The sequence below is a fragment of the Hydra viridissima genome, unplaced genomic scaffold, assembly GCF_058129835.1.
Source record: "Hydra viridissima isolate aposymbiotic clone 2 unplaced genomic scaffold, HvirCarnegie_v1 scaffold_17, whole genome shotgun sequence".
Classification (NCBI taxonomy): domain Eukaryota; kingdom Metazoa; phylum Cnidaria; class Hydrozoa; order Anthoathecata; family Hydridae; genus Hydra; species Hydra viridissima.
Window position 1 is genome coordinate 2,137,930 of NW_028324316.1, and position 52,821 is coordinate 2,190,750.

Sequence of the window (52,821 nt, forward strand, 5' to 3'; positions counted from 1 at the left end):
GAGAATTAAATTTCGAGTAACAAAAAGAATTTTTAATAAATGGTAGCAAATTACCGTTTACTAAAAACTATTGAAACAAAGAGGCCGTATATAAAAATGGTCAGATTAGTGCCATATACAGTAATGGCAAATGTTCAGTTTTTTTTAATAAATTTATTTAGTTGTGTGCACTTAACGTTTTAAAGACAATTTCCTTTTTTAAAGAAACAGGTATCAAGGGGATACCAAAAAATTAATAACTCATGTATAATTTACGTTCGCTTTATATTAATCTTATTAATTAAAGTTCATGTTATAAAAAATATAACAAGAATTTAGCTTTACTTTTTCGTCAATTTAAAGCATGACGAAGTGTTATTATTCTGTGTCAGTAACCAGAAACATATTGTTTTGAACTTATTAATGTCGAGGAAAATGGTTCTGGCTTACACTGATATGACCTATGTCAGTTGTAAATTACTAAAATAATGTTAAATAATTGGTAGATTATTTTACCTCCACATACTTTTTATTTTAATTTTACAGATGGTTTAGTTTTCTCAATTTAAAGGATTTTTTCTAAAAGGGCATAGTTAAGGTTTCGCAACTTTAAATTGTGGAATACATCCACTACAAATTAAATAACAGACCAACCATAACCCGTATTACGGGTTGCTTTTTGCTAGTTTAAATAGATATCCCTCTTGTGATTTTAAACTTTTTCAAAAGCCTTCATGTAGATGGTTTTCTTTGATGTAAATAATAAGGTATATGAATCTACATTCGTATTTTTGATGTGTTAGAGACTTACTATCGCTACTAAACTTCCAACAATTAACCAATTGCTTTCAAGTTCAAGCTTTTTTATTTGCAAAGGGGCTTATATGATGAAAGAATATCTTTCTTAAATTAGCAACTTTATTTTATGAAATGTTCTTTTTAAAATATTTTCGTATGATAATTTGTGATAACCATAATGTACACTGAATTTGGTTATTTGGTTTGAAATTTTTCAGGAGCGTATTGTTGTAACTTTATGCTTCATTATTTGTTGATATAAGCACATCATGAGCAAGTCGAAAAAAATGATTATCAGTGTTGTTGTTTAATGCTGACAAATTTTCAATATTTCGGACAAATTTTCAATATTTCGGACTAGATTTAGTTTTATAAAACTACCCAGCAATGAAACTGTTTTCCAATTAAGTTCCTCTCAAGAAAAAAAACTGCAAGGTGCTTTCATGAGAGGAATTTGTTTCATAGGCATTGTTTCATTCTCGCTTGTTATTTTTAGCGTGCGATAATTAGCGAAAATGAGATGGGTTTCGTGCAGAAAACAAAATGTTAGGTCATGTCAAACTTTTAAAAAAAGCTATATCAGGGAGAACAGTAAGCTTTAAAACTCAAATGCGACCTTACGGTTTCTTTTCGCAAAGTTTTATTTTTCTATTTAAAGATAATGTTAACTATAATTTATCTTTATTCGTATATATGACAATTTATATGTAAGCCATATAATTTTAACTAACTTTCTTTCTTTATTAAGTTATTTCAATTAACCCCCTGTGTTGTAACTTTGGTGGTTTAAACAACCAATCAAAGATAAAAGCGCGCATATTTAACCGTCATCAAAGACAAAGGGTTCATGAATGAAATTTTACAACTAAAATACCACTGAGATAGGTTTTCTTAATTAATTTGTTAAAAATTAACAGTATGCCGTCAGCAAAATATAAAGATGGAGATGTTATATATGCCAAATGGCCTGGAAGTGATCTTTATTACAAGGCATTAGTTACGAATTTTAATCCAGTTGAAAACCAATATCGCGTAAAGTTTATAAATGCAGAAAGCGAAGCTGATGAAAACATTTTTGATATTCCAACTAAATATTGTTTAGTACGTATTGTGTTTCTCTTAATTGGTATAATTATTGTTATGTTATTGTTTCCTGAAATATCTTTATAGCCCCAATTTACATAGTGATTTGTATAATAGACTCAAAGTGATTTAAAGAAAGGTTTTTATGTAATATCAGTGAAAATAATTAACTAATGAGTTTCTTCTATTTTATTTTTGAATTCTTTATAATTTTTTTATAAATGGATTAATTCATTTTCATAGAGTGAAAATTATATTCTACCAAAGTCACCTTCAAGGCGAAAGTCAACAAGTCCTAGTCGTCAAAGAAGAAGGTCAAAATCACCAGCTAGGTCCCCTTCAAGAAAAAAAGATGATAGTTTTTCAGACCAATCTCCCAAAAGAGAAAAAAAGGTTTCTGTACCAAGGTCTCGATCTCCAACTCGTTCTGTCTTGCGTTCAAAGATCATAGAATCTAGTAAAATTGCTACTGTTCAAGTTGAAAAAGTTTATAATGATGAAGTGTATTCAGATATAAGCAATAAAATTAATGCAGTCAATCCAACAATTACAGTCCCAGATCTAAAAGCTGCTAATTCCTCTAATTTGTTTGGACTTGCAGAAAGTAATGGTAGGGACACTCGATCTACAAAAAAAACACAGCATACTTTTAAGGAGGATAAACTATCATTGCAATCTAATTTCACAGATGAAATGATAGTTACTAGAAGAATAACTAGATCTTTATCTAGTCAACAAGCTGAAGAAGTGGATTTTCCTAAGCAAATCAAGGCAACAGAAACATGTCTTGAATCAAAAACTCTTTTAAATTCAGTCCAGTGTTTCTTAAAAAGTTTTGTGTCATTAGCTGGATGTTTATTTTTACTATTTTTCCCTATTGCATTGCTCTTTTTGTTATCTTTAAGTTGTAAAGAGCAAGCAAGGTGTGGTCTAGCAAATATACTAAGCTTGAAGCTGGAGAAGATTATTGTTAATACATTTATAAATTGGAAGTCAATTACATATGTGTTTGGATGGTTTTTACTTCAAGCTCTATTTTTATCACTGCCAGTTGGAAAGGTAAAATCATAATTCTTGTGAATAAAATTCTGCTGTCAGCACACACATATTAAGAGTTGTTTCTTTGATGACCAATTCTTTTTAGTTTTATCAGTTTGTTAATAAGCTACAAGTGAAAGATCATTTAGTTAGGATGATGTTTAGTTCTTAGCTATTTTCAAATTATCTTATTTATCAAATTGTCTTTTTCATTTTAAGCTTGCATTTGGACCTCCAGTAAGTCAAGGAAAAAACAGGGTCATATACAGATTAAATGGTAAGCTCAAAAAAGAATATGATTTTTTAAAAATTTCTCTGGTTTGTCTATGTATAAACAAACAAAAGTCTTAATTTTACTTTAAGCGATGTTTAAAGGCTAAGCTTATGGCATTGTGTTTTTATCTGTATTACTTTTTTTTTGCAGGTTTATGGGCGTTAATGGCATGCAGTAGTTTATTCTTTAGTCTTTTTCTTTGGGGTAAATGGCCCTCAAAACTTATCACCGTTAACTACTTGGCAACAATCTCCTCAACTTTTCTATTTTCATTATTCATGGGTTTTTTAATCTTCTGTCATACTTTTTTTGGCGTAAAATCTCAACCATCAGGTAATTTTTTAAAAAACTTTTAAGATTTTTCTGTGTTTCTCATAGGTTGATCAGTTAAGATCAAGTTGAAGTAGGGTAGAAGATTTATTTTTTATGGTATTTCTATTGTTAGAAACTTTGAGCACTTATAACTTTTGAGTCATATGCTCTTTTCAAATGACACTTGCATTAAAATGTGCGGAAATGAAAATATACACATTACTATCCAATTTTCATTGCACCTTGATGGTCTTACTAAAAAACAAAGTTACTAACCTATCAATTTTTTGTGGTATTTAAAAAATAACTTATAAAATTCTTACCAGAAACGATGTGATAAATTTAAAAAACATTACTGTTGATTTGTGTTTATTTTGTTATAGCTTATAGCAATGGAAGAAATTCTAATTTAGTTTCTCAAAATATTCACAGTTTCCTTAAAAAACATAATAAAAAAGTAAATATTATTGAATATTAGCTGGTCTTCCACCTCCTTTTTAGTAGGATGTTAAAATGTCTTTGATTTTGTTTCTTTTGTTTTTTATCATCTTTATTTGTTAAATCTGCTCTTGTATTATTATTTTTTTTTTCTCCTTTTTATTTTTCTTTTCTTCATCCTCTTTTTCATACATTTCCAAATATTTGTCACTCAATAAGATTCCTTAACTAATTTTGTTGTGTTGCCTTTTTGTTTGTGCTTAATTTGTTCTGGAAATTTAATCACATCCTGAATTGAAGTTGAAAGGGTTTAAGTTGATGGTGAAAAAGTTGAAGAAACTGGAATTTCCATTTCAATATGAAATGCTGATGAAAGTATATAGAGCTGTCGCTTTATAACTATAGAAGTTAAAACATAGTCACCAGTAATTTAAGCCAAAAGATTATGCAATGGCTCTATATAATCCTGTATTTTAGAGATGTAATGAAGAATAGTTGTTGCCATATCAAATGGTACCCCCAAAGGATTCTACTTAAAAAATTGGTGCAAGAAATATTTAATCAATAGAAAAATCATTTCATTTATACTGAGACCTATACTATTACCTATAATATATTCCCATTAAGGAATCAAAACTGTTAAAAATGATTTTGTTTTCTCAAAAATTAATCACCATCTTATAAACTGATGTTCCTAAAGTGTTGAAAAATCTAATAGCCTTGAATCATCCTAAATTTTCTTTTTTAGAAAAAGAAAATTTGAATCATTTAATTTTAATTATAGTTAAATCCTAAATCATAAATTTTTATTCAGAATGGTTATATAGGCATTTCTAAATGTTGTGCAAGCTAATCAGAAGATGTCAAGTACTCTAAAGCATATTTTATAAAAACGTAAATACAGTAAAAAAATAAAATAAAGCAAATTTCTGCAAAAAACGAATCTTTTACCCTAGTTATTTTTCAAAACATTTTTTGATAAAGTGATTTTATATGAATAAAAAAAAGTCTTTATAAAATTTAACCATAATAGTATTGAATGTAATTTAAAATAATAGCATTAATAAGCTTTTCCATTACCTGTAAACATAAAATAGCAGAATACATCTTATAAACTTTTTTACCAGTCATAAAAAGTTTTCTGGCAATTATTTTATGCCCTCCATTTGTTTTAAGTTTTTTTATACTGGAAATGTGGTGAAATAGAAAGTGCTTTTGTCTTGAATTTGTTCTACTTTTTTCTCTGCAGGTGGCATTATCAAAGACTTTATGTTTGGTCAAGTTGTTTCACCATCCTTTTTAGGCAGATATGATCTGAAGGCTTTCATCTTTAAAGCTGGGTTGATTAGCTGGGTAATTTATAAATATTTTAAATATTACTAATCACAGTTTGCTCTAAAAATAAATTTTCATTTCTTTATTTGCTATTCTTTTTTTAAAAAAAGTAATTCAATAAGCTTTACTGGTATATTTTATACAAAGAGGATGTACCTTAAAAAGAAATGAAGCAAACAATAGGTTATTTTAAGCATTATTTGGCAATTGTCTTGGTAAATCCAGTATATATTTTCAAAAAATTAAATGATGATAAATTGGAAAAAAGAGGAAAGCTGAAAGAAAATAATTCAATAAGTGAGCATGGGGTGTTTATTCAATAAAAAATGTCTTATCTACTGCTCTGTGATGTTTAAAACCATTATTATTTCAGAAGATTATTTAGCTTCGATTAATATATTTTGCAACTAAAAAAATGTGTTGTATATAATAGTTGATGAACTTGACAACTATTTGATTGTTATATGCACAAAATTCAGTTATCACAAAAGTAATTCTGGTAATTTTCTCTGATAATAGGCCTATTATTTCAAGAATAAATAGATTTTATATTTTCTTAAAGTTACTTTTTTAAGATTAATGGCTGATTTTTTAACATTTTTTACTTGTATAATGAAATGAATCTAATATATAAAGCCTAAAGGTTGTATGTGGGTGTTTTCTTTATACAAATTGACAGTTTTGATCCAATTTTTAACAAATTTTGCACATGGGTCTAATTTTTCCCAGGGAAGGTTTTAGGCCAGGTTTGGAGCAACCGGGACTCCATATTCAGGGTGCTTATGGTTGGAACCAAGTTCCAGCCCCATCTGACCAGTCCTTTCCTTTCCCCTGGTGAGGAGGTGACTATGGAGCTAATAATTTTATGAGTTTTCAACCAGTGAAAACCAGAAAATTGTAAGTATGTTAGCATTTTTTATGACCACTCTTTAAGGGATGTTTTTTGAAAAGTATACCGTATAAATGAACAAGCAAATTTATAAAGACAGGTTTTTGTTTGGAGAAAAGATTATTGTGATTTATCATTGTGTTTGTTGCAGTGTTTGTTGCAAAAAAGCTACATTAACACAATGTTGTTTAGTTTCCAAAAACACAACAACATAGCTACAATTGCATTTTTGTTTAATATAGTAAAGTTTTTTTATCTAATAGCTGGAAAATCTGGCACATAGTATATTTATAAAGTTCTATTGATACTTTCGTGGTTGAACAAAATGATAGGAAGTTATATGGAGCAAGAGAATATATTGATTCAGTTTATCAAAATTAATATTTATGATTAGTAAGCAATTAAACTAAAAAAATTATTTCTAAATATAGTGTATTACTTTTTTGTGCTTGCTTTTTAGAGATTTGGTTTTAAAAAATCTTGATAAACGTATTTTTGGCTTTTATATTCTACTATCAAATGTTTGACTATTAAATAGTCTAAAAGCTTCACTCAGTATTTTATTTTCTGTATGCATTTTTTCAAAATGTAAAGCTATCAGTATTTTGAGAGTATTTTTCAGAACTACCAGAGTTTTTCAACAAAATTGTTATTAAACTTTTGTTTGTTTGTTTTATTGTTGTGTAAAACTTAATACAAAACAACACAATACATTTTTATTTTCATACAAACTTGTTTTACAATTTTTATTTAGTTCTGGAGAAGTTTCTGTGTTTTCTTCATTTTCCTCGTTTTCCTTCATTACAATATCTATCATCTGATTGAATTTCCACTTTCTGAGATGAATTTTTCCACAGTTTTGAATAGTGATAATTTTTGCATCAGAAGCTATTAAGAAAAGAATGACAAGTATTTCAATTAGTTACATTGTGAAATTGAATAAAATGTTTATGTTAAGCTACAATTACTGAGTTTGATTTAGTATTAATGTTGTCAAAAAATACCTGTAATTTTTTAAAAAAAAAACCATCAAAAAATTTCCAATTTATTTAATTTTTGTTTTGCCATTTTTAAAATGTAATACCAGTCAGTTTGAAGCAATCTTTCTTGATGACCTGTTGAAAAAGGTCTGACTGATAAGATTGAGAACATTTTTTTTAAAAACTACATTAGGAAGGTTTGATAAAGTTTTGATCAACTTTACATATCCCTTGAGTAATCTATTAATCATGAAAATGAAATAAAGGAATTACTTCAAATTTATATTTTATGTTTTCCAATATGTGAATCCTCAAAAATGAATGAATCGTTTATATTTTTTCTCATATTTTTTCATTTGTATACTTTTTACTAAAAATTAGCATGTGTATTTGGGCACCACTGTAGCAGCTGTGATTTCATTGGAGTTGTACTGTCTTTAACACTATTTTTCCATTAAACTTTACAATCACTAGTAATCATCACAAAATAATGAGTATTTAAGAACTTTTCAATTTATTGAATTTTACCCTAATATTCAAAACCAATTTTTCCTTCTTTAAACAGTATTTAAAGAAGGAAAAATTGGTTTTGAATATTAGGGTAAGATTTAATAAAAAATAATTAGAATAATAAATAATAATGCCACTAAATATTCCTAAAATTGTTTATTAATTCATGTGAAAATGGCACATCATAAAGGAATGTGAAACTAAATGTCAAGATGCAGTTATAGTAGAATATGAAGCTAGTTGTGATCTTCATCCAAGTGTAATTAAGCTGTTAAAGGGTCAATAACCAGTCTCAAAGATAATTTTTGATTTTGTGATTTTTTTTTTTTTTTGAATCATAAAGGTTTTAATGAGATAAGTAAATTTAAGGAATTAAGTTCATGATTGCTAAAGGAAAAATATTTAGCATGATATTGGATGAGTATTTTGCACTAAGAGGTTGACAATTTATTGGATATAACTCACACAATGGAAAAGATAAGCAAATATTTAATGCAGGCTTAGTTTTTAGATTTAGTCTAGTTGAAAAAATGTTAACGCAAAAATATATGAATCATTTATGTTTATTTGGTTTCCAAAGAGATTTAGTTGGATCAAACCCAAGGTGGGTCAGCTAAACAAAAAATTTAAGATAACTTTGATTGTTAATGAACAGTTTTGTAAAAGCCATGCAATATAATTGGCAATTTGTGATACCCCTGTTCAAAAAGTTCTCTGATTCACATCTTCAATCAATTTTGAAGGAATTAGTGATTTGGAAATATTGCATGAAGAAAATGATATTAATTTCCATTAAGTTTATTCGGAATCCAATGGTTTGCAATCACATTTTAATCAAATTTCATTAAGGAATTCAACTCGGAAATTGAATTATATCATGACTTCAAATACAGAACTATTACATCCTGACTTTAAACATGGAACTCAATTCCTATAATGATCGCTCCCCTCATTAAAACTAATTGTTCTCTTTTTGAAACCTTTTGCAAGCTCAATTCATTTCATATGATAAATCAATTGGGTATCCAAGTTTTACAAATGTTTCAAAGTGTTTTAGCTCCTCTAAAACTTGCATCAGAAATATTAAGTTATGATGATTCAATTCTCTTAACAGCAGAAACAGTAATTGAATTTATGTTGAGTTAGCTTTTGGACTTAGACAGTTCTATTAGTTATAAGTTACATGAAAATATGAAGAAAATAACTCATGAGGTTATAAATAACTTGAAGGATAAGCAAATATGTTTGGCGCCAAACTAGAAAGACATCTATTTGGTGATCATGTAAATGAAGGATTGTAATCAAGATTCAAGTCAATTACAAATATGAATGTGTCTCTTCAAGTTGAGTTACACAAAGTATTTTAAAAAAACACTCATCTAATTTAACAGCAGATGAAACTGCAGTATGATTTATATAAAAGACTGGAAAAAAGATTGATAATTTGCACAATTTATGTAATGCTTTTCTAACCATTAAACCTAAGTTGACAGTTGTTGAGCAAGTTTTTTTCTACTTGCACCAACCATCTAATAAGTCAATAAACTTTCTGGTTTTCCTTAAATTGTTTTACAAAAAAAAAAAGTGTAAATATTGAACATGTTAAAATTAAGAATAGAATAAGTAAAAAGTAGTTATTAAATTTTAAAAAAAAATATTTAAAAATGTTGTTAACAGATATTTTTGTAAAAATATAAATGAAAAATGGTTGTTATTGAAAACAACTGTTTTTTAGAAACTCTTATCTTTTAGAATATTTCTTTCACAATATTTAGTTTCTTCAAAACCTGCTGCTGCGTATTTGCAGAAGGCAAGTCTGAATGTGTCTGATTATTTCTTGAGTTTGTTTTCTTTATAGGTTTGAAATTTATTAAGTATTTTACTGTTTTTAGGCTATCATTGATTTTTGGTATTTTGCAAAACAGTGGGAAAGCAAAAGGCTATCTAACACTTCTTTATTGATGGTTTTGACAATGCAGCTTGTTTATGTGCTTGATGCTATGATATTTGAAGTATTATAATGTTGCTGTTTAATAACTATCTATATACTAGAGTAGAGTACTTCAAGATCTTTAGTTTTATATTTTCTAATGTAAAGAAATAAAGAAAAATTAAACTAACCTTTTATGTCAGTTTCAGATATTATTATTATTTTTTATCTTGACTTTAAATAGGCAGTGGTTGTATGTTGCAAATAGTTTTTTGATCATTTTAATGAAGTTTATATATTAAAATATGTTTTTCTTTTTTGAATAGTTATTATGCAACCTTTTGAAGTTCTCTAAAATAAACCTCAATCGTTTCAAATTTATATAAAGCCTTTTAACAAAACTGATGTAATTTTTACTTTTTTTTTTAATTCCAGGAATCATTTTATTACAGCGCATCTTTAAGTCAAGAAAAATGTGGCTTGTTAGATTCTGTATTGTTCTTTGTCATTTACCCATTTTTTAACTCAACTCAGTTGCGGTATCTATCATTATTCCCAATTTCATTGTCCTGGTATTGCTATATACCAATTGTGGTTGTATTTGGTATGTTATTTTTATGTTTTGTTGAAATTTCTTTAAGTTACAACTTGATGCTTGAGTGAAACTAACAGTTTCGTGACTTTTTTTGTCTCAATTTTAAAAAAAGAAAAGTTTTGGTATTTTATATGTAGTAAAAATTAAAAACTAAAAAGATTCAGATAATAAAAAATAATAATAATATTTTTCAAATTTTTTAAACTTATTTTAGTAATACATTTTTACATAATACAATATATCTGCAGTTTCTATTTTTTGTTGTATCTTTTTATTGTTAATGAGTTCATATATTTAAAAAGTCTTTCAACTACAGTACAATAGGTGCACCTATGTTGAAGGTGTATGAGATCAGAAAAAAGTAACCATCCAAACAAGGAAATAAACATTTGCTGCATTATGTCAGAATGTTAAAATGTCAGAATGAAAATTTGTATGCCTAGTGTGGTCAAATATCAGTATGGAAAAATGACATAGTGAAAAATGAAAAAATTTAGTAAGTACTACCACTACCATTCATTCTGATTTTATTAAAATTCGGAATGGATGGTGGTGGTGGGACTAATTTTGCCTGAACATAGTAATTTAAGTGATTAAATCAAAAGAAGTCCTACTGTCATCCATGATAGTTTAATTCTCTGGACTCTGAGCTGAGATAGTCTATACTTGCAATAGATGATCAAGAAGCTTTGTGAGAATGTTGAAGCTTATTTATAAGTCACCATTTTTCATTTGGATTTCTTTGTCTGTGAAGACCTGAAACTAGTCAGAATATTGTTGGCATCCTAAATCATTTTGTTAAATATTTGTGTGCTTTGTGTAAGGGACGTCAATGATTCTATACAACATTTACACTCTTGGCAAGATAAAGTATTAAATGAAAGCACAGAAAAACTCAGAATTAGGGCTAAGCAAACCTAAAAAGCAGTCATTAAGTATAACAGTGTATGTGTGAATTATTATTTCAAGACAGCTTATTTGTGGTGAAATATATTTCTGGTTTGAAAAAGTTTAAAAGTAACTTTATAGCATATTTGTCAAGTACTATTACACCAGTTCAAACTCAATTTTCTTGCTTGGATTTTGGATTAAAACCTTTGAAATTGTATCTTTGTATTGTAATTGGGCAATATCCCCCTGGGACACTTGATAGGCTTTTTTTTTATCTAATCTACCTTTAACTTAGGTATCTAATCTACCTTTAACTTAGGTATCTAATCTACCTTTAACTTAGGTATCTAATCTACCTTTAACTTAGGTATCTAATCTACCTTTAACTTAGGTATCTAATCTACCTTTAACTTAGGTATCTAATCTACCTTTAACTTAGGTATCTAATCTACCTTTAACTTAGGTATCTAATCTACCTTTAACTTAGGTATCTAATCTACCTTTAACTTAGGTATCTAATCTACCTTTAACTTAGGTATCTAATCTACCTTTAACTTAGGTATCTAATCTACCTTTAACTTAGGTATCTAATCTACCTTTAACTTAGGTATCTAATCTACCTTTAACTTAGGTATCTAATCTACCTTTAACTTAGGTATCTAATCTACCTTTAACTTAGGTATCTAATCTACCTTTAACTTAGGTATCTAATCTACCTTTAACTTAGGTATCTAATCTACCTTTAACTTAGGTATCTAATCTACCTTTAACTTAGGTATCTAATCTACCTTTAACTTAGGTATCTAATCTACCTTTAACTTAGGTATATTAGCTGTTTAAAAAATTTCTTAAATATAATTTGTATATATAAAAATCAAATGAACAGATTAACAACAATCTTCTTTTAAAATTTTGAAATTTTAGTCCATGCTCTTTCAAAATAATAAATAATCATTCAATGTTTGTTTTTTTTTAATCCTTTTTTCTTTAACCTGCAGATTTTTTTGCATAGTTTTAGTTTCACATAAGTGTATTTGTTTTTATTAGCTTTTGGTTATTACATATATCGTATTTCTAACCTTCAAAAGTTTCATTTTTACAAAGACCCACAAAGTGCAAAGATTTCAGGTAATTTTGATATTAGGTTCATTTTGTGTAGGCTTGCTGACAAGTTTATCAATATTGGTCTAATGTCAATAATTATGCTTTTGAAAGCAAAATGATGTTTCTCTGTTCTTCTTCAGTTGGTTATTTGTTAAACATTTTTCTCTTTTAAGTTTCAATCAATTGCTAAGTCATGATAAAACATTAACTTTGCTACATAAAGTTTGGTGTTATGAAAAATTCATTTTCTAATGTCACTATGTTAAAAAGCAGCATGAAAAAAGTTTGTTTCAAAAATTTTAACGGAATTTTAAAAAAATCAAAAAGTTCAGTTCTTTATGAAAACATTGTAAAGCACTTGGAAGATGTTTAAAGTTTGCCAGAGAACAAAATGCAGTTTCTGTTGAAGTAATTTGAAAAATATATTTCTTTCTGTAAAGTCTCCTACAATATGAGTAATTAACACAAAAAACTTTTGAGGAAAATTTCTGACTTCCTTAATAAAGTGGAACTTAATTGAAAATCTTTTTGTATCAATATAAATACTATCATTTCAAATGCATGTTGATCATTTAAAGCGCAAAAATATAGGTTTGTTAAAAGAAAATTTATTTTATAAACTGAATTCTTATTAGACTTTGATATTGTGACTTATTTATTTTGATATGGTGTAATTCTTGACATTTTCAAGACTTTAACATACAAACAGGGAAGAAATATCTCACTATATCGTATTACCATTATTTTACCCACAATATATCATAGCTTGTGTTAAGTTAAAAGATTTGAAACCTAAAAAAAACATCTTTATCAAAAACAGAAACTTATCAGTTTCTAATCTAAATCAATATTTTTAGAATTACTTCTTATTAATATTACATTTCTTTGTATTACAGTGTATTACTATTATATTAGACTTTTTAAGTTTGATGAGCAGAAATGTGTTTTTTCTACAACTATATTCAACTTAGATATCTTTCTACTCGTTGTTAATTTCCTTGTTTTTCACTTCAAGGAATCTTCTTCTTTGGTCATATATTTTTTAAAATGTATTTTGTTAAGGTATAAACTGTGTAAGTACAGGAGCTGCGGAAGATTTGTTGGCTGATGGATGGTGGGGTAGTATGCGTTATCCCAACTACTTGGGGGATTTTCTTGTGTGTATCGCTTTTTCAGCACCTTGTGGTGAGGTTTTTTTTATATCTACAAATCGTAGTCTTGTAAGAAAAATTACTTATATATATGTATACGTATTTATGTGTGTGTGTGTATATATATATATAGTAATTATTTTGGATATTATCCAGGTTTCAATCATTTCCTTCCTTGGGTGTGGCCGACCTGCTTGCTATTCATCTTTATTTATTCAGCGATAAAGGAAGACGCAAAAGGCTTGGCAAAGTACGGTTCTGCATGGAAACAGTACTGCGAACAGGTAAAGTATAGGGTATTTCCATACATCTGGTAAAAGAGTCGGCTCACATATGAAGTTGTTGAGGACTTGAAGATTTTGGCAACTGTAGTTAGCTTTTTTAACTGAGAAAAAGAAGTTTAACAAAGATATTTTAAATCATAGATTTTTGTTAGTTTTTAACTTGTAAAAATGTTTATGGGGTATGTTGAATTTTTATTGGTCATTATTTGCTTTCCAGTAAAGTGTCATAATTGGGTACGATTCTACATAGGATCTTAATGTACATTTTTATTGTTAGAAGATAACTATTTATGGATATTTTAACTACGTAGATTTCCGTTTTCAATATTTACGTGTTTCTCTTACTCTTGTTTAAGTGCCATGTAGTTCGTTGAACTAAAAACTTTTAGTTCAGACTAAAAGTGTGAATTTTTAATTTATAAAAAATTGTTTTTATAAATTACAAATTCACGGCTTAAAAAATCTTTTTTTGAAATTTAAACATCTATAATTTAAAAGGCGACAAAGTTTTCTGACTTTTTTAAAAGGAATATCTAAGTAAAGGTTTAGGAACATCAAATTTTCAGTGGTTTAGATCACAACATAGATCTAATAAACTTGAAATATTTTTCTAACTCAAAAAACAGAACATTTCTTGATAGTGTTTACAGTTTCCCACTTTTTTTTTTTTTTGCCCTCTTGCAAGATTGTACAAAGAAGGGGTTATTCAGATTGTCATGGAATCCATGTTAAAAGCCAAAAAAAAAAAAAAAACAACTAGAATTACTGTGTCAATCTGGTGCCAAAATTTCACTTAAAGAGATCTGGCTTGCTAAGTATGGTTATCATTAGGCTTGTCAAAAAGTATTCGGAAGAAAACAACTCATAAAGTTTACACATATCCAAATAGAAAAGACTTTATTAATCAAAGTAATTACCTTCATAATCAATGACCTATCTACTCTCCAAATAATCAATCGCTCTATCCTTATTTGCCTCTTCTGGGAAGTGAGGAGTCCGTCAAACTCAAGAACATATGAATAGCTCTGAATAAATAATCTGTAAGTAGGCTCTTCAGTCACGTGACAAATTCCGTAGACAAAATTTGCGAAGTTTTTTATATATAAAGAAGACTTTTTCAGATTAAATTTAGACCGATTTTTTTAATCTATTATGCCATAGTAAAACGTTTTACGAAAAGTAAAATGATTAATCTTTCATAAAATATCTGCTAGAATTTTCAATATCAGTTTATCTGGCTGTAGGAACGGTTTCAATTAATTATTCGTAATTATTTTAGCTTAAAGTTATTTTATTTGCGTTCTAGCATCCTTTAAAATAATATATAACTATTTTTCTTTGTTTTTTTTTTGTTTTTTTTTGGTTTTGTGATGAATAAGTTGGTCTAAAATAACTTTAAAAATACTAAGTTTTTGCTAATATTCGAGTATTCAGCTTAATTTTTAAGTCTAAGTTAAAACCTGCTAAATCCCGTCCTCTTCTTCCTTTCAGTCCGTCTTAATATTGTTTCAAAAATTATTACGATAACTAATTTGCAAAAACAATATAACAATTTAATTGTATAATACAGTATTTGTATAAAATTAGCCTTATCATAATGAATAATAAAGAATTATATGATTGGTATCTATGCTTGAGTGATAAATCTTTGAAAATGGTTTGCTCGAATTTCAGAAGCCGATTCTCCAATTTGTTTTCAGTAACTGAAAATAATTTGAGCTTGTACAACAAAATTAAAATTGTTGTAGATAAATTTAAATCGTTAAAAAAAAACAATAAAAGAAGAGATATATATATAAGCTGATGCTCTTTAAACCGCCTATTTCGGAAACTAGTTGTGAATTATGTATATCAAGTGAAAAAAATAAAACGAAGGGTAAAAAAAGAAAGTTGAACCAACAAACCTCGAAAAACTGTTTTAAAAAATTGAAACTTGCTTCATCTGGTTGTATAAATAAGTTCAAATCTGCTAATGTTCGTATTAGTAATATGAAAAAAAAATTTACATCTAACGACCCTAGAAGGACATATAAACTATTACATGCAAGTAATAAAGCAAAGATTCATCAATTAAAAAAGAAACAAAATAAGGAAATAAAAGAATTAAAAGATTTTTATAATAAAGTCATTAAAAATCTTAATAAAAGAGTTAAATTTTTGTTAGTTAAGCTTGAAAAAAGTGACAATAAAGTTGCACTCCTTCATGAGAAAAAAAGAATTACATGCAAAAAATTGTATTATGTAAACAAGAAGTTTAGCATGGTAGTAAATAAACATGAAAATTTGTCTTCTAACAGTTTAAATAATCCTGAAAAGGATACAGACTTTCCTGACACTAGAGTATTAAGCAAAGAAAATAAAGATTTTAATTTAAGTTCTCTTTTCCATGATCGCAGAATAATAACATTTCAAAACGGAAGGTATTCTAATGATATAAGAGAAGTTATTATGGAGTTAGTTTCTTTGAATGTCAGCATGAACAAAGTTAATGAAGTTATCACAATTGTTTTAAAAAAACTAGCAAAGATAGATATAGAGAAGCTTCCCTCAATTGGTACAAAATCTCGATTTATGACTGAGGCTTTAGCACTTGCTCAACTTCAAGTTGCAGAAGAAATGATAAACACTGTAGAAATTAATTCGGGCAATTGTCTTCACAGTGACGGTACCACTAAACATCATAGACATTTTCAAAATTTCCAAGTTACTACCACAAATGGAAGTACTTTATCTTTTGGATTATGTGAAATGGCTGGCAGTGATGCAGATTGTACTATTAATGCGTTAACCAAAACATTAGATGATATATGTGACATTTTAGAAAGTAGCAGCAAGGAAAACGATTTTTCTAACCTTGTATGTTCTTTTAAAACTACCATGTCTGATCTTGGGCCAGTTAATCCACTGTTTAATTTAAAGCTTAAAGATATGAGGAAAAAGTTACTGCCTAAAGTTATAAAGAACTGGGAAGGTTTAAAAAAAGGCGAGCAAGCAGATTTCATTGAAATGTCTAATTTTTTTTGTAAATTGCATTTATTATCTAACTTTGCAACAGAAACTGATAAAACAATTAACTCATTCGAAAAGTTAGTTTTAAGTACTAGTTATGAAAATATTTTTGCATTCAATACTGCTGAATCAGGTGCCACTAGATTAATAAGAACTGCATGTAAAGCTTTTCATGTAAGGGGAAGTGATGAAGCTGGAGTTGCTGGGTATTTTAATGCATTTCTTGCTGGTAAAGGACAAAGTAAGTGTATGCTTGCACCCTTTGTTGGTAACAGATTTAATATATTATATTATAATGCTGCAGCTTTGTATTTTCATTCAAAAGATATTTTAGAGTTTCTTCAAAATTGGCCAAATCAAAGTAATCTTTTACTTGCAGTTAAAGAAGATATTAGCAAGAAATTATATTTAGCAGAAGTGCGGGCTCTTGGAATAATTGATAAAATAATTACAGGTCCACTTTGGCGGATAATTGAATCACAAAAGAGTATTCTTGATATGAATCCATTTTTGTTAACCCTAAAAATGAAACTTTCAGATTTGTGTAAAAATGCATCATCGATTATGATCTCGAAAACACCTATATTCAGTCCAAGTGATGTTAATATTCATAAAGATATTTTGTATGATAAATTATTTGAAGAGACTAATGACACTGATTTAAATATTTTAACACAGCAGACATTAGAAGTAATTTGTCATTCTTTGTTAGTTGTTCTGGAAAGACAATCTGCTGATCAACTTCCTGGAGGTAAATATTGGCATCCTTCTGATAATATAAGTAAGGCTGCAGAGAATGTTCCAACAACAAACAAAGCATCAGAAAGTGACTTTGCGGTGTTGGATCTTTTAATTCGTACAAAGCCAAATGCCAAAATACAAACTATACAAGCTTATACTATGTGGTATAAAAACAAAACACTAGACTGGTTGGATAAAAAGACTTTAGATGAGCGTGACTCATTGCTAAAAAAAGCTTCAACAAACTTTAATAAAATGAAAGATAAAATACAAACAATGTCATTTAGAATTAAAGTTTGAAATGAGTGAAAGGTTGTCTGAAAAGCATAAAGCTAAAAAAACAGCTGAAGACAAAGCCTTCTTAAAAAAAGCTAAATCGGTTAATGAGTTGTTAAAATTGAAGACAAAGGTGTGGTTGACCTCAAAAGAAGCAGATGATGAATATGTTTTGTTAGTTGACACATTTAAAAGCAAAAAAATATTAAGAGCACAGTTGGATTTTTATAGGTATGTTATGGAAGTTAAATGTGAACCTAATTATTTTTACAAAACTAAAATGCATGGTAGTAAGCGAAAAGACTTAACAAACTATGAGTTGTTCAGTAATTTACAATCAGTTATTAGAACAAGGACTTTTCCAGAGCCCATTGAGAGAAGAGTTATTCTTATTGAAAGAAAAGAACGAGATATTTTGATTGCAAAAGAGAAAGAAGAGTTAAGTGAAAAATTAAAGAATGCAAGACTGCCTCAATTAGCAAATCAACAAAAAACAAACATCTTGGCTGTCATTCTAAATGATGTTAATTATCTTGTTGGGAAATTTATTCAACATAAAATAATGAAAATCGACACTAAAAAATACTTTTGGTGTACAGGTGAAGTTCTTCGAGTAAACAAGTCAACTCCTAACTTAAAAAAAACTTTGTTTGATGTGGTCTATGAGACTGAGGAAAATCAAGTATGGGCTTTTCCATTGCTTGTTGACCTTGAAAAAGGAAAGGTTATACTTTTGTAAAAAGCCTATTTTACAATTTATTTGAAATAATTACTAGTTATATATATTATTAGTAATATTTTATTAGAAATGTGTAATGTGTCTATGACTATATTAATGTATATATATTTTTCTGCTATATATATTTTTTCTGTATATATATTTTTTCTAAAGATTAGTTGTGAACTGAAAGTTGTTCTATTTGTATATTGTTTAATGATAACAGATAGATTATTGCCTAAAGTCGTTGCGTAAAATTTTTACGCTAAAAAAAAATGTTAAAAAAAACTAAAATAAAAAAACGCGTTTTTTTGTCTAAAAAAATGTCAAATTAGGTAGTATAAAAATGCAAATTTCTTGACAACCAGAAGTGCTACAAAGTTGGTTAAACCCATTTTAAAACAAGATTAACATTTTGAATGCAATAAAATTAAAATTAACATTTTAGCTTAATTGTATTACGAGATCATAAAATGGACTGAAGTGCCTACTGTAAGAGATTTTTAATCTGAAGCAGAACTTCCCATTCCAGGTCTATCAGCTCCTTTTTGGTCTTCCTTACCACGTGTGGAATGGCATTAGTTTGGAGCAGAGGACTTTCCTTTAAATTTAAAGCTAAGAGTTTAGATTTTAGTAGAGATTAGTACAGTATAACACAGTAAATGTTAACAATAAGAGTTTAGATTTTAGTAGAGATTAGTACAGTATAACACAGTAAATGTTAACAATAAGAGTTTAGATTTTAGTAGAGATTAGTACAGTATAACACAGTAAATGTTAACAATAAGAGTTTAGATTTTAGTAGAGATTAGTACAGTATAACACAGTAAATGTTACCAATAAGAGTTTAGATTTTAGTAGAGATTAGTACAGTATAACACAGTAAATGTTAACAATAAGAGTTTAGATTTTAGTAGAGATTAGTACAGTATAACACAGTAAATGTTAACAATAATTGTTTGCTCGCTATCATTACCTCACAATGAACAAAGTACACAAAAGACGTCTGCGCAGATGAGGGTCAGTTTTAAACAACTTCTTGGATGGCTAATCTAAATCCAGCAAGTGTACATTCGCCATTGGTTGTCCCAAAGGAATCTTTCTCAACTGAGGTGAGGATGCGACCAAAAAACGGATCTTCCTTGTATCTTGAGAGCAGCAATGTCCATCTCGTGTCTCGCTGAATTTGTTCCTCTTCGGCAATTTGTGTGGATTCCATTTGTGCAGCTTTCTCAGTTTTCCTATTGCATGTAAACTGATGGCGTGGTGTTTCGAGACTCACGAATAAAATTCCCTGATTACCTCCTTAAACATACCCATCGTTTAAGACTGGTTACTCACGATCCGTGAGCACTCTAGTTTTCTTGCTAAGTTGTCTAATACCTAATGGTATTAAATCAGTTAATTACATTAACGCAGTTTTACTTAGGTTACTATATTTTATTTTTGTTTGAAGAAGTTATTATTACATTTCTAACAAATATTATTATCATTATTTTTATCATTTTTTATTGCTAATAAAAAATATAGCATAGAATAACCAAGAACTGAAAAGGTGTGCTCCATTTATTTTATTCAATAATTTTATTTTAGAAAGTACAATGCAAGCAAGAAAACGTATTGATAAGACTTTAGATGAGTTTTAGGTAACAAAAATCCATTTTAATAAAACCTTGTTACTATTATCATTATTAAAATTAAAGGTTCCTTTTAAAAAATAATAGAGAAGAAGTTGTTGCGGTTGGGTGAATTGTTATTAAAGCGTGGCACAAAACGTCCAGGGTTGTCGTTTTTTGAAAGAATCTAATTGATGAAATTTTTCCTTTAGTTCAGTATATTGTGAGGGAGTTGAATTAGATTAAAAACAATGATCGGAAAAGACGCACACAAGATCATACGTCCACTCTTCATATAAATAAATGATAAAGCAAAAAGAATTAAGTTAAAAACAACAACTGAAAAAAGACGTACACACAGAGACTTATTCAACCAGCCATATCAATAAACGATAAAGCGGAAAGTAAAAAAGTTAAAAAAATCAACTGGAAAAAGACGTAAACACGAAGACTCGTAAACGATAAAGCGATAAGAAGAAAAGTTAAAAACAACGACCGGGAGAAGACTTACACATTTGATGATTCATCAATCTATCACGTAAGTAAACGATAAAACGAAAAAATGAAAAGATAAACACAACTGGGAAAAGACGTAAACACGAAGACTCATCAACCTGCCATATAAATAAATGAAAAGGTATCGCAACCGGAAAAACAAACAAAAACTCAAAAAAAAAAAAAAATGTTTTACGGTTCGGACAAAGTTTTAAAAAGGAGGAGGAAGACGTAGTTTTAAAGAGAAGTAAATTAGAATTTTTTCAGTTTTTAAGAATTCTAAAACGAGAGAACTTTTGTAATTGAAAAGTAATTTGATGAACAGGCAGTTTTGAAAATCGATGAACAGGCAGTTTTATAAGTGAAAAAAAAAGAGAAAAAGAAGAAGATATTGTTGATTATCAGAAGAAGTAAAAAAATAAAATTGAAATCAGAAATAATATTGATTAAAGAGTAACCAGAGGTTTCAAATAAAAAAAGATAAATTCGTATAGAAAAAGAAGAACAAAAAGAGGAGTAATAGATAAAAACAAAAGTAAAAAGATAAAGTAAAAGTAAGAGAATATTATTTGTATTTTAAAAACGTAATGTAAGAGTGCTAACCATGACACACTTATAAAACGTTTATTGAGTTTTATTATATAACAGAATATACTGAGGACGGCAAGCACAACCTTTACCCTTTAACAATTAAACCTTGCCCATTTCTAACCAAACTATTCCCAAACCTCGCCCTTTCCTAACCAAGTTGTTCCCACGCCATTAACCTCGATTCTAACCTCCATATAACCCTTCCACACAAATTTAGAGCCCAAACTTCCCTATATGCCTAAATCCTAAACTTTACTACATAATACCAACAAAAATTAAATCATTTTATATTTATTGAAAAAAACGCCGCCCTCACAACATTTATTAATTTGGCAATCATTTTGTGTTTTTTATGGATCTAAAATAAAATATTTTGGAGTTCTATTTGGAGTTTTTTTTTTGCAAGGATAAATGCAAGGAATCTAAAGCAATTGATCGCTGTAAACCAAATAACTATTATGCATTCTTCACTATAAATGCAGTCTTGAAAGACCTGAGTATGCTATCTTCAGCAACAATGATTGATCCCAATAAATGATTGCTTCTTGGTATCGATTAGTAATGCCCCGTGCTTCTTCAATGTGATTGATTCTTCAATGACTGCATTGTTTTTTCGTATGGATGAAACATTTCTTACAATTTCTTGAAATCATTGTACATCTGATTGATAAACTAGTAAACTGCTCATTCATACGAAATGAATCTGTATACCTTCTCGTAGAAAAGAACTTCAGTGAAGTAGTGCTTGCAATCGCAGGTTTGCAACCACTATTTTAAAAACTGTTAAAAAAGATCTAGATATATATATGTAACACAATTTGTTAGTAGTTAATCAGATCAGACATGGTTACTTATATAATATTTGTAAATGACATATTTATTAAAACTATTAAAACATTTTATAACTTAGCATCCTTGAACCTCTTCTCTTTCTTTAATTTAAAAACGAGAATGCAAAAAATGTCTCTATTGCAAGCCTTCCTTGTTTTACCTGATTTGTTTTTTATTTCTCTCTGAAGCATTGTCAGGTCTTCTACCTCAGGCAACTGAAAAAATTCAGCTATGATATATCTTTACCTGTTAAAATATAAACATAGATACTTGCATTAGAATTAAATGATGAAATATTCTGTTTAAATGGTTAATATACAGATAAATGTTTATCAATAGTATGAAATCGGTGAAGCAAATCGGTGAAGCAGATCTTTTTTCCAAGAAAAACGTCTCTTTACATCTTGTAAAGAAAATTATAAGTATAGTTATTTTCAAATAAAAATATTTGTGATTCTAAAGTTTATTTTCCAAGTTGTTTTGAAGAAAAGTTCAATTGAATATATTTTTATCCAGTGAGTCACATTTCAGTTCAGGATTAATCAACAATTACAAAACCTTTGTATATTATATTTTTTATTTCTTCTTATATTTGCTTTTTTCAATTTATCTTGTCGAGGTATTCACCGTTTTTCTTTATCTAAAAGATTTTTGTATTTTTTTAACAACGCACCATTTTTCTGTTAAGGTTGGAATTTAAGCTTTCCAATCAATTAAAATTCTGCTTTACTCACTCAAATTCTGTGTCACACATATCAACCTAACCACCTTCTTTAAAAGTTTTAACTCAAAATGAAAATGAAGGAAAATTCGTTTTATGTATTCAAATAATCTTTGGTTCATGAAAAATGTTCGTCATAGGTTAGTCATTTTAAATTTTACGAAATAGAGCATCACGTTTCACGAATTGTGAGCACCCTAGTTTTTTTGCTAAGAGCTGGTATGAAATGATTTAGATGGATTGAAATCCATCTAAATCATTTCATTAACATGTTAACTCAATGCAGGATGGTGAATCTAAACGTGGCTGCCTGCTGAAAATTCCACAGACTTAGATTCCAGCTGCGAACTTCGCAACCCAGTCTTAAACAATACCCAGATAGCACATAGACGTTGGCCCAACGTTGGATCAACGTCGAAAAATTCGTTGGCCGATGGTCGGCAACCGACATCGAGCCAACGTGGATTTGATAGTCGGCGCGACGTCGCAACCAACCGTTGGGTTAACGTTGGCCCAACGTCGGATATCGACGTTGGGCGAGCGTCGCATTCTGACGTTGGTCCAACGTATAATTCAAATAATATTAGTTTTACTTGTTTGCAAAAACTTTGATTTTGATTCAAAAGGTGTGCTTATCTTTTCAATCAAAAACAAAGTTTTTGCAATCAAATTAAAACCATTAATTTGACTAAAGTGTAACTTTTTTCAACTAAAGGGTAAATGTTTTTTTAATTAAAGCGTAACTTCTTCTTTTTAATGTTGAATAAAATGTAATGTCCAAATAAGTTTGAATAAAATTTGACGCTGATGAACGAAAATAAAACATTGATTAATGAACCAACTTAAATTAAACAATTACTAAGAGAAAATCAATATTTGTTGTAATAAACATTTTAATTATGTTAAAATATTTGTACACATGTTCAAACAAAATAACGTTCTTCTCGACTGCTAAGCATCCTTACGAATCTTGCATCTTTACTTCACTTGAGACTACAACAAAGTTCGAATGTTCCTCGTTATACAATTTGATAGAAATCTTTCGTTTTATGAGCTTTAGGCATTGCCATAGCTACTGCTAAAATTATAGGTGTTCATATATTTTTGTGTTTATATATATTATTAGCAAACACTTATCAGTTTCAACTTTTTTACACAAAGTTTCGTCAATAAAGACTTTTCAGAAATCTGGAGGGAGAGGGGAGGACTAATCGCTAATTGGATTTTTGAAAAGTCTTTAAAAGTGATTTCTAATAATTTATTATTGCTATGTTTTTGTAAGAATAGAGGGGGTGTAACCTCTTCAAATTATCAAAATATCTTTTTTTTTTTTTTCGTTTAAATTTTGATTTTCCCCCCTTAACTTTTGTTTTAGTCCCCCCCCCCCCCCCACACAACTTTTATGATCTTCCTATGCCACTGCATATATGTATGTATGTATGTATGTATGTATGTATGTATGTATGTATGTATGTATGTATGTATGTATGTATGTATGTATGTATGTATGTATGTATGTATGAATATATATATATATATATATATATATATATATATATATATATATATATATATATATATATATATATATATATATATATATATATATATATATATATATATATATATATATATATATATACATATACATATACATATATATATACACACACATACACACACACATCAAATACAAAATCTATATTTAAATAATAAAATAGTTAATAACAAACATATGTAAGATATAAGCACTATATACAAATAAAATTTCCGTAAATAAAAACAAAATATTTTTGATGTATTACCTGCATAAACATAATTATTGAAAAATAGTATCAGTATTTTACTGCAAAAACTAGAAGTAAAATGCTTCAAAATTCTCTTATACAAATAATATATGAATTCCAATCACCATTAAAATGCTGCAAATGCATATAAAATACATTACCGTATCCCTCTTTAACAGCTGTTAAAGAGGGATATGGTAACAAATGACAAATTACAAAACAAATGCTTCACTAGACATAACTGAAAAAAAAAATTTTAACAAAAGTTTCATTCAGTAAATAACGAAACAAAGAAATTTTAAATTAACACAACACTCAGCTAAAGATGCGATAATACCTTTTTCATCAGGATTGCTATCCAGATCACTTTAATTTTTTGAGTCTGATGTGAAATAGCGTTCATCCTGATCATCGTCATAGTGATTATTAAGAATTTGAAAAGGAAAATTATCTTCATCATTGTCAATATCAATCTCATATGAATTGTCATCATAACAAACATTTTCACAATCATTAGAAATACTGCAGGTAGAAACATTACTTTTCTGATAACTTTCACCATAAATTTCTTATATATCTTATCAACTTGCTCTCTCACTCTTCTTCTGTTTGTTGCATATGAAGCAGCCATCTAAACTATTAGTATCAGTTAAATTATATTGTATAATATTAGTAGCCTAATATTATAAACTATTATTAATACAAAAAAACAAAATTTAAAAAAAAATTTAACTTGACTACTTTAAAAATAAGAAGAGCAAGAGGTGATTTAATTCAATTTTATTTTATAAAATAAGTAAAAATATGGATAAAGTTAAATGGAATCATCCTCCTAAAATAATTAAATATGCAATAAAAAGAGGTCATACTCAGAAAATGCAAAAGCAGTTCACACATTCTACCACAAGATTTAATGTCTTCACAAACCTAACAGTTAACAATTGTAATAATTAAACAGGAGAGATAATCAACTCTGATAATGTGAATGTCTTCAAAAACAAGTTTGATCGTTTCAAAAACAAACAAAAGAAAATAAAAATATAAAAAAATAATGAAAAAATGAAAAATAAAATGAACACTTTTCCAAAGCTGTCAAAGTTTAACATCTACAGATGTTAGACTCACCACATTGTATGTGTAGAGCAAAAATTTTATTATTATTACTATTATTACATTCTAGCATTTTATATCTTTTACAAATTTTACATCCTATCATAAATATATAAACAGTAAATTACTTAAAGTTTTTTTAGAACATTAAGAAATTTACTATCAATATTGATTAGTCCAAATATTGATTCATCAATTCAATTTTTATTAAGAAACATATATCTTTTGAATAAAATACAAATATAAGAGCATAAAATGTAGTCTTAATGCATGATATGATAGCCTAATAGAAGCTTTATAGCACAATTTTGTAGATTCTCCTGCAATCAGTGCTGCTCTGAGGAGAATTTGGTGAAGCAGCACAAACTAACTTCAGGCCATGATAATAAACAGGGTACTCAAGTTCTTGATACAAAATTAAAAAATTCTACTATCTCTAATGTAATATAGAAAAAGTTTATTTACAAATTATGTAGCTACATAATTAGTAAACTACTAGTTTAAAGTTAAATAAACACAAAAATGGAAATAAAGTACCTGTATCTCTCTAACAAACTGGATTCTAACAAAGGGGATTTCTTTTCACAACCACTTCTTCGTGTGATTCAATCTTTTTTGATTCTTTTAATACCACTTCTTCTCGTGGTTCAACCTTTCTGAGTTCTTTAACGACTACATTTTCTCATGATTCAACCTTTCCGAGTTCTATAACGACCACTTCTTCTCGTGATTCAATCTCTTTGTTTTAGAATAATTTCTTTACAACGATTTTTTTAAGAATGGCGGAAAACTTATTTAACACTAAAACCTGTAACACACTGAACGAATTCAAAAAAGCAAAAATTCAGTCGTATTCTGACGTTGGCCCGACTTTGGTTCGACGTTATCATTTAAGTGATAAAATAAAGCAACGCTTCCGACGTTGTGCCAACGTTGGCCCAATGTATGTGTGCTAGCTGGGTAGGTATGTTTATAGAACATATCAGGGTATACTTTCATTATTGTTTGAACTGCCTCGCTTTTGCACAGTACCTTATCGAACTGATGATATTAGCAATCGCAAATATATATGGTCTTCATACTTCTTATTCGACTAATGCGAAAAAGTTGCGTTGTCTTTCCTGAAAGCTTTGTAAATAAATTCTTTAAAAATAGTTGCTGTTGATGCATATAAGCATAACTAAGAAATGAGTATAGAACTATTCTTGCTTAAGCATTCAGTAAAAGTTGGATAAAATTACGGTGACTGATTCCAAATACTTTTTGACAGCCTACAATTTTACGCATTTCAAAACTCGTGTGAACATATCTCCTAATTTTTTGGAGGGCCTTGTTGTCTATTTTCTTTTTAAGATGGGTGCAATGTTAAAGAACCCAATTTTTTTACCACTTTAAATCATGTTGCATTAAAATGTAGCGCAATCTTTCCTTTAATGTGATGGTTTGACAGATTTTTCTTACACTAATTGCTTGAGTAGATTCATAGCGATTACTACTGATTATCTATTAATCATATTCTTACTCGAGTGACAATAAAAAAACTTCTTCTTTCATATGTTATTTTCATCCTGTTGTAGCTTGGAACTACTAATTGGATTGCTTTTATTATAACTCACTAACCACTTTGCATATTTTTCTGTGCATATAAAAGAATTTTCTGCAATTGACAAGGAAAAAATTTAAAAACTAATTTAAGAGAAGCACTTAAACTTTTAACCCACTTTGTTTTACCTACTAACAGGAAAGAAGCCCGGGAGTAGAAAACAAACTAACAATACATAATTAGTTAGAAAATTATTTATTACTTTGTAAAAACAATTTCTAAACTAATTTCTAAACAAAAATGTAAGAAAATCATCACCCTTTTAAATACTTTATATTTCTATAAAACCCTGTTTTTTTTTTTGTATAGAATCATTTTTTAGAAAGCAGCGACCTTTACTTATTAACAAGCTCTTTAGAAGTAAAAAAAATCAAATGGGTGATAATAATAGATAATAATAGAGAGAAAAAAACAGTGTAATCTTACTATATGGGATTAGATTAACTGTATAGGATTTTGATGTAATGGCTTGTTTTTAAATGAAAATGAACAGCGGATTAAATGTGTTAGAGCACTATCTTTTTAAACATTATCTTAAATATATTTACTAATTTAAAAATTTTAAACTTCGTTTTTTGTTTAACAATATTGTTAAAATCTCATTTAATGAAAATTATCTCAGGTTTACAATGTCAAATTTCTTTAAGAGTTTTAATTAACCGTAAAACTCTAAGTTGAGCCTAAATATATATTATTAAGCCTTATTTTATGGACTAACATTCTTTTAAAAATTCTTTTATGTTTCAGAGTTCGTTTTATTTGATATCATGTTAATACGTTTTTCTCAATAAAATTCCAGTTCTATTTCTGAGCGTTTTTTAAATAAGAGAATAATATAGCAATTTAAACTTCTCCAATTGCGCTTTCAAGCTACACTTAAAGGTTTCTTTTTTTTTTTTTTATTTAAAGCGTGAATGAAGTCTTAAAATTTGCAAAAAACTACGAGAAAAATTCTTCTGTTTTTTTATTGAGTTGTTTGAAAATACTTTAAATTTTTTGTAAAAGAAAATTTTAATGATCTCGAATTATCAGTCAACCAAAGAGGAAAAAAAAAATCGACTTCAAAGAATGAAAAATGCAGGAAGGTTTTTTTTTTCTTTCTCGTTCAGGGAAACATACAACTAACATGATTGGAAATTTAAAGCTGTAATACTTAATTCTTCAACTATTTGATAAAGTGTTTTTTATGTTAAATGTTTGATTCTCTGCATGAACTGTTTTTCAAATTACCAAGTTTAGGTTATTTTCAAGTAATATCCAGTAACGCACTCCGATCTTTCTTATTAAAAACATTTTTTGGTGTCCAGTTCATCGAAGGACGCTATAAGCGCTGCTACGGGTCAAATGGCACTTAAATACTTTTATAAAAAAAAAGCTACATTTTTTAACGGAGAAAGTATTATTAATGACGAAAAGATTTTTTATACAGGGAATTTTTAATCATTTCCTGATTCTTAGACTAAAAAGCATTCATAAAATTTTCTCCTCTGAACAGTTACTAAGCACAGTATTTAACGTTTCGTCGTTTCACTTAAAATCACTGTTGCACCAGGTTTATTTTCATTCTTCTAAAGAGCTTTTCATTTTAAACATTCGCTGATGTGAACACCTCCTAAACGTCATAATTTAGAATTATTTAGAACCTTTTCAAGCCTTGCGCTGCAGACCTTGCATAAATCCTTTTATAAATATTTGTTTTCTAAATGCTGAGAAGATTGCCTTGTTAATCCGCACTTTAATAACGCAAATGATCGATTGTAAAGAGATCTTATAACTCCTAATTTGTAAAATGCATAGCGATGAAAGCATTCAATGTCTTCGAATAAAGGTTGTGTGTCCTTATAATTATCAGTTGGAGACTTTTTATTAAACCAAGAGTTGTTATACTTAATGAATAAAGGATTCATCGTAAGAGATGGGCTGGTTGTTGCTCTTCTATCTGGTTTTTTATACCGAAAAGGTCCTTATGAAACCTGTGGAGGAAGGTGATACGTTGGTTTGTTTTTTAATAACAGCTCGTTTTAGTTAACTTTGTCTTTTATTCGCTAGTTGTTAAAAAGCTATGAAAAGATCTATTAATTTAAAACCTTTTTTAGATGTTAACTCAAAATTGCTGGCAAACATATTTTATCAAATTGACGAGAGTAAGTTTTAACATATGGCTTTTTCTTTTGCTTTCTATATTTACAGTTTAATGTTTATCGCTATTATACGGAAACTCGAATCCCAGTTCAATTCATTTAACCGTTTAGAAAGTCTTTATGCTTTTTTTTTTGTTTGTTCCGAAGAAGAAAATTATTAAAAAAAGAAAAAGAAAGAAAAATATTTTTACGACGATTTTCTAACATTATTGTTTACGTAAGTTGCCTTTGAAAATTTTTCTTTGGCTTTTTGTTATTTTTACGATTGTTTAATTTTTGGAATTTTCAACTTTCTTTGATTTTTATTAGAATTTTTAAAAAGTGATCGAATGATAAAATTCTGTTTATTACAGTTGCTAAAGAGACCCATGTTATAGAAAAAGAGATTAGGAATTTAAAAGGAAAACATGCTGGTAATTTTTTAATCTATAATGATTTAAGTCGCTAGTTTAATCATTTGAACTATAGTTATTATAGTTATGTTACGTTTATAATAAATAATTCATTTAAAACGTGTTTTTTAGGTTCCATTAGGTTGAAATCTGAGTCAAATGAAAATAGAAGTGCATTTGACAAAATAATTTCGGTTAATAAAAGTAAGTGTTGCATTTTTGGGATGCTATTTTTTATTATTTATTTATTGATTTATTTTTTTTTTCACAGCATCCATCGTATTTGCTGAAAATGAATTTTGTTATCTCCGTTATGATACCTTTGTATCATAATGGAGATTTTGATACATCCATAATGAGCATTTTTCATCCGTAAAAAAAATTCTATAGTGCTTTTAATGAAAATGCTCTTTTGACAATTATTTCCATTCCTTAGAGGTTTTCAACCCTGACAAGCTTCTTATTGAAGGCGACATCCGTCTTGATGGGAATACATACTATACCGATAATTTCTTTAAACGAACTGCTATCAGAGATCGCAAATATCTATGGCACGAAAAAGTTATTCCTTATGTCATCGATAAAAGCAGCGGTGCGTTGTTTTTTTTTGCTTCATTTTGTGTTTTATCCGACGACAAAATCTGAGTTTTTTCGTATTCTGTTTTAGTTGAAGACGAAGCAAAAATAAAAGAGGCCATGAACGAAATTGCAAGCGTTTCATGTTTGACCTTTGTGCCATATAACGGACAAGATAACTGGATAAAGTTTGTCAAAAAAAAAGGGTAAAAAAAAACAAAAAAACTTGGTTTAAAAATTTCTTCCGCTCCCTATTTTTTCAAACTTAATATTGCTTTTTGAATTACTATAATTATTATCACGGATGTAAATATTGGGGCTCAATGTATTTAGACCCTTAGTCATTCACCACACAAACACACATTTTGAGGAGAGAGGGCCTAACATATAATAAATTTAGGCGCCTCCACTTTTTAAGTATTGTGTATAATTTCACACCATTATGCTTGCCAATCTCTTCAGTGACCATCTCCTATTCCTTCCCCGCTACCTTCAGTAGATTTACACTCGTTTTGTTCTAATTATTATTTTAATTATTGCTATAATTGTTATAACTACTATTTCTATTGTTCCTTATAAAAATTTGTTTATACAATTAAAAGTTGGTCGTCGCAAATTTTAACTTTAACTGATTTTTAGCTGCTGGTCAAATATTGGAAAATTATACTATCGTCCCGGATCTCAAGATATTAGCATCGGAATAGGTTGTACAGAAAAATCCGTGATAATGCACGAAATAATGCATTCTCTAGGTTTTCAACACGAACACGTGAGAAGTGATAGAAATGATTACGTAGAAATAATGTGGGAAAACATTGACCCCGGTAATATGAATTTAATTATTCTGAAAATATTTTTTTTGTTCAGTATAAAAATACAATGCGAAAATTTGCTTCATTTACATTCTAATAGCATTTAAAAATCTATTTTTATTTTTTTTAAAAATGTCATAACTCTAGGGATCGCCGGTTACATTATACGGCATACTAGCTTTACGGTATACTTTACCGTATACTTGGTATACTAAGAGTTAGTATACAGATTAATATACCCGTTTACTTTTATTTGTGAAATATTTTTGGACTTTCTTGATAATCTGGTAATTATATTTTCTTAATGAATTAAATTACTGGACCATGTCTATTATTTGACTTATCATGATTAAAGTGTTTTTTTTTTAAATTCAATTTTTGTTTCTTAGATTTACTTAGTAAAAACTTTAATTTGTTAAGTTGTTATATTTTTATACCACGCTGTTTGTGCTGCTCTTCGCCGTTTTAAGATTTATTCTATGGATTTTTCTGATCTGAAATAAGTTAATAATATAAGTAATCAAAAAAATCAATAAGTAAGAAGTTTAGTTTACGTTACACTTTACAGTATACTTTACGGTATACTATACGGTAGACTGTACGCTAGACTTTTAGTATACCGTACACTAGCGATCCCTGCATAATTCACAATAATTTCTTTACATCTTTAAGATGAAATGTACAACTTTAACAAAGAAAGCGAGGATCAATCCGACAATCAAGAGATTGAATATGATTTTGATAGTTTACTTCATTACGGATCTTATGCTTTCTCAAAAAGTAAAGATCTTAAAACTATTGTTCGGTTAAAAAACCCAGAAATACCAGTTGGAGGTGGCAATCGACTTAGTGAAAAAGACATTATAGGATTGAACGTCTTGTACGACTGCAAATGTAAGTCTTATCTTTGTTTGCATGTACCACAAGTTAAAGTTTTTCAGGCAGCTAAAACGATCATAAGTCTTTTTAGCCGACTCAGCTAACATTGTTAGTGAATGGTCGTTATTTGGTCCATGCGATGATTCATGTATTAAATATCGTCAGCGATATTGTGTAAGCCAAGACAGATCCATATGTCCGTATGCCGACAACTTTGGCGTTGAAACTCAAAAAGAGAAATGCAGTGACGCACAATGTCATGGTGAGCATTTCTAGTTTGTCATTTAAATATTCTTTTGACAAATTTACTTGAAGCTTTTGTTTTTTAATTTCTCCAGCTCCGATTAATGGTCACTGGGAACGCTGGAGTGATTGGTCAGAATGTAGTCAAAGTTGTGGGTCAGGCCGAATGACACGAACAAGAAAATGTGAAGATCCTGCTCCAAAAAATGGCGGTAAAAATTGCACTTCGGAAAGTTCTCAATCTGCTTCTTGTAATACGCATAAGTGTTTAGGTGAGTTTCTAGTCAAAGTCACTTAAACGCATAAATAGATATAATTCAAATTACATGTATACGAACGTAATTTTTATTAAAGGCCCAAATGATTGTTCGTTTGAACTAAACTTGTGCGATTGGGTACCAAGCAACACTCCATTTAAATGGCAGCGTTTTACTGGCAAAACACCAAGCAGTAATACGGGACCATCTTTTGATCACTCAGAAGGAATGAATGGAAAAGGTACTTCTAGATACCAGTTTGAGTAAAACCCGGATTTTATCTCATCCTAGCTAAATATATATTTTCCTACATTATGACATTATTTGATCAATATATGACATCCTAAATACAATACTTCATATAATTATACAACTAAATATATAACTAAATATATAGCTAAATATATAGCTAAATATATAACTAAATATATAACTAAATATATAACTAAATATATAACTTCCTTCATATTTAACTGTGGCATCATTTGATCAAAAAACTTTTCTCTAGAAACTAAATAAAAAATTTGCTTTTGTTTAGAGGAAAGAAGCGGAAAGTTGTTTTGGTGACATTTTTAATCATATTTTGATTTTAAACCTTTTTAAATCTTAGGCTATTACTTGTACACAGAAGCGTCAAATACAAATCCGAACGACGTTGCATTACTGACTAGTAAGAGCTTTCCTGCAACTGCTGGCAACTGCTTTTCGTTTTGGTATCACATGTATGGATCAGGAACTGGTAGTCTTCTAGTATTCCAACTCAAAAAAAACGGTCGTGAGAATGACAAAATTCCTCTAAAATTCCTTACAGGTGATCATGGCAATAATTGGCTACGCACAGAAGTGACAGTCAGGTCAAATACCGAGTATCAGGTTATCATGATTAGGTGTTTTAAACAAAAAATGATTAATGCTATTGCATTTCTAGTGCTAAAAGAAACTTCAATATCTTTCATAGATAATCATTCATGCAATCAGAGGAAGCAGTTTTTTGTCCGACATTGCTATTGATGACATCGCGATGAGTGAAAAAAAGGTGTGCGCTTCAGGTAAAAGTTTTATTGTAACTTATTATTTAAAAATTATTTTGAAGAGTTTTTTATAACGAGGTTTTCATTTCATTTTTAGTTTTCATGACTTTTAAATAACTTTCATGTTTCTTCAAGTAAAAAAGTTCATTATTTTTTTTTATATCAAAATTTCTTTTTTTTTAACGGAAGATTAGCGTCTGTTGGAAATGATCACCTGATTGAAATGATCACTTGATTGACAAATAATTTTTTGTTTTTTGTTTTAGATGAATTTAAAAGTGTTGCAGGAGGTAAAAAAAATTCTCTTTAAAGAACAAATTTCAATACTTTTTTTTTTTTACATTTTGTTCTTTTTTAAATAATTCTAAAAGTGTTTGAAAAACAACATTTTTTTTTAACACATTTTTTTAAAGCGAGAAAACTGGGCTGTTACAAGAGTTCAACGCAAGCCTTTACTTCATTTAAAACCATGAGAAACATTATAGACTGGTACAACATCGAGATTGTAGTAGAAGCGTGTGCTAGCTTTTCAGAAAAACAAAACTCAACGGTAACACGCCCTCTTTGTTAATTTTAAATAAAATTCAAGTAAAGTAAGGTTTTTCAAAAGTAAAAAAAATCTTGTAAATTTAATGAGGCATCTGAAATTTGTAAGCCACCTGAAGAACAAACGGGTTTTAATTGAAATTTAGAATCTAAGACCTTGAATCTATATTTAATTTATATCTAAAAAAAACATTTAAAAGCAATTCGTTAAAAAGTTGTCATTATTATTTGTTACTTTGTTACAATTTTTTTATAACTATTGTAATTATTGTTTTACATCATACTGATTAACGCATACAAATTGCAGGATTGGTCGGGACATAATTTACAAACGATTTTAAAAGGGTAAAAAATCTTTATGTTTAGTATTTTGGAGTACAATTTTACGGCGAGTGCTGGTACAACCTAAAACATGATGACGCATTTAAAAATGATAACGTTTCCACCGACTGCTTTCAATATTTGGTAGGAAAAGAAACTTCGATTATGGTGTATGAACGATTATGAAAGAGTATGAAAGAATAAAGTATGAGGAGAAATTTTCAATGTAATATAATACATGTAAGATAAAATTAAATACAATTCAACTTTTCCCAGGTTTTTCGCGCTTTATGTCATTTGTAAAGTTTGTAATAATTTTAAAAAAGTTTGGCATAGTTTAAAAAAGGAAGATAAATTTTATTTTCAGTAAAAAAAAAGGGGAGATTAAAAAGTAAAGAAAAAATAGAAATTGAATTTTGAGAACAAAAAAATACGGTCAGAGTGCAATTTAATTGCACGCTTTAAGGTTTACTTCTTGACAGGGATTTATTAGCAAAAAAAAACAAAAACGAACTGAGTTCATATTTTAAAAAATGTATAAAAAATTGTACTTTACTTTATATTTGTCGGCCAAATCATAGTGTTTAAAATAAATTTTCAAAATAAATACTCGTGGTTATAAAACTTGATTGAAATAATAAATTTATAAGGATAATTTTTAGTTAGAAAAATATTTTAAATCGCTACAAGTTTGAAAAACAATCTTAAAGAGTTCAAGGTGTGACCGGTATTTTTTTTTGCGCAACTGGAGTAGTGCTTTTTTGATAATTGGGATTTTAAAAAATTAAATTTTTAAACTTTTTACTGATAGTGAATATATAACTCTTAATATAAGTTATAAAAAAAAAACAAAGTCATAATCATAGTTTAAACTCGGCAAATGACCAAAAGTATATTGGTTGCCATTTAAAATTTTCTTTGTCGCTAAGAAATTTCATTAAAGTTCTCAAAGTTTCAAAATCCTACTGCACATGATAATAACTTGGCTGCATATAATAGCTTGCTGATGCTGGATGACCATGTTAACATGATTAATTATAAATTGTAAAATGTAAGTTAACAAGTGCCTTCTTCCTCGTAGTCCCTCACCTGGCTGGGTGTTTGGGGAACTTTAAGGATTGCACTGTGGTTAGACCATTTTTGAAAATATTACTTTGTTTTACCACGCATTTTTGTTCTCTTTGTTATCTATAGCATTTAAAGATTGAGTTAGAATTAAAAAAGAATGAGGCAACAATCGGACACTAATAATGGTAAACAAGTTTCTAATGTTCATGTCAACCCATGAAAAGCCGTTTTCCTGCTCATTTTGTTTATTATCTTCGTGAAACAATAATGATAAGTGTCTATTAAAGATAATCAATTGAAAGTCGCTCAAAGAGTTATAAAACTTTTGCATATTGGAGAGAGAAATTTAAAAAAAAACTAAAATATGAAAAGGAAAGAAATTAAGTAGATAGTTCACGAGAATAATATGAAGACTGAACATACTTATGTTTTGTGGTTTTTTAATGAAAAAGATTTTTTAAACTTTTAATACGAGGGTTTTGCAGTTAAAATTTGTATCTAAAATGTTCTTTTTCTTTTTCTTAAGATTTTCTCAACTCTTTATCTTCGATTCGTCCCTAAAAAGTTTCTTAAATCAAGTTTAAGAATAAACGTTGGTTTTTGTTAAACAAACTTGTTTGCTGTTATTATTTTGACCTGTGAGTTATGGTACTCTGAAACAAGTTTTGCCTGTTTTCTCTTGATTTATTCAGCGTTTGTCTCTGGTTTTGACTTCTTAGTAAAAAAAATATGCAAAAGAGCTACAGAATTGTCGCAAACCTTGCAAATTGAACTTGTATAAATTTTATCGATGAAAGCATAGTTGAACTTCAAGTTTATTTTGTAAAACCAAATTTTAAATTTTAGTTATGTTTTAGTTATTTTAGCTATGTGGTTGCTTTATCTGTCCTGTAGTTGTACAGATGCGAGTAAAAAGTAGATTACTCTACCTCTCAAAAAGACATGACCAATTACAAGAATAGGTTTGGAGATAGCTGGTAGGTTCAAGAGGACTAAAATTAGCCATTGAATGCTACTCGCATCTAAGAAGCCACTGTTCAATTGTTAGACCAAAATCCAGTAGAAAGTTCGATTAATCGAGTATACCTAAAGTGTATTTTGGTGTATCGAGAAAACTTTATTTTGAAAATTCATGCCTGAAATTCCATCCACAATACATTGGGATGGAAAGATTATTGCATGCCGATTCATTTAACCTCTTGTAACGTTGGTCTGCAAACTGGTGCATGCGTTTTGACAAAACTTAAATTGAAGATATTTTTAGCATTACCTTCAGACATGTACATAAAAGATTTTTGATAGTTTGAAGACAGTATTCAATTATGAAATTATTAAGAAACTTGAAAAATACTAGAACTTAATTAACACATGTAGACGTAAGAGTAGTATGACAGACTTTACACAACTTTGGCCAGTTGACTGATTCTATAAAGCACAAAAAATTGTTTGTTCAAATTTTTTATTATGATTTATACGGTGATTTGAATCATATGATATAAATGAAGTAGTTGAACCAAACAAAGCGCGCGGTTTCCAATCTTTTTACACAGATGGATTTATTGAAACATTTTTGAAACGATAACTAATCTATAAACTCGAATGTCAGAAGTAATTCCACATGCAGATTATTCCTATGTACCGAACATTCTTAAAATCTAGTTTCAGCTGAATGTTGCAAGCAAGCAATTTCTTTATTCAGTATAATCCCGGAAATATATAACTTTTTGTCAACTTCTTCTCAACGATGGGCGAAAATAATTGCATGCATAAAAAACAAGGTGTATGCTGTTAAAAAAACTTCACTCCCAGACGAGGTCCGTTCGTGCAGATGCAATTAAAGTCTTGGGGGTGGGGGTGGGGCTAATTAATCAGAAGTGTTGGAAACTTCATGAAAATTTTTTCGGATTTTACTGATGAGATCATCTTGATTTTACTGATGAGATCATCTTGTTCTTTGAAATATTAAAAATGGATGGACATCAAGTAAAAACACTGGGGTAAATGTTGCTGTATTTTATCGCAAATAAATGAACTGTTGCTTTCCCAAATGAATGCTTTGCATTTCCCAAATGAGATGCATGATTTGCATTTCCCAAATGAGTTTTGCATTTTTGATTTACTTGAGCAACTTGGCTGATTCTTGTATCAACAATAAAAAAAGTTATCAACAATAAAAAAAAATTGATCTCGCTTTTCTACGCATTAAACACGGATTAGATGAAAAATCTAAACGTAAATCACATCATCAATTGCTATGCATCTATGAAGCACAGATAAAAAAATGAAATAAAAAAACATTTAGTTTTATAAACCTAGCAAAAATGTACATTTTTAATTTGTCTTATTTTTTTAGTAATTTTCTTTTTAGAAAAATTTTCTCAACGAATTTTTTAAAAACATTTTTTGGAATATAGACATGCCTACTATAGATATATACTATACATATCTACTATACATATACTATAGAATGTCTACTATACACATATACAATAGACATTGTGCAAACTAACAATAATTATATTAATGTTTTTTTAGAATGTTATGTTGTACCCCAGGCTTACGGAATGATTAATCCGCTCCTCAATATTTATAAAAAACTCTCAATAAAATCTACAATATGATCACTTTTAATTAATTACCACGTTCATTGTGCTATTTGAATTGAAATGTATTGGAATGCATTTGTTTGAATTTGAATTTATCAACTTCAGTTAAACTATACAATCGTAGTAAATAATAAAATATCTCTATTTTCTCCTGTTGTTTAACACAGCTATATATTCATGAAAATATAAATTTCTTAGAAATGATCTCCAAAAAGGTGACATAATAATTCAAAGAAGTATAATTTTACATAGAATATAGAGCAAACAAATATAATTTTACATTGAACAATGCAAAACTTTATTTTTTTTATTGATCTATGCTCTAAATATAAATTTACTTTCTAAAGTAGATAAATATTTAGAAAGGTATAAAAATATGGGTGCTCCCATAAAAAGTTAACGTTAGTTTAAAATAAAAACTTTACAAAACAATTAAAACTTTGTTAAACTTTGCAGTTTTCTATTTTCTTCTTTTTTTTTTTTTAACAACTGAGCATTTTTATATGCATTATTTTGTGTGGATCAAACACTTATTTTATTTCTTGATTTACTTTAAGAAAAATATATATTTTTAAAAACTAGTGTGAAGCATATGGAAGCACGGGCGTCAGTTCATAATGGTAATGAGTGCGTACTTTAGCACCATGCATACGAGATTAGTAAAACAAAGTTGTTTGTCACTTCTACTGCTGACAAACACTGTTTCACTTGTTTGATAACCGAGGTTGAAACAGTTAAAGTAAAAAAGAATGAAGTTTTAAATTAAAAGTAGCATCTACTTTTTTTTTACTATTTATCAAGTAATGTACAAACAACTTTGTTCGATTTTTTTTTTTTTTTTGCAAATATTGTTTCACTAAGATGGCACACAACAACAAACTAAAAAATTTGTTTTATAAAACTACAAAAATCTTTGACCAACTCTGATATTGTATATGAAAAAAAAATGTCAACAATTCATCAAATTAAGACTAACGTAACGGCTATTAATATTTTAAATCTGACCCCATGGTTTGTTAATAATAATGGGTTTTAAGATTAGTAAATCTAACCGTAATAATAGATTGATAAAAGTAATGGATTTAAAGTAAAATGACTGTTTTTTAAAAAAAGATTAAATTTGATCATGTTTGTTAATTGCGATTAACAACGATAACATCAAATTATTATGCACCAAAATGTGAACATTTTGAAACTGATATTTTAAAATCTACTTCCCTTATGTTATGTTCTTCAATGATTGATAGGAATATTTGGGACCAAAAAAGTTTCTGTTATTAATTGTTAGAGCACGTAGGATAAAATAGGTATAAAACGGGATAAAAAAAGTCAAAATCAAATTTAAAAGATTAGTTTCAATCGGTTTCCGTTTAAAGTTTCAGCATTTGAAACAAAGCGAAAATAATTTTCCCGGTAAGTAAGGATTTGATAAACAGAAATTTATCACACAATGTTATTCAGAAATACATATTACTTTTAATATTTTTTTCTATTTTATAACATTACCAATGTTATATAATTTTTTTTGTTTATGTTGAAGATATTTAAAAACGGATTAGTTCTAAGTAAATAACCTTATGGATGAAACGATCCCTCTTGATAGTATCCAAGCCATAGCTGCAAGCTTTGGTGCTTCTTTTTGTGCTGAGAAAATAATCGATACTGTTTTGGAAAAGGTATGTAAGCGTTAAGGTACTAATTTGTTATAGTTTAAAATGCAAATACTACACATGCTTTAAAATTGCTTTATAAAACTTTTTTTCTTGAGATGAATAACAATATGAAACAATAAATGTAAAAGTATTGTTATAGCTGCAGACACCAAGTATGATTATGTGGAATTAATGTAGGAGTTGAAATAATTATTAGCAAACAATTACTTGTTTATTTTATCTTTTTGATATTGTATTCAGCATATTGAATATTTTTAGTGAGTTTCCCGAAATACATTCTGAAAGTAGCAGTTGTTGTATACTTTTTGAATTATTTTTCTGAAAGTAAAACTGAATGCATGCTGCAAATGGTTTTTTAGGTATAGTTGGTGTATTTCTAAAATCCTTTAAATAAGAGTTTTTGAATGGATAGCAAATGTAAAGGTAATAAACAAATAATTTATAAAATGAAAGAAGAAAAAAAAAGGCTTTTTTTGATATCTACTTTTTTTTCTGGCTCTTATGCCAGAGCATGATTTTTGATAATATTAATAATGTTAAGTGATGTTGATATTATTTTTATATCACTTTTTTGTTTTCACTAGTTTGATATAAAAATTTTTGAAAATACATGTAAAAGGTTTTTATTTAGTTTTCCAATTCTCAAAAGGATGGTTCTTATCTAAGCAAAAATAAATTTGTAAAGTTTTTGTAATTCTGAAACCCAGAAGCTCTTCCTGTTAAGTAGAAAATATATTAGAAAAAATTCACGCAAAAAAGTTAATATTTAGAGGTAGCTCATGGGAATTGAAGTTTCTAAGTATTAGCTGACACTGAAATAATTCATTTTTTAAAATAGTTTTTATTTCATATTGTACTTTTTTAAAAAACAATAAAATACAGTTCTTGTAACTGCCTACTAGAGTTAATTAATTCTGACTGTTTTGAATAAATTCTTTTTATTTCATTAATTCTTTTAATTCTTATTCATTTTTTTTTCCTTTGGTCCTCAATGACTTAAAGTAGGTATTATTTTTGTTCTGTCAAACTACAGTTAAACTCTTGAATCAATGAAGCCCAAAGTTTGGCCAAGTCATTGATGACTTGGAGAAATTGCACAAGGCATTTACTTTTTGGATACTCTAGTTGAGGCTCCCACTTATAGGGATCGACCTGCAAGAATTCCTGGTATATTCCAAAAATTATGATAAAAAAACTAATGCTCTTTGTAACAAATTTGTAAAGTTTCTTTGTAGTCAGATGCTGAAATAGCTTAATTTGTTTTAGAGGTTCAGTTTTTTTTTAACTTCAGTGTTTGGGTATTTAGATAGAGCACACAGCAGTGCAAAGTCTTGTTATGGAGTACAATTTGTAGCTGTACTTTCAAACCACTATTTCAGATATACTTCAGTGATAAAGAGATTTGCTTCTTACAGGTGATGTCATATTTTCTGACCATAAAAAAGGCCTTAAGACTTTTGACAGCTGGCACCTGTGTATAGTAGCTTGTGTTGCTTACAAATTAGCCACATCTTTATAGAATAAATGTCCCTCACCATCCAAAAAGCTCTTTAAATAGCTCTAAGGTACCTAAATCATATTCCATGTTCAGGTGTATCACCCAAGAAAATGATCAAAATTTTAGGCATTTCACAGTATTGATGACATCATCATTCCTAGGAGCAATCATAATTGCTTAAGTGTTACCTTCAACAGCTGTACAAAATGTGTTCTTGTTAATAAAAACTTTGAAACATCATGAACAGTGTAAACCTTTTCAAAAATAATTTCTGAGATCCAGTGGCAACAGCCCAAATTAATTAGGATTGTTGATCAAGCTCTGCTTTTAAACAATTTTGTCAGATAATTGATAAATAAATAGTAAAACAATTCAAATTAGCAACTAAAATATTACTTAAAAAATTTAATAAGAATTAGCAAGAGTTAGGTGAATTAGAATAGTAAGGTGTTACTTAGCATAAACAATTGTTATAAGTAATATTAGCTGTTAATTTTACATAAATAATGGGCCAGAATTTTTACATGCATTTCATAAATTTTTTTTAACATTGTTGAGTTTCCTTTAAATATTGTCCAAATTAGCCCATATTTGAGCTAAAATATAATAAAATAGCTCTACATATAAAAAAATAAAATATCTCTACATATAAAAAAATAAAATATCTCTATACGCAATTGCACACAGTGTGAGGTTCAGACAATAATATTTTGAAACTTCAAAAGTAAAGACCATCCACACTCAACAAATTGAGGGTTTAAATGATAAAAAGACCCCTAAATGAATAATTTTATTTTAGTTTATGTGATTAATTAGTCATAATTACATAGGTCAGACAAACTATCTATGAGCTGTTTGCATATTAATCAACAGTTTAATTTTTATGTTTTTCTTTTTGTTTATATACGTAAAAACAAGTTTGTATGGCTTGTTGGTGTATATCCTACAATGAAGAGTATCAAATAAACAAAGTCAGATTTTATTTTAAATTTGTATACATTATATGGGATGGTTCACTAAATTTTCCCAGGCCAGATTTCATGAGTTGTCAGAGTTGTGGAATGTACTGTGAGAGAACACAGACAGCAGTAGTCAGTCAGTAGTCAGTGATATTCAGCTTCAAATATGCACATTTGAATGTTTCAATTAGCTCTTGTTTTAAATGTCTCAACATATGGATACATATTTTTTCTTTTTTTCTCTTCAGCTATATCTTTCAGCTTAGAAGTGTGATTAAGTAGTTATGTACACATATTTTGATTCAGCATTTTTGTATTGCGCATTTTCTCTTTGTCAAGTTGATTCTTATTGTGAATGATCAAGCAAACTTAAAAAAATTTTCCACCTTCATCAACACCAAATCTAATCCCAACATGGTCTGAATTCACTGTCCTTATCATGAATACATGTCATTACAATGAACAACTAGGATATGATTGCGCTTTTCTACATTTTCAAATGTAAGGAAAAGCTTGCAGCTGAAAATGTTGGGGTAATTTTTTCAACATCACACAATCACATAGGCAATGGAATGTGTCCCCTTATGGTAAGTTTTAACATTCTTTTCTCCACATTATAAATTCTACTGTTGATTATTTCTTGTGTTCTTTCATCAACATTACTTAAAATTTTGGAAATATTTCCTCATAGGCTTGTAATATTGCATTTATGCAACAGGTCCCATCTAACTGGAGATTAGTAAGAGGTGAATAAGCAAGTATTACTAATGAATGATTTAGCTTAAACACTGGTATCCAAATCTGTTGAGGGTCTACCTTTTTTGTGCTGAGGGAATTTTGTGCCAGAAAGTCTTGCTGTTGCACATGAAAATAACAAACATGATTTGGATTTTGCACAGGTAGAATGTAAGTATTCTGGCACTATTTCAGCAAAATCAAAGACATTCGGCAGTATGGTATTATCTTTTTTGCTTTTTTTATATTAAATGACATTTTCCATATATTCCACATGGCAACCAAGCATCTTGAATGTCAGAATTTTCAATGAAGTAACTTTTGATTTGTTCAAAGATGACATCAGTAATTTTATATTTTGCTTTCTTTACACAAATAGCATAAACCTTCTCATGGTTTTATGTGTTAAGATTGTTTTGTTGTCCATGTTTTCCACACAGCTAAAACAAAAATAAGATGTGCATGCAGTAATAATAAGTAAACTTTTTAATGTCTAACTTGAAAGGACAAAGTTAAAGCTCATGTGATTGTATATTGATATGAAATTTGAAATCACATTCCCTGTTCCCTGTTCCCTATTGATTATGGTTCAATGATGAGCATAAACAAAAATTAAGTTTGTTTTTTAAATTATTTCAATTGAAAATATCAAATAGTGAATATTTTAAATTGTTTCTGAGTAAAATTTTGTAATTTACTTTAAATTGATGTATTCCACATTTTGCTATTTGCAAACAGCTCATAGATACTTTGTCAGATCCATGTAGTTATGATTAATTTATTACATATGCAAAATATGCCTTTATCCACAGGGTTGTATTTTTTTATCACTTAAACCCTTCAGCCATAGTTATACAGTTTCAGTTATAGTGTATCTTCCAATCATAGTTATACAATTATAATTCATAGTTATGCAATTATATTTCATAGTTATACAATTTTATCTCATAGTTATGCAATTACTTCTTATAGTTGCACAATTATATTTTATAGTTATACAATTTTATCAATGTCAAAGTCAACTAAGTACTATTACTTATGTTTCTTTACTTCATTTTAAAAGTTCAGTTTCAACATAGGTTAATACCAATCCTTTAAAAAATTTTGTATTGTATTGAAAGAACTTAACTTAATGTTAAACTTTCTTAATATGTACAATCAAAAGAGCAGTATAAATGCTCTGTAAGCATCCCAGATGGATATTTAAAAATCCGAACTCTACTCATCTATGAGTTCAAAAACCTAATGTCTCACCCTGAAAAATGTATCAATTTCATTTATTTAAATATTTTTTAGAAGTTTTAAGTAAATAATGCAGTATACAATATTTTTATTTTCAGTCAAAATGTTCTTTGAAACAAAACACAAAACCCACAGATTTTTTTGTTTATTTTACAGTTTGGTATTAAATATTGAATTTGGGCAATCCAAACCCTTTCTATCTAAAAGGGTTGCTTTATAGGGTTTGTATTATTTGATGTTGGATTTTAGTAATTAATATCATTATCCAGTGATTAATTTTAATGTTATCTTCCTTCCAATTACAATAATTCATTAGTTAGCTGCATCTTACCATTTGTAGCTTCTAAGTAAAATAGCCATTTCATAAATTGCAAGAACAGCATTTGATAACAATATTTAGAACATGTTATTTATTATAAATAGTATATTATTATGTTTTAGTAAGTAGGATATTCTATGTCATAATAGTAATCTTTATTTTAAAACAAGTAGCATATTATTTTATGTTATATAAGTCACATTTCATTATATTTAATTTATGTCACATTTAATTATATTTAATTTGTCACATTTCATTACATTTAATGATAAGCAGCATAATGTTACCGAAAAAAGGTATTTTGCTTTTGTTTGAATTAAGGATGGGACTCGTTATTACAAAGTTCGATGGGTAAAGTACTCTTGGGAGCCCACATCAAGTTTCATACATCTTGAACATCTTATTCGAGATTTTTGGATTGAGTTTGAGCATCACATGCCAGGAGTTCAAGAAAAAGTTACTCTTCCATCTAATGAGATTCTCAATGTGAGGTTTATTCAAAATTACTTTATAGTTTCTTTTCTATTTTTATATTCTAAGTATTATTATTATTACAATTTAATGCAACAAATTCTTTGTTGCAATATCTCAAAGTTTTTCGTGTAAGAAAATCAATCAAGTTTTGAATCTAAATACTGCACTAGCATATATGCAAAAGTGTTAGTTATCCATTATTTTTAAGAGTAAAAAGTACTGTTTTGGCAAAAAATGAAAACAAAATTTAGTTAATTATAAGGAATAGCAGTTCAATTCTGCTTTAAAATTATTTTCTGTATTTTGTACTTTAAAAAATTAGAATAGTTATCGTAAATTATTATGGTTCGCATGTTTATAATTTGTATTTAGTAGAAGATTTTTACATTCTATAGGCATATGTTTATATGCATCTTGATGTATTAGTTGCAATTTATACATCAAGAAATTAACACTGTTGCAAATTAATTATCTTGAAATGCAGATAAAACTTCTCAAAGAGTTACAGAATGCTTATAAAAAGAAAGCTGTTAATACATGATATTCTACTTTTGTAACTGTAAACTTTGTAACATTCAAGAGATACATTGAAAGATGTTATGTTTTTGCTACTGTTTTTGAAAGAATTTTCAAATGTCACAGAAAGGTTCTGTAATACACATTTGTGCTGTAAACAAAGTTGTCTCTTATGCTATATAATTGCTGTAACTAATGACAGATTATTTGTAATGCACTCTGTTTTCTACTAAGATTTCTTACAATCTTAAAAAATTTTGAATTATAATAAGTTTATACAAGCTGCTAAATTTGAACAACTTACACTAAATAAAGAAATAGTTTGTGAAGATGTGTGTGAAGAATACTTCACCTTCAATTTTAAATAATATTTAAAAATCTTTACTCAACACTAAAAGGTAGAAATTCAGTTAAAAATTGAAGAATATCATTTTACAAAACAAGAGTACATAAAAATATAGAAAATTTATTTGAAATTGCTATGTAAGACATTGAAGACAAAAAATAGTGAATCACATATAAGTCAAAGATTTATTAAAAGATCAAACTGTAATTGCTGCTTTTTCAATTTTATGCTGCATTCTACTAATGTAAGTTGCATCCTACAAATGTAAGTTGCATCCTACAAATGTAAGTTGCATCCTACTTAATGTATCTCTTTGTCATTCCGAAGCTATAGTTTCTTAAAAACAAGATATATCAGACAAAACATATTTTAATTTTGTTTTTTTTAGTCATTAGTTCATTTGTTTATGAAAACTATCCAATAGTATATGAAAAATATGCTGGTTGTATGTTTGAAAGGCTGAATTCCCTAATAATTTGGACATAAGTATTGTAGGTTAATACATCACAATTGGCAAAGTCTTTTCATGTTTTGATTTAATCAAATTTTTTTGTAATAGTTTTTAGTTACCAGAGTATTTTTTTGTAAAATAAAAGTTTTTAAAATATTACATATTATGCAAAACACATTTAGTTTTTTTTTTTTTGGATAACAAACCAAATTATCGTTTCTAATCAGGTACAACCTAAAGCTTCGAGTGAACATGAGTTGATTCCCCAGTTTGCTTCATTAGCTGCAAAACATAATGATAAGGATGAAATCAATTCCCTTCTTTCCACTTTTGATGCTCCTGCTGAAGATGTTTCCCAGGTGAATAATATTGATGTTGAAGTCTCTCATTCTTTTACACAACTGGCTGCTTTAAATGAGGTGCCAGTACCATTAGAAATATCTGACCATGATGTTGCTATGATAAACCAAATTGCTTCACAAGGTAATTTAAAAGAAGTTTAACCTGAATATTTTATACCAGTTTTTTTTTATGTTGTGTATGTGGCGTGTGTTTGTGTGTGTATACCACATATAGACACATTATTTAATTAATGTGTATATATGTATTTAGTGTGTATATATATAATCAATATCTGTATATACATTTAACTGCAAAATTAATGCACCACTTATTCATTTCGATTTATTTTAATTGTTGTCGTTATTATCATATATTTTGACAAACATTAAGAATAGAACACATGAACACAGTTATTTTGATGATAATAAAATTTTCTTTGAGAATGGTGAAAAAATAAACTAAAACCAAAAATATTTAACAAAATAAAGTAAAATGATTATTATTGTTATGCACACTAATGCAGCTTAAATTGAAACATTTTTGACTTATCAATAACTAGTGTTACCACCTCTTGATGCTATGACAGCCTGACAGTGCTGTGGCATACTTTTAATTAGAGATCTAATCGTTTCTTGAGGGATATCTTCCCACATGCAGTTAAGACTTTGTTGCAGCTTGTCTAGGCGGTTTGGTGTTGGATGTTGGCTTCTAAACTGGCATCCCATTATGTCCCAAAGATGTTCTTTTGGGTTCATATCTGCACTGCCAGCTGGCCACTCCAAAACTTAAATATTAACATTATTTAAGTATTCAGTAGCAATATGTGCCATATTTGGTCTAGCATTATCCTGCATAAGATGAAATCCATCTCCAATGTACAGTGCAAAAGGTTCTAAAATGTCTGCCATGTATTGCTGAGAAGTCAGATGTCCACTATCAATAATAAAAAGCTCTGTGCGAGCTGTTAAAGATATTCCACCCCATACCATCAATGAGTTGCCTCCATATAAAGTAGTTTCTCTAATGTTACAAGCAAAATATCTTACATTATGTCTTCTGTACACTCTTAGGCAACAATCAGAACTTGCAAAGCAAAACCTTAATTCATCTGTAAATAAGATCTGTTCCCAATCATTTATCTCCCAATTCATATGCCGCTTTGCAAAAGCCAGTCTGTTTCTTCAGTGGTATACAGACAATCTGGGACCAGTGACTGATGTCCGAGGTTGTAAATTTAAAGCACAAAGTCTTCTTTTTATGGTATCTTGACTAACAGCAGTTCCATAAACCTCAACAAGTTCTATTTGGAGACTGGTCCTCCACGGCATTGGTAACTTGTGGTCTGCCTTGGCCAAGTTGTCTAGTGTGATCATTGGTCTCTACAAACTTTTGTAGAACCCTAACGACTGTTGTATGAGACACTCCAAGTCTTCTAGCAAGTTCGCAATTTTTAATCCTTCATCAGACAAAGTAGCAAATGCAACACATTCATCACAACTTAAATTTGCTCAAATGACAGTTATCTTTTCTACTGTTAAATCAATTTAAAAGCAATACGTACTTTTCTTTTAGAAGTGAGGTTTAGTTACAACAAAACATTCTACTTATGAAAAGCTGCTATAGTTTCGAAATTAAATAAGGGAAATGGAATAAAACCTACTAAAGGCGTAATAATAAACATTATCACCTTTGTAGTTGATAAATCCGGGAAGTAGATAATACTTTTCAAAATAAGTTGGAGTTTATAAGAGGTGTGTTAATTTTGCTGTTAAGTGCATATACAGGCTAATATGGGGCAAAGTGAGACACTTTTTGAAAGTTAAGCAAGACAATTTTGAAATGTTCTAACGCCTGACAATGACTCTTCAAAATATGTCTCATATTTTGAAGAGCTATTGCACTGCCATGGGGTGGAAAATGAGATATAATTTTGAGCTATAGTTAAAGAAATTGTAATAAGATGTATGTAACTTTGATACATCTTCAGTCACGTAGCTTACATAAGTCTTTACTTTGAAGGCTACAGTTTAAATGAGTTCAAGTAGTTCATTTACTCCTTCAGCAGTTTAACTCCATAATCCATTAAAGTCATAGCTTGTTCTTTTACTTTCTGGAGTGTCAAAAAATTGCTCAAAGAATTGCAGTTTAACTCATTGACACAATTTATGGATACACCTTGCAGTTTTTCTAGTGAAAGATCTAGGTTTTACTTCTAAAATCTATGACAAAATCTCTTCCCACAATACCAGATTTTTTATTGAAAGAGTGAAGTGTTGTAATTTTCCACATACTGGAATAAAATTGGCTAAATATTGATTATCAACAATTCATAGAACACTGCATCTAGACGTTTTTTGACTGCATCATGTGAACTCTTATGCATATTATGTAAATTATTTTACATCTTATGGGGTAAAGAACTTTTAAACTCGTACTAAGTTTTTTTTTTTTATCAAAATGTTATAAAATGTGAAAGAAATTAAAAGATCGAGATTCGCTTTAAAAAAGAAATCTTTTAAAAAAAGAGCTTCATTCAGTACGTTAGGTAATACTCATTTCACCTTATTTACAAATTGAACTTTAAAAATGACCAGTAGAATGCCAATAACAAAAATAAAAAATATTGAGGTTATGAAAACTTGCAGTTAAATAAACACATATTTAAGCATTTAGTTAGTCTGATTTTTCACTTGATTTGGTCAAAAAAATAAAATACGGATGTCATACGGATGGCAAAAACTAGATAAAGCGAGAGCGAGGATACAGCGAGGATACAAATTTATTATGTCCACCTACAAGATAGAGCGAGGATACAAATTTATTATGTCCACCTACAAGTTGATTGAACCCTAAACTCTAGAGACAGATGATGACGAGAAGTGATCTTAGGATATAAATTAGCAGCAAAGCCTAAAAATTGTTTATGGGATGTCCTAGGTTTAATTATTTAGTACCCTTTTTTTTTGTAGCATATAATTGATTTACTTCTCAATGGAGTAGAGCCAATAAAAACCAACCTAAAGTAGCTCGCAAGTTACATGTACGTGCATACAAAGTTGTGTACGTACAGGTGTGTAACAAGATTTGTTTAGATTGACAAGAGATAGGATACTTCTAACATCGTTCTAGCATCTAACATCAAATCGTTTTCTCGAATCTGAGCTATTTAGGAATTAAGACTTTTAATTGTTTATTTAAAAAAGTTCTCTTTAACTTTTTTTAAAATCCGTGACAATCATCTGCTTTTAGAATCTCGTCTTCATGAGAAACGAAGAAATCGCAGTCACGACGAAAATAATGGCGAATGTAAAAAACGCCGTAAAATCCCCGGAAATTGCCCGATATGTGGAAAGCATTTCAAATCAACCACAAACATTGCGGCCCATAAGAAACTACACACTGAAGAGCGACAGTTCAATTGTTCAGAATGTGGAAAGAAGTTTAGGCGCAAGTTACATTTGCGTCGCCATTTGGAGTCTCATGCTGGTGTAAAAAGTTTTGTTTGTGAAGTTTGTGGAAGCGCTTTTACTAGTAAATGGTGTGTGATTTTGAAAAGAACTTTTTTTTTTGACTTCTACGAAATTACTCCTCAAATATTAAAGAAGTATTTCTAAAATATTTAAAAAATGAATTTATATGTTTGTCTTAAATCTATTGCATTCATGTTTGTAATTCGTTGATTAGTAAAAATGGAGCTCCATAATATTCAGGCTATCAGCGTTTTTTTATAGGTATATGGAGGCTCATTCTGTGATTCACACGGGCGAAAAACCATTTCAATGTGACGTTTGCGAAAAAAAGTTCAACAACAAAGCCAACCTCAATAAACACCGACAAATTCATCTAAACAAGCGTCCGTTTGTTTGTAACATTTGTGGTCAGAGTTATCGTCATAGTTATGACTTAAAGCGTCATATGTCTACCCACTCGGTTTCTAAAGATTTTACCTGTAGCGAATGCGGAAAAAAGTTTGCTCGCAAAACGTATCTTCAACGTCATGCGTTGACTCATACGACCGAGAAAAAGTATTGCTGCACGCTTTGCGATAAAAAGTTCTTGCAAAAATCTCAGTTTAACTTGCACTTAAAACAGCATTCCGAATATGTTAATAGAGTAAATGAGTCAGCGGACTGTAAAACAAAAGCTACTGATGAAGTGGATGAAGAATTACCCGAGTCAGGTTTCTTAAAGTCGAAAGACGAGCGAGAACTGCCGTTTGATTTCGCAACGGATGGTTCCCACCAAAGCATAAACTCTGATGCAATGGTTTCAACTAATCATTTTACAGAACACATTACTCATTACACCGGAAAATGTAGCGACCCAATTTCTGAGCAACAAAGCATATGTGATTTTAATTCTTGGCAAGGCATATAGTTTTAGGAGTCGTTCACTCTAATAGAACAAATTTATTACATAAAAGCTTTATTAAAGTAAGTTATTTATCCCAAATATTTTTTGTAAACATATTTATATTTCTAGAAAGTTCTAGGGTTAGAAAAAGTTTTTTAATTTCATGGATTTTAATTTTTTTTTTCATTCGATTAGCCGACTATGCTGTTTATTTTTATTTTTCTTAGTCTTTATTTTTCTCTATTATATACAACTAATTCGTCTACTTAAAAACTTTATGTTAAAATTCTCCGTTAAATGCAGCGTACTAAATAACGGAGCTATCCGTTAATTTAACGGAGTTATTAACGGAATTAAATACGTTACAAAAACGTAGCAAATCAATATCTAATTGTAAACAAATATTATGTTAAGTTAGCACAACTCTTTGTTTCAATTATTTCATTTGTTTTGTGATCCATCTCATAAAAACCATTAATAAAATGAAAATAAACCCAAAAGTTAAAGCGGCTTTTTTTATTAGCATTTCTTTGAATAATTGCGATTTCATTAACAATGAGAATTCATCAATAATACACACTACTACTTGTGGAACTACTAAAATACATGCAATATACAAGTATGATGCTATATCTAAGCAGCGTTGACTACATCACAAGAGGATCATAAGTTCATCTACTTTGGAAATAGCACAGGAGGATCACAATCAATCATCCAATATCTATACCGATCAAAATCTTGTAGGCAAAGATATGCTTGTATTTAACACTGTTATTAAAAGTTTAAATAGCACATAAAGAATGGCTGCTGTATAATTTTAGAATAATCGACGATTTTAAAGTTAAAATAACCGACGATGTTTCATCAAATAGAGTCACTAGATAATGATATATTTGATTATATTCATGTTGAACAATACAAGAAATGTAAAATAATCACCTATAAATGACCATTTACGAAGAATAAAATATTTAAAAGCTATTACTAAATCGAGAATAAAAAGTTATCAATAATTTCTCTAATAATTTCTAAAAATTGCAAACAGCTAATTTCATGTTGCGCATCTGTAAACAATAAAAACTTAAAGACTGCTGACATTTCAACAATAAAATTCGAGCATTATAATAACAAATCTGACTAAAAATATGGCTTGAAATTTCTAATAAAAACAATTGGACAGATAGTAAATAAAAATCTTAAGTCTAAAGATATATTGACAGTATTAAATTGGCTAGTAAATGTAACCATGTTAATAAGCTGCCATGGAAAAGCAACTTGATATATTTATCCAGTGTATCATGTAACTCCACGACACCCTTCGGCAGTTTACCATACTGCAAACCGTAGTCTTAAACAAAGTGTAAAAATAAGACCGACTCATCCATCCTATTGCTCTATGACCGTAATGACAATGGATGTTATTGTGTTTTCGAATGTAAAAAGTAATTTTTAAAAATGTTTTTTTTTTCTGATTTTGCAGCAATTTTTGAAGTTATGGAAAATAAAATTCCATGCTTAAATAGATAGCAGTCTCTAGTACTACAGTGAGTAAAACATTCAAGCTTAAATAATGGTGTTTTTGGTGTGACTAATCATTTTTGGATAAAGTGATGCGCATATTGAATGGGACAAAGTATTACCTACTGAATGAATTTAACAAAGTATTATTTACAACTCAGCAGAGGGATGCTGCAATCCCTTACTTTTATCCCCATGGGTAATGGGTATTATTTACACACTTTTATACTGCAATAATGTACTTAAATAAAACTAACTAAATATAATATTCTAAAACGAGAAAGTTCTGCTTTGATTGAAATTTAATTAGAGTTAAAGTGTTTAAAGTTAAAAATATTTATTGTGTGGTATTTATGTATGTATCTATATATTTAACTACATTTACAATTAATAAACTAATTTGAAAAATGATTGAATTAAATACGTTTATTTTT

The 52,821-nt window shown here is 28.7% G+C and overlaps 3 protein-coding genes, 2 long non-coding RNA genes and 1 pseudogene across 9 annotated transcripts; 5 read left to right on the forward strand and 1 right to left on the reverse strand.

Moving 5' to 3' along the window:
* Positions 1–1,589: 1,589 nt before the first annotated feature.
* LOC145182722 (delta(14)-sterol reductase TM7SF2-like) lies at positions 1,590–13,894 on the forward strand. 2 transcript variants are annotated; one of them, XM_090074528.1, is made up of 10 exons: positions 1,590–1,878; positions 2,104–2,919; positions 3,118–3,175; positions 3,323–3,505; positions 5,172–5,275; positions 9,529–9,648; positions 10,002–10,170; positions 12,100–12,180; positions 13,219–13,341; positions 13,464–13,894. In XM_090074528.1, the coding sequence occupies exons 1-10, from the start codon at positions 1,696–1,698 to the stop codon at positions 13,622–13,624; spliced, it is 1,998 nt and encodes a 665-aa protein (XP_089930654.1). In that variant the 5' UTR covers positions 1,590–1,695; the 3' UTR covers positions 13,625–13,894. The 2 variants fall into 2 exon arrangements, with proteins under 2 accessions (XP_089930654.1, XP_089930655.1); XM_090074529.1 differs by lacking the exon at positions 12,100–12,180.
* Positions 13,895–14,928: 1,034 nt separating this feature from the next.
* On the forward strand, positions 14,929–18,424 carry LOC149877034 (uncharacterized; annotated as a pseudogene). Its single transcript, XR_016448323.1, has one exon. The product of XR_016448323.1 is annotated as an uncharacterized LOC149877034 (transcript).
* A 5,106-nt stretch (positions 18,425–23,530) lies between these two features.
* On the reverse strand, positions 23,531–26,249 carry LOC149877035 (uncharacterized). 2 transcript variants are annotated; one of them, XR_016448334.1, is made up of 5 exons: positions 26,024–26,249; positions 25,246–25,303; positions 24,918–25,012; positions 24,714–24,780; positions 23,531–23,664 (listed from the first exon to the last, which is right to left on the reverse strand). It is a non-coding gene; the product is annotated as an uncharacterized LOC149877035 (long non-coding RNA). The 2 variants fall into 2 exon arrangements; XR_016448333.1 differs by lacking the exons at positions 23,531–23,664; positions 24,714–24,780 and having other exon boundaries at positions 24,796–25,012.
* A 1,680-nt stretch (positions 26,250–27,929) lies between these two features.
* On the forward strand, positions 27,930–34,562 carry LOC149877036 (meprin A subunit beta-like). The gene is made up of 16 exons (XM_090074525.1): positions 27,930–29,074; positions 29,186–29,233; positions 29,584–29,643; positions 29,755–29,826; positions 30,059–30,214; positions 30,290–30,404; positions 30,838–31,022; positions 31,683–31,904; positions 31,981–32,151; positions 32,228–32,404; positions 32,487–32,630; positions 33,000–33,262; positions 33,348–33,438; positions 33,687–33,710; positions 33,834–33,970; positions 34,333–34,562. The coding sequence occupies exons 1-16, from the start codon at positions 29,005–29,007 to the stop codon at positions 34,471–34,473; spliced, it is 2,076 nt and encodes a 691-aa protein (XP_089930651.1). The 5' UTR covers positions 27,930–29,004; the 3' UTR covers positions 34,474–34,562.
* Positions 34,563–39,311: 4,749 nt separating this feature from the next.
* On the forward strand, positions 39,312–51,305 carry LOC145182726 (uncharacterized). 2 transcript variants are annotated; one of them, XM_090074531.1, is made up of 6 exons: positions 39,312–39,374; positions 39,502–39,637; positions 44,709–44,873; positions 46,402–46,657; positions 49,766–50,054; positions 50,248–51,305. In XM_090074531.1, the coding sequence occupies exons 2-6, from the start codon at positions 39,539–39,541 to the stop codon at positions 50,891–50,893; spliced, it is 1,455 nt and encodes a 484-aa protein (XP_089930657.1). In that variant the 5' UTR covers positions 39,312–39,374; positions 39,502–39,538; the 3' UTR covers positions 50,894–51,305. The 2 variants fall into 2 exon arrangements, with proteins under 2 accessions (XP_089930657.1, XP_089930658.1); XM_090074532.1 differs by lacking the exon at positions 39,312–39,374 and adding an exon at positions 44,225–44,289 and having other exon boundaries at positions 39,499–39,637.
* On the forward strand, positions 42,457–42,986 carry LOC149877037 (uncharacterized). The gene is made up of 2 exons (XR_016448329.1): positions 42,457–42,678; positions 42,783–42,986. It is a non-coding gene; the product is annotated as an uncharacterized LOC149877037 (long non-coding RNA).
* Positions 51,306–52,821: the final 1,516 nt, after the last annotated feature.

Coding starts and splice junctions, on each gene's coding strand:
- LOC145182722 (XM_090074528.1), top strand. CDS start 1,696: ATGCCGTCAGCAAAATATAAAGATGGAGATGTTATATATGCCAAATGG. Junction 1,879..2,103: donor TTCCAACTAAATATTGTTTA/GTACGTATTGTG, acceptor TCATTTTCATAG/AGTGAAAATTATATTCTACC. Junction 12,181..13,218: donor ACAAAGTGCAAAGATTTCAG/GTAATTTTGATA, acceptor TATTTTGTTAAG/GTATAAACTGTGTAAGTACA.
- LOC149877036 (XM_090074525.1), top strand. CDS start 29,005: ATGGGCTGGTTGTTGCTCTTCTATCTGGTTTTTTATACCGAAAAGGTC. Junction 31,023..31,682: donor GTGGGAAAACATTGACCCCG/GTAATATGAATT, acceptor TACATCTTTAAG/ATGAAATGTACAACTTTAAC. Junction 32,631..32,999: donor AGAAGGAATGAATGGAAAAG/GTACTTCTAGAT, acceptor TTTAAATCTTAG/GCTATTACTTGTACACAGAA.
- LOC145182726 (XM_090074531.1), top strand. CDS start 39,539: ATGGATGAAACGATCCCTCTTGATAGTATCCAAGCCATAGCTGCAAGC. Junction 46,658..49,765: donor AAACCAAATTGCTTCACAAG/GTAATTTAAAAG, acceptor ATCTGCTTTTAG/AATCTCGTCTTCATGAGAAA. Junction 50,055..50,247: donor AGCGCTTTTACTAGTAAATG/GTGTGTGATTTT, acceptor GTTTTTTTATAG/GTATATGGAGGCTCATTCTG.